The 72,089-nt window shown below is 36.9% G+C and overlaps 1 protein-coding gene and 1 pseudogene across 1 annotated transcript; both read right to left on the reverse strand.

Annotated features, from left to right (window-relative positions):
- Positions 1 to 11,160: 11,160 nt before the first annotated feature.
- On the reverse strand, positions 11,161 to 11,580 carry LOC132296284 (cytosolic sulfotransferase 6-like). The gene has a single exon (XM_059794493.1). It carries the CDS (start codon positions 11,578 to 11,580, stop codon positions 11,161 to 11,163), a length of 420 nt encoding a protein of 139 aa, XP_059650476.1.
- Positions 11,581 to 23,574: 11,994 nt separating this feature from the next.
- Positions 23,575 to 23,672, reverse strand: LOC132297932 (small nucleolar RNA R71; annotated as a pseudogene).
- Positions 23,673 to 72,089: the final 48,417 nt, after the last annotated feature.

Below are 72,089 nucleotides of genomic sequence, written 5' to 3' on the forward strand. Positions count from 1 at the left end.
CATCAGCGGTTTTCATAGATCTAATGAACAGAGTCTTCAGGGCTTACTTGGATCAATTTGTCATTGTCTTCATAGATGACATTTTGATTTACTCAAGGTCAGAGGACGATCATGCTAGACATCTTCGGATAGTCTTGCAGACACTTCGTGAGCATCAGTTATATGCCAAATTCGAGAAATGTGAATTTTGGCAGCGGGAAGTGAAATTTATGGGTCACGTGGTGTCAGAAAGGGGAATAGCAGTGGAACCAATCAAGGTTTCAGCCGTGGTGGAGTGGGGACAGCCTACTTTACCTACCAAGATTCAAAGTTTCCTCGGATTGGCAGGATAATATCGTAGGTTCATTCAGGGGTTCTCCAAGATAGCGGGACCACTCACTCATCTGACCAAAAAGGGTGTACGGTTTGTGTGGATGAACACTGTCAGTGAGCTTTTGATGAGTTAAAGGCTAAGTTGACTTCTGCACCAGTTCTGTCTACCCCACAGAGCAGGATAGAGTATCTAGTTTACACCGATGCTTATTTGCAAGGTCTTGGATGTGTTTTAATGCAGGAAGAGTGACTGATTTCATATGGATCTTGTAAGCTTAAGCCTCACGAGCTTAATTATCTAACGCATGATTTGGAGTTGGAAGCTGTGGTCTTTGCCTTACGTATTTGGAGGCATTATCTGTTGGGTGAATCCTTCAGATTATTCAGCGATCATAAGAGTCTACAATATTTGTTCACTCAGCGGGAGCTGAATATGAGACAGCGCAAATGGTTGGAGTTTGTAAAAGACTATCATTTTTCTATACAGTACCATCCAGGGAAAGCGAATGTGGTGGCAAATGCACTCAGTCACCGACCTGTTAGTAGTTTTTCTGCTATATTCACTACTGTGTGGGATGCTTTGAAGATGGTGGATGAGTTGTTGAAAGCTTTCATGGCTTGCATGGTAGTTACGCCTTCTATCATTCACAAGGTTTTGAAAGCACAACTCACAGATCAGCAGTGCATTGACAAAGTTACAGAGATAGCTTCCGGAGAGGTTCTATTCTACTATGTTGGGGCTGATAAAGGTTTAAGGTACAAGGGCCGGTTGGTGGTACCTTCTGCTGATGATTTGAAAAATGATGTGATGATTAAGACTCACCACTCTGAGTTTTTTGTTCATCCGGGAGGCGACAAGATGTATCTGGATATGAAGCGGCAGTTTTGGTGGGCAGGTATGAAGAGTGACATTGCTTTTTTTGCTTCGCAGTGTAATACCTGTCAGATGGTTAAGATTGATCATCAGAGGCCGCCAGGAGCTCTACAGCCACTGCCGATACCGGAGTGGAAATGGAAGAGCATTTCTATCGATTTTGTGGAGGGATTGCCTAATTCCTTCAAGGATCACAATTCCATTTGGGTCATCATGGACAGATTGATGAAATCAGCTCATTTCTTACCTATTCGCACTGATTTCACTTCGGAGTAGTTGGCGAGACTTTACATTTCAGATATTGTAAAGTTGCATGGCATTCCATTGTCTATTATATCGGACAGGGATTTGAGCTTTATGTCAAGATTTTGGAAGAGTTTTCAGTAGGCTTTCAGTATAGAATTACACCTTAGTACTGCTTATCATCCTTAGACTGATGGACAGACTGAGAGAGTTGATCAGATTATGGAGGATATGCTTCGATCGTGTGTGCTTTATTTCAAGGGCCACTGGGAGGATTACTTACCGCTGGTGGAGTTTCCATATAACAATAGTTTCCAGAAGAACATTGGGATGGCACCATTTGAGGCATTGTACGGCTGACCGTGTCGATCACCTGTTTGCTGGATGGAGGTTAGCGAGAGCAAATTCTTAGGTCCTGAGTTCATTAAGGATACTTCTGACAAGATCGCTCTTATTAGAGATCGCATGCGTACTGCCCAGAGTAGGTAGAAGAGTTATGCAGATCGTCGTACTCGTTCCCTAGAGTTTTAGGTTGGGGATTAGGTTCTACACAAAGTGTCTCCTATGAAATGAGTAATGCGCTTTAGGAAAAAAGGGAAGTTGTCACCGCGGTTTGTCGGTCCATTCATGATTACGGATTGAGTTGGAGCTGTCGCTTATCGGTTGGCACTTCTGGATAATTTAGATCGTGTGCATAATGTGTTCCATGTTTCCATGTTGCAGAAATTTATGCGAGATGAGGATCAGAATCAGCATATCGATGTTGGGGAGATTGAGTTGCGGCTGGATGCAACTTATCTGGAGCCACCGTGTCGTATTGTCGACCGACGGGATCAAATCCTTCGTAACAAGGTTAGCCCTTTAGTCCGTGTTCAGTGGAGTCATCATAATAAGGCTGAGTCTACTTGGGAACGGGAGGATATCGTTCGCTCGCAGTTTCCTAAAATTTTGGTAGAAGGTACGAGCGAATTCCAAGGACGGAATTCCATCTGTTAGTGGGAAAGAATGTAATACCCCTAATTTCAAAAGGATAGTCCTGGTATTTAATTTACTATTTAAGTTGCATTTTTAATTGTTTTAAGTGCATATTTATTTGTTTAATAGTTTAATTACATGTTATTTTTAATTAATTGGATTTTTAATTATTTAATTGACTTAATTGTAATTGTGAATTTTGATTTAATTATTTTTATTTTATTAGGTGATTTAACTGTTGAATTGATTACTTGTCTTTCTTTAATTAAATTGATTGTTAAATGGTTTTATTAAGTATTAATGGATTTATTGTATTTATTTAAGTGTGTAAATACGTTAGCAGAATTAAGTTAGGGTTTTGGTTTTCTTCACCCTGTAACCGACCTCTAATTTTCGTCTAGTATTAGGACTAGAATTAGGGTAACCTTATGGGCCTATAAATATGTGTCTTAAGGTTCTGCCTAGGGTTTTAGAACCCTAATCACGACTATGGAGGCAGAGAGAAACCAGAGAGGGCAAACAGAGATTTCACCGGAGAATTGAGGAAGACGTCGGTGTAAGGCAAGTTCTAATCCTAACTCTATTCCTTAGGCTCGTATTCTTTGCACATCTAATACAATTCCAGGAATATATAAAGTTTAAAATTGAACGGGTATGCATGTCTAAGATTCTTTAAACTGGACGTGGTTACAAGTTGTGTATAGTTGGTTTTAATTTCTTCTTTGCGTAACTTCTGATATAACTTCATGTCAATTGATGTACTAAGAGTTTAATTAGTCTGAAACATGTTGGAAAACACTGGAAGTAATCTGGATTACAGTTTTTGAATTGTTTAAACAATAAGCGTTTACAAACTGTAAGTTGCTCGATTTGAATCCTTGTTGTATAGTTCGGGTTTCAATTGTTGTTGGTTATTAAACAAAGAGGTTAATTGTTTTTGGAACACCTTGGAGTCTAGTTCAGACCTTAGGAACCCTAGGTTAAGAGGACAGTTCGTCGGAAATTCGCCGGACGTGAAAGAGATGAAGGAATAGAAGGAGAGCTGGCTCCTGTTTGAAGGAGCAGGCTCCATGGGAGCAGGGAGCCGGCTCTAGAGGCCTTGGACCCGGCTCCAAGCTTGTGAGAGCCAACTCCAAGCTTGTGAGAGCAGGCTCCCTTTTTGAGGGAGCAGGCTCTTTCGTTTGGTTTTTGTTTTTCACTTTTTTGGCGACTGTTTTGGCTACGATGCATGGATTTTGGGATTTTCAAGTTCTGGTAAGAGCTGTCTTGGGATGTTTTGAGATGATCAAAGGCCATATTAAATCTTCTAAGGGTTGATTAATGTGTATTAAAACACCATTGTTCAAAGTGAAACAGAACATAAACCGGTAAATGAAAATCTGGATACTGTCGTTGGAGATGAAGAGTTTAATTGCTTATAATTAATTTATCAGTTTACTATGGATGGTTACACCATGCTAATCATGGAACAGTGGTAGGAATAAGCATGCTTAATTTTTGACTATTGCTGGCTACAAATTAATTGACAATTTGCATTTAACGACTTATTCCAGTTAGTGTTGGTTTGGTATAAAAAAGTAAGCATGTGAATTTGTACATTCTGTTATGCTAACTTGGAATTAAATTGATGTTTATATGCATGATATGTATTGTTAATTATTGGATCTTGGAGAGTAATATGTATAAGCCTGTTAATGTATAAAATTTTATCATGCTTGATGTGGAACGATTGATGCCTATATTTAATATATTATTATCAATTGTGAACTTTATGGAATAGTTGGTATTTACATATATAGTTGTATTATCAACTGCTGGATGATGGATTGCATGCACCGGTATGGGACGGTGGCATGTCTAGGTTTGGATTAGCTCGAATTGCTAAAACTTACCTATATCATAATAAGGGAACGGATTATATAATTAAAATTCTACTTATAATTAAGTCAAAGAAGCTGCACAAGCTGAATGTCTAAACGGATTACTGGCTGGTTATGTTAAGTTAAAAAAGCTGCACAAGCTAAATGACTAACTGGACTTACTTTGGATGGATATAATGGACTTTAAATATATTTTTTATGGTACCGCGATATGGGATTGAGTCTCAAAGTCATCGGTTAGGGAGTGTATATGCAGTAGGATGCGTAACTGGATATGCTAGGTTGAGGTATACCCTGTTAGGCTTAGGTACTCATGCCCACTCAGGTGCGCTTTGCATGTTGCCTTCTACTCAGGTTAAGACCCCCTGTATAGTCCAGGGAGAGTCCTATAGTGTGGATATATAAATATATACGGACTATCTAGATATTGTTGAGTTGGTTAGAATATATATGCGTATCAAGTTTCTACTTAGATTGTAGTAGGTTAGAACTTGTTCATGGGCCTGACCCACTTCTATTTTTCCAGTACTCGTCAGTTTTAGACTTCGACCTAATCGTGCTGAGCAGAGACTACTACTCACTCTTTTGACGATGTGGGACTTCTATCTTATTAGCTTTGGATTTTGATTACAGTTGTTTTATTTTCCAGTTGGGATTTTTATTAGGGGTCCACTAGATGGATTCCCGAGTTGTTAAATAATTGGAGGTTTTGGATTACCGGATTTAAGTATTTATTTTTTAAAAGGATTTTATTTTAATTTCTTCCAGCTGTTAATTATTTATTATTTCATTTTGTATTCCATATTCTTTTTAAATATTAATTGTTTGATATTCCCTCGGGTTTGGGCCTGGGCCTGATCAACCCGTGTCGCGGATCCGAAGGGTATCACAACCGCCGCCTTCCACCATTGCCACTACCGCCGCCTTCCAACACCACCACCTACATCACTACTACTTTTCACTTACACCACAATCCACTGCTGCCACTGCCACCATTTATTTTTAAAAAATTATAGAAGAATGTCATTTTGTTAATTTAATTTTTTTTTTTACTAACAGGGATATTTTGAAGAACTCAATTTGAAATATATTCTATTCTAAATTTATAATTGGTTCAACCAAACACTAGAATGGTTATTATCATTCTATTCCTATACATTTCATATTTACAACCAAACAATAGAATGAGAATGGTATTTCCATTCCATTCTTATTCTCATTTCATTCTCACTTGTATTCCATTCCATTCCTTCACACCAAACGCAACATAAGAACAGATGTAAAAGATTGAATAAGAGAAATGTGACTACCAATTAAGATGATATCATCAACGTAGAGAAGAAGCACCATAGTATCAACCGATGAGCGAAACACAAACATAAAGGAATTTGCTTAGCTACATACAAAGCCATATTGACATAGAAAACTGCTAAATCGTTGAAACCAAGCACGAGGAGCTTGCTTAAGGCCATAAATAGCCTTATGAAGCCGACAAACATGAGTAGGCCGAGAAGGGTCCTGAAAGCCAGGGGTTGCTCCATATAAACTTTTTCAGAGAGCACTCCATGAAGAAAAGCATTCTTCACATCAAGCTGACGAATAGACCATGCACGAAAAAGTGCTAATGTTAGAACTGTGTGAACAATGGTAGGTTTGACAACAGGGTTAAAAGTTTCAGTAAAATCGATGCCTTCTTGTTGAGTATATCCTTTGGCGACAAGACAAGCTTTGTAGCGTTCCACTAAACCATCAGGTTTTTCTTTGATTTTGTAGACCCATTTGGAACCTACTACATTCATAGAAGTATGGTGAGGAACAAGAGACCAAGTCCCATTGGCAAGTAGAGCATGGAATTCATCTTGCATAGCAATACGCTAGTTTAGATCTTGAGAAACTTGTTTATATGTAGATGGTTCTATAAGTGGAGTGGATTGTAGAGAGGTAAGGAAAGCCTCTGGAAGATGATGCTTAGAGAGAACATAAGAACGATGTTTAGGTTTCACAATGCCATCCTTAAGCTGAGTGACCATTGGGTGAGTGGAAGTGGATGAAGGTAGCTGTGAGATTGCAGGCACATTAGAGAGCTCGAAAGGTACAACAAAATGATCAAGGACTGTTTAAAGCAGTACTGGAGTACTAGTTGGAGGTCCGAGTGATGGTTGTTGAGCTAATGAAGAGACTTGTGGAGACAAAGACTGTGGTGGATTCAATTGAAGAATCCGGAGTTGGTGGTATTGGTATAGGTATTTCAACCCGGTGTTGAATAAAGTCTTTGATAGATGTAGAAGAGCCAAAGTCTGCAAAAGGGAAGCGAATCTCATCAAAGACAACATGACAAGAAATATAGATTCGACCAGTAGCAATATCCAAGCAGCGATAACCCTTGTGAGGACCGCTATAGCCCAAGAAGGCACACCGAATTGTCTTGGGACTCAGTTTTTCTTGCCTATAAGGACCCAAGTATGGATAACAAGCACAACCAAAAGTTCAAAAAATGTTATAATCTGGTTTCTCTTTGAAGAGGATCTCGTGAGGAGATCGAAAGCCTGGCATATGAGTTGGGAGTCGATTAATGAGAAACACTATAGTAGTGAATGCTTCCATCCATAATTGCTTAGGCATATTACTATGAAACATAAAAGAGAGGCCCATCTCAGTGATATGGTGATGCTTAAACTCAAAAACACCATTTTGCTGTGAAGTGTGGGGGCAAGAGACACGAGGAATGATACCAGACTCATCAAGAATAAACTTGAAAGCACCCTTCGTCAGCTCTAAAGCACCATCACTTTGAAAATATTTAATCATGGTGGATAATAAATTTTCAGCCATTCTTTTAAAATGAAGAAAACAACTTGCACTATCACTTTTAGCTTTCACTGGATAAATCCACACATAGCGACTAAAGTCAGCAATAAAAACAATATAATAACGAAAACCTGAAACAGATGAGACTGGTGTAGGGACCCAAATGTCACAATGAATTAAATATAATGGATGGGGAGAGCATCGATTAGAAGAACCAAAAGGTAATTTCTTACTTTTTCCCAGTTGGCAAGCAGAACAAATAAAATTGGTATCCAATGAACCAGAAATGTCTAAATATTTATTTGAAGAGAGAGAAGCAAGAATCCTAGATCCCAGGTGTCCCAAACGATTATGCCATACTGCTGAGGTAGCCTTTGAACTGATGAAATCAATCTTATGGAGATGATATTTAGCGGAGAGGTGGAGTGGGTAGAGATTACCCTTAACTGGTCCTTGAAGAAGAACTTTCCCCGTGGTGAGATCCTTAACACAATAATAGGAAGGGAAAAAGTGAAAAGAACAATTGTTATCCTTAGTAAATTGTGCAATAGACAATAAATTCTTTTGAATAACAGGAACACATAAACCACTTTGAAGTTGAAACTTAAAATTAGAATTGTGAAGATAAATGTTACCAGTGTGAGAGATACCAGTGTGAGAGATCGGAAGGGTGACACCATTTCCGAACATAACATTATTCGAGCCTGTATATTCTGTGGGTTGTTTAATAAGAGACATATATGCAGTCATATAACTAGTTGTACCAGTATCCGGGTACCAAGATGAATCATACAGAGATGACATATATTAAGAATGGGCAAGGGAGGAAGGCGCATGACTATGAATGTTCATAGCTGCAAATGATTATTGTACTTGGCGAGGATTATAGTTCTGATCGAATCGAAAAGAGCATGTAGTAGCACTATGTCCTTGGAGACGACAAATCTGACATTTTCCCATGTATCGATTGGCATTCTGACCAAAACCACGACTCTGAGATTGAGGATGAAAAGATTGAAAATGCCCTTGTTGTAAAGAGTGACCACGACTAGTGTAATGACCCGGTCATTTTCATTCCTTTTCATTCTCTAAAATTTTACAGATATTTTTTTTCCGTTGATTTCATTTTCCAAGTTTTCTTTTTTCGTTATTTCACTATCTTTTCATTTTGCATAACCTATCGAGTCGTGCTCGGATTTGATTCCAGCCTTGCATTCACTCATTTTACTTGATTCCCATGTGTTGCACATTTTTACTTTTGTAGAAAAGCATGCTAGATATTTACTTTTGCCGGTAGGGATATAAATGCAAAGATTCTTGAAAATTGTTTTATTTACTTTGGGTATTTTGAGCAATTATATTTTGGCGATATTTTGTATTTAAGGTTCTTTTAAATGTATCTTTTGAATGGCACATCATTTTGTGTTTTTTTGGAAAATTCACTTTTTGAGTTCTCTAGTGGAGGCGTCTTTGTGTAATTTTGGAAAGTTTTTGGAAAAATTTATGGTTTTGGGTTCAAACCTTCATGGTGGGTTTCTTTTCACTTTTTATGGACTTTGACACTTTCAGAATATTTTTTGAATTTTTATTTCATTTATTTTGAATTTTCAAACCCGGTAGTCGTCAAACTTGTCCGAAGCATATCTCTTCGCTAAGGACTCGATTTTTGACTCTGTTTCTTCCGTTGATCTTAGAATTACATTTCAAAACTTTTTAGTTCACGGACCTTCTTCATTTGAGTGCGTCTTGACAGTTTTCACTTTTTGGACCCAGACGGGACCCGTTCGGACTGTTCGGGACACCTTTTGACCTATTTAGGGTAGGTGGATGAGAGAGAAAGTCATTTTTGCTTTTTCACTTTCTCAAGACAGCAGCGGCAACTGCCATTGAAGGACCTTGGGCTGCCATCTTCTTTCTCCTCTTTTCATCTTCTTCCTCTATGATTCTCCTCTTCCTGATTAAGACTTTTTTTATGTCCTCGACAACGCGGTGATTTCTATCCGATCGGTTTTCGATTTGCCGCACTTTGATTTTTGGGATGTAAGGTCAAGCTTGGATTTGAGTGTTGTCACAAGAGGATTTCTTAGTCTCCTTATTGTCCCCATTATAACCCCGAAATTTCGTCGCATTTGGTGAAGTTTGATTTTGGTGTGATTTGAGATTTTTATCTCAAAGTAAGGTAGGGGTGTTTCATGTTTATAATCTTAGTGTTTTACATGTTTTTGAGGTTTATATAACTTGTACGCGTGTTTAAAGTTTATATCTAGAAATAATTTTTATTTTAATTAAATGATGATTTAATTTCATAGTTGAAGCATGCTTAGATTTAATTAAGAATATGATATTTGGAGAGCCTATGACTTATTGTTCATCAAGTATTATTTTTGAAATTTTTGGATGATTTTTGAAATCCAGAGATTTTTAATTAATTAGGTTAATTAAAAATTAATTAAGTGTTTTAGTGGCTTAATTAAATTTTTGATTTGATATTTGTGTTAATCATGGTATGTTGCTTAATATGTGTCAATATCTTGTCATTTGGTGATATTTTGCAATCTAGACAAATTAATTAATTTTTGTTTAATTAGTTTCTATTTAATTAATTTATGATTTATTTGCATTTTTGATATTTTCAAGGCTTATTTGTTTTACATGTCATAATAGTTGAGGACGTATATGTGTGCTCCCATATCTTGATTGTGTGTGGCATTTTGTTAATTTTGGAAAGCTTGTAAGGACATAAATTTATGTGATGGTTAGGGCTCGGCACTAATACGGGAACAAGAGTCTTCCTTAATCACAAGTGCCCACTAGGTTGTTCCTTAAGGGTCGTAATTACCTAAAACAACTTGCTCGATCTTGTGACTGCATGTCCTAGTCTTTCCACTTGTTTAATTTCGCATTTCAATTCTAAGTTGTTTACCTTGTAAATTTATATTTTGTTGTTTGGTATTTGATGTTTCAATGTTATTTAATTGCTTATTTATTATAGTTTATGATGAGGATGTTCTAATGTATCTTAGGATGATTCCTTAGTCTCACCTTGGACATAAATTTTAGGTGGCATGAATCACATGAATTGATTTATATCAACTTATAAAGACTTGCAAAACTTTAGATTATACGTATGTTTTGTCACGACCCGAATTTTCTAAATAAAATTCCTCAATTTAATCAAATCCAAATATATCAGTATTCATCCAGGATCGCAAAAGAAATACTTTCTTTATTTGATACAAATCAATTTCTTCAAATAAATACAAATTCTCTTCTCGTGTTTTCCATGTGATATGCCATGAGTTTTCATTTATTTCATACTTAAATTATTATCATTTATTAATTTCATAAGTATAAATACCAAGCATCTTTAACAATGAAAGTGACTTAAAATTCATCACTAGGTTATTATTTGTGTTAAATAATCTTACAAATTCACTAAATATCATTAAAATTTGATATTAAAAAATTTATTTTTATTGAATTAAGTTATAAAAATATAGGCTTATTAGTGCACTCTGAGCAACATGTGCATGGTTGAAAAAACATTAACCATCGCTTAACAGAAAGCGTCCGCAAAACCACAGGTTAAATTGACATAAATGCAAATTTAGAAGCCTTATGAAAAGGAACAGAAGTAATTTTTTTTTTCTTTTGACAAAGTAATACATATGTTTCAATATTTATTCCAGTAAAATTGAAGCACTTAGAACTCACGAATTAGTAACAAAAATGAATTAATGCAAAACATATATCAATATATAGGAGTGGGGAATGATCCATTACAATCAAATTGAAGCATAAAACAAGGATACGTTTAACATAAATAGGAAGTAAATGAAGGGATTGTAACACCAACAAAATTATTTTAAATATAAATTGAAATTAGAAGAATTTTGTTCATTTATTAATCCAATTAACAAACAAACTCAGTTTTACAATACTTCAGAAGTTGACATATGGTATCCCACTCAATTAATACTTTCCAAATTCTCCGCTCTCTATTATTAATAAAAACGTAAATCATTTATTTGGAGGGGCGCCTTAAGACCTTGAAAGAGCTATATATAGCTAGACCTTGAAACTTAAACCAGGCCCACTGAACTTTTCTTTCACGACTACCTCCAAATGTTCAACCATGGAAGGTGTCATATAATTAGCCCAATCTCCTACTTGCCCTTTTCTGAAATAGTAAGGCCTTTTGCCAGTCTTGTTTGTGCTCAGGTCTTTCAGATTCTCAAAACTGCACAACTTTATAATTTCCTCTACGACCCCTTTTTCCTCTTCCTCCAAACTAAATGGACATCCCAAGAACTCAGCTAAATTCTTGAGATGAAATGTGGTGTCCTCCTTCAGATCATCATAATTCAGAAACAACACCTTGTGCGGCGTCTCTAAGCTCGCATTCCAGTACCCCAACACATGGTCCCAAAATGGTCCAAAATTCTGCTTTCCCGCGCAAAACATCTTTAAACGGAAGCGGATCCACATTTCCACGCCGGAGCTTGGACATGAAGTGCCACTGGGATATGATTTGGTCCATCGGGTTCCGGCAGACGTACACAATCCGACAGTGCTTGGACTCCTTGATGGAATTATTGAGTGATGCATAGGGCAAGTGGGTAGAAAAAATTCTAGGGCAAGGAAGGGTTTCGAGGTTAGGGAACTGGTTTTCGTTGTAAAGCTCAAACTCGAAGAATGGAATGAGATCACGAGGTCCTTGGGTGAGCAATGGGCTGTCTTTGGGAGGGTAAAGGCTCCGATTCACGGTGGTGTACCGAGAGCCTTTGCCCAAATGGTGCCTGACTCTGGGACACTGCAGAGTATTATGTCGGCGTCTTGTGTTTGGAAGTGTTGTTGAAAAGAGATCACAGGCTTGAGGATTGAAGATGGACACCAAAAGCCTTGATACTGATAGAAATAAGTCCCATCCCAGTTTCTCTCTCTTTGAAGAGTCTAGACTAACTCTTGGAACTCATCTCTCTCCTCCTCAACTTCTGTTGAAGAAGAGTTCGAGATGGAGATTAGTGTTTTTTACATTGAAAGGATATGGAGTGAGAGTACTGAGAGGGGAATAAGGAAATTAACATCTTAAACTAATAAGGTATATATTAGAGACCCTTCATGTGGATTTTTAGGATTTTAAATTATATTATTTCTTATCATTTTTAGTTTTTAAAGATTGATTATTGGAGTCATTAGTGGGCTGATTTTTGTAAAGTTTTATGAGTCGGTTAATTGATTAAAGTGGAGGAAATTTTGTTTTATTATTTTATTATGTTAGCTTTATCCTTTTGTTTATTTCACATGGGTGGGATTGTTGTTTAAGAAAACTTGATTTCTGGGATTTTATTATTATTTTATATTGTTTAGATAATGGAGGAGAGGGATAGATGAGTTACAGTTTGCCTTATGTGTTTGTTTTTTTAGTGTAATACATTTACAACGAAGGTGGATTTTGTTTTAGTCATATATTATATGTGTATGTGTGTCTATATTGTTTGATTAGTGAGATAGTGTCCAAGGAGGCAAAGAAATTAAAAGAAGAAAAATGGGACGGGCCGGCAAAAAGGAAAGGAAAGAGTTCAAAGAGGACCGATAGATGTAGAGAAGGTCGAGAGTTTGAGATTTTGCAGAACCAGTGAGGAAAATTATTTTTATAGGTAGGGTTCTCTATATCTTGAATGGTTTAGAGTGATTTTGCTTCAAATATTTTGCTAGACTATTATTTTGCTCAAATTACATATATGTATTTTTGTTTAAAAACATATGTATATTTTATGAAGCTGATTTTCATCAAACCTCCTAGAAATTCTTGTTATGATTTTTCCTACTCGGACTTTCCGTCTCACCACCCTCCAGTTTCAGGTACCGAAGAGAATCGGGGATTCCTAGTTGCAGGCTTAGGGGTGGAGCTGTGTTTCAGAATTTTTATGTCAATTTTGGAGATTATTTAAACTTGGATTTTAGGGCTTTGAATTCTTATATATATATGAGGATTTTTTTATTATGAAGATTGTTTTTATTTTTTATTCCGGAAGATTTTTTTATGTAATTTGATGATTATTGTATTAGAATTTTTGGGTCCTTACACTGGACTAACTCTTGGAACTCATCGCTCTCCTCCTCAACTTCTACTGAAGAAGAGTTCGAGATGGAGATTGCTGTTTTTTTCCATTGAAAGGATATAGAGTGAGGGGAATAAAGAAATTAAAATCTTATACTAATATTGTATATATTAGAGACCCCATGTGATTCTTGTGATCACAACCTGGATTTTTAGAATTTTCAATTATATTATTTCATCATTTTTAGTTTTCAAAGATTGATTATTGCAGTCATTAGTGGCCTGATTCTTGTTGAGTTTTATGAGTGGGATAATTGATTAAAGTAAAGGAGATCTTCTATGTTTGTTTTTCAGCGGGATTCATTTACACCAAGGTTGTTAAAATCGGGATTCTACGCAGAATCGTTTTGGGCTCTGTAAAATCGGAATCGTAGAATCGGATCGTGAATTGTAAGATTCTACCAAATTGTAAAAAAACAATTGAAACTAACTTCTTAAACAATAAAATTTATAAAATATAACAAAAATGATGTCAAAACACATAATATTACATATCCATGAGTTCACAAATCTCAAATCTTAACAATATTACAAAGTCCGAATATAAATAAAAGAGAATGTAGTTCAAAATAACATGAGTTTACAAATCTCAAATCTTAACTCATCCATCTCCAAAGTTAGAAACTAAAATTACATATTAAAAGGAAATTTTTTTATTAACTCTATGCAATTTCCTTTTTTTCTTTTTTTCTTTTTTTTTTCGAAAACTGAAGAAATAAAAAGACCTTTTTGTCCACCAATCCAAGTGTTACGGTGTATGTGACCTTATTAGTCACAAGTATGAAATTAATCAAGAGTTAACACAACAAATTAATGAACCACGTGTTAACTCAATCTTATTATATTATCAGTTTAGACTATAAGATTATACCATGGCTCGCATATCCGGTAAGTCTTTTAAGCTTTTAAATTATTTTTAATTTTTAATATATATGATAAGCCTTCAAAAAAAAAAAAAATTAGGCAAATGAAAATATTGATCATGAAACCAAAATTTGCCTAAACCTATTAGTCACAAGTATGCATCCTTGAGATATAATTGATCTTTTTAATTTTTTATAATTAAACACAAAAATATATTATGGAACATCGACATGCATAGTAAAAATAATTGATATATATACATATATATATTTCTTTTTTTGCCACTAATGAAAAATAATTTATATTTTATAGAATAAATATTTAACTTTGTATACTATACTTGGGCCAGACGTCTTTTATTTTGTAGCCCAGAAGAAACCAACCAAAAAATAAAAAAAAGCCCAAAAATAAAGGCCCAAACAACCAATTTTGTAAAATCGGTAGAATCGGGTAGAATCGTACGATTCTACCTCTGATTCTACGATTCTACCCCCAATTCTACCGATTCTGCCCCCGATTTTACCAATTGAGCGATTCTGCTACGATTTGACTCAATTTTGAGTTTTGAGTCGTAGAATCGTGCGATTCTACGACTCAGAATCGCGATTTTGATAACAATGATTTACACAGAAGGTCGATTTTGGTTTAGTCACATATTATGTGTGTGTGTGTGTGTGTGTGTCTATATTGTTTGACGGGTGAGATACTGTCTAGGGAGGCAAAGAAATTAAAAGAAGAAAAATGGGACGGGCTGGAAAAAGTTAGAGGAAAGTAAAGATTGAGTTTAAATAGGGCCGAGAGATGCAGAGAAGGCTGAGAGTTTGAAATTTTGTAGAACCAGTGAGGAAAATTACTTTTATGGGTAGGGTTCTCTATATCTTAAATGGTTTGGGGTGATTTTACTTCAAATATTTTGTTAGACTATTATTTTGCTCAAATTGCATATATGTATTTTTATTCAAAAGCATATGAATATTTTATGAAGCTAATTTTCATTAAAGCTCCTTGAAATTCTTGTTATGATTTTTCTTACTTGGACTTTCCGTCTCACCACCCTCCAGTTTCAGGTACCGTAGAGGATCAGGGATTCCTAGTTTCAAGCTTAGGGGTGGAGCTGTGTTGCAGAATTTTTATGTCTATTTGGAGATTATTTAGACATGTATTTTAGGACTTTGAATTCTTATATGTTTGGGGATCTTTTGTATTATGGAGGTTGTTTTTATTTTTTATTCTGGAAGATTTTTTATGTAATTTGATGATTATTGTGTTAGAATTTTTGGGTCGTTACACTAGACTAACTCTTGGAACTCATCTCTCTCCTCCTCAGCTTCTTCTGTTCAAGAAGAGTTTGAAATGAATTTTTGGGTGGTTAACTTTTGATCGTTTTTAAGACTAGGACAAATATTAGATGCGTAACCTTTGCCACCACAACTCCAGCAAGTGAATTTGGTTTCTTTTGACTCTTCTACTTTCTTTACATTAAATCTCAAATTTTGACCCCATGTCAAAATTTTGAAGATTAGCTCCATTGTCATTCCTTCTCCTCTATTATCTTTGTAAAATCTGATTGAATTGCCTAGACAGAAAAAACAAAATCATCATTAGAATTGTCATCGACAAAATTCTCAACCTGTGTTGATTCTAAAGCAAGATTCTTTTCCTTATGATTTAAATCAAAATTCTGCATCTCAAAATTTTTCAATGAACCTACAACTTCATCAACTTTCGAGATTGACAAATCCCAATGTTTAATTATAGTTTCTACCCTTATTTGAAATTTTTTAGGTAAAGACCTTAAGATTTTTTCATATATTTTCTTTTCACTAACCCTTTTACCAAAATGACACAGTTCATAACTAATTTCAAGAATACTAGAATAAAAATCAGAAAATAATTTGTCTTTTTTCATCACAATGTTCCTAACGTTATGAGAATGCATTTGAATTTTGGATAACTTCACTTTTGAAATCCCTTCATGAGTGACCTGCAAAATATCCCGAGCATCTTTAATAGTTTTACAATCAGAAATTATAACATATTCAGATTGAATAACAGAATTAATAATTGCATATAAAGTTTTTTCATTAGCATCATTACGCTCAGTTTCAACAGTAGTAAAAATAAAGGTATCTTTCAAAACTTTGATTTCTTTACCATCCACAGTTTTATCTTCTGCAGGTAATGCATAACCAGATAAAAACAATAGCCTAAGTTTTACCTCCTAAATTTTGCAAATACTCCCTCATCTTTGATTTCCAAAAGTTATAATTGGTCCTGTCAAATAAAGGATCACATTGATTAGAACGACTTTCTTTGAACGCATAAGACAAGATGAAAACAAAATTTTGAAATCAATCAAAACTTTCCACAAGAATCAACTTAGTGCGTAGAGATTAGCTCTTATACCAATTTGTGAGTTATACGCAATGGAATATTTAGAAAGTTTTGTATTTTTAGAAACAGATATGTGTCTTTCTAACTTTACTTATTTTAGCAATTGATTGTCATACCCCCAGATTTTCGGACGCGGGTTGGCCAAGCCCACGCTGAATACCCGAGGATATCAAAAACAAATTGGTAATAATCGAACACAGAATACAAGTATAATAACCAAGAATAGATAAATTGCTGAAAGAAACTAAAATGATAATCCATTAAAAAAATCCTCAGAATAAATTTTCAAAAATAATAAAATATTCTGATACATCTAATCCTCCACTAGTAATACAACTCGGGAATCCATACGATGTGGACCCTTAGAAAATCCTAACTGAACAAGTGACAGTAATAACTATCTACATCAGAACACTGAAACATAAAGGAAACTCCAATGTAGATAATCCGGAAGAGTGAAGTAAATTGATCCCTGCTCAGCACAAACAACCTCTACTCCTAACGAACACCTGAAAAATAATGGTGGATGAGGCCCACAAACAAGTTCTACTCTACTACAATCTAAGCAGAGATCTGATACACGTATACACCCTAGGCAATCCAACAATAACAAGTAGTCTTTATATATATATAGATACACACTAAGGGACTCTCACTGGACTACAAGGCGGTCTCAACCTGACTAGTAGGCAATATACAAAACACACCTGAAGTGGGCATAAGTACCTAGACCAAACAGGGTACACAAGAACCATCATAGCCAGTTATGCATCCCACTACATATACGCTCCCTAGCCATCGATCCTGAGACTCAAGCCCATATCGTGGCACCATAATCATATATATAAAAATCCATCCAAAAATAATCCAGATAAGTCATTCAACTTGTTCAGTTGAGCTGAGACGAATATAAGTAGGATTTAACATTTTTAGTTAATCCATTCCCTTATACAAAATAGGTAGGACTTAACATTTTTATTTAATCCATCCCTAATATGCCACTGTCTCATACCGGTGCATATAATGCATATGATCCATAAATGATACAACATCCAAAGTAATACATCAAATAAATCCACAGTTGATGTAATAATCTAAATACATCAAATAATCCATGTAACATCCATATTAATTGCTAAGTTAATTTTAAGCAATTAAATCTTCCATTATCAATATGCAAATTCAATTTGAATTTCATACTGATTAAATCCTTAACATAATAAAAATCAGGTAAATAACTGAGTCTATTATACTACTAATACATGATCAAAATCATATAATATCCATTTAAATTGCTTGAAGAAATTTAAGCAATTAAATCATCAAATAACCACATGTAAATATATATAAAATTTCATATTGTTCCAATCCTTAGCATATGCATGTAAATTATGCTTCTTGAGATTTAGACATATCAATTAATATTATTTTAAACCCCCCATCATCAACCAACCATCACTGGAATCCAAAAAATCCCAAACAGTAGCCAAATTTCGCATCCCAAACAAACCCCAGGAGTAGAGCCTACTCTACTTTGAGTAGAACCACCTCTACTTTTGCTATCCTCCTTCTTCTTCGTCTCCGGTGACTTTCGGACATTCCAATCGCCACTATTAATGGTCCTAAGCCTCTATTCTATGTCCTAACAATCTCAGATAATTATATGAAGTCCATACACATCTAAATCACAAATTAAAACTATATTTTATTCAAGAACAATCAACATCAAGAAAATTCAATTTCATTAATATACTCCCTATTTTAATCTGATTTAGCATGTATACATTATCAATTTAATGTCCATTAAATCCTGGAATCTACCTAGGCATGTATAGAACACGAATCTAAGGGAATGAGATAGAAGTAAAACTTACCTCTTAAGGTTTCGGTTTGAAACCTTTAACCGTCTTCTTCTTAAGTTTTCTAGTGACCTTGGCTACAATTGAACCCTCTTTGTTACTCCTGGTTTTACCCACAAACAAACTTCTAATTTCCCTCCTTGGCTCGATCATTGATTCTTGGCCAAACCCTAGTTTCCTCCCTCTTTATTTTCCTCTCTTTCTTTCTGCCGCTACTGTGATGTGAATAGAGTTCTTGAAACCCTTTTACAAACTTATGCAATATATTTATAAGCTAATATTAACCATAATCCAATATTAACCCCAAGTCTAATAATAAGATAAGGAAACTAAAAGAAAAATAAAAATAAAACATAATACATCTATATGAAGTCTATACGTAAATATATATATATATATATATATATATATATAATTTTAACTTATACTATATATATACACATGAACTAACTATACTTATAAATATAATTATTTAATATAGTAATAAGTATAATATCCATCAATATACATATATACCCATATATATATATACCAACATTCATGGGTAAAATATTCGTACCTGTTACTCATCCTATCCAAGTAGTCCATGTGACCCAAGTAAGTGGTCCATTACTACTATCCAAATCCCTCCATTTTAAAATATAAAATAAAATAAAACATAAAGCAATTAAATCATTTAATCTTAACAAATAATTACAATTAAACCACACATCGTTTAACACCTAATTAATCAAATAATTCACATTTAATCCTAACAAATAATCACAATTACACCACACATCATTTAAGCAAGCAAAATACCTAATTAATTAAATAACTCACATAAGCAATTAAAACAAATAAACATATAATCATTTAGCCACATAAGCGCATAGCCATGTAAGCACATAAAATACAATAAAATAAATAATTAAATCCCTTTTATATCCTTTTGAAAACTAAGGGTATTACATTCTTCTCCTCTAACAAAAGGAATTCCGTTCTCGGAATTCACGAAACTTTGAATTATTTTCTTTAAAATTCATTTTTGTTCCGTTGTGGACTCTGCCTCTGTGTATAGGCTCCACTGAATACCAAATCCTCATAGAAAATTATGGTTCCTATATTTAGGAAAACATAAAAATTATACTACATATAGATTGTATTTAAAAACAACCCATCCTTACCCAATTTTTATACAAGGGTATACATCCATATTCCTCTAAGTTCCATAGCATAGATTCGCAAAACTTCTATGCACCCAACGCTAAAATTTTAGTAATGCTAATCTATAGGCTATCGCCTCAGTGGATAAACACAATCCTCGAAAAGTCAATGGAGAAGTAAATCCGACCTTCCTCCAAAAATTGCCTTACCTCCTATATGGAAGACATCACGAGCAAACTATTTCTTGATAGAAAACTTTAGTATACGAGTTTGACTATTCACAACATGTTACTGCCGCCTCAAAACCACGCGCAATCCATTACAAATAAGAGTATTTCTCTCTGACGGTTCTTTAAATGAAGTTAAGGTCTGATTGTACAACCCTTACTTCAACTTCAAACCAACAGTTGAGAGGTCTGCACTATGTAATATACAAAACCTCAAATGTTGTCACACCAACCTCCTTGTGCCAACATTATCACAAACAAGACTTTGAAAAGCGATGTAAATACTTCCAATTATCCATGAAAACCTATGATATATGTCCCAAGTATATCCTCCATGATCAAATATAATTTCTCGATCAAATCCTCCGTATAGAGATATGAAGCAAAGTTACTGCTCCAATAGCTTCAGAAAATTCCTTCGAAATAGCATTATTCAGCCACGATAATGGATATTCACATGCTATAATGTACTCCATTATCAGTATATTGTAGAACTGATATAAAACTCCAAAGTGAACATTACTCTAATTAATATTCATAAGCGAACTTACTCAATCCATCACTCTTATCCCATATGGAAAAATGTCCAATTTAATGTCGATAATTCCTACCAACCATCCACTTTTGATTAATCCTACTCCTATTGTGATATAGGAAGTGGCAAAAATCTCCAATACTATCTGATTATCAAATTTTCCACCTTTCTAACAGTGTTACACTTAGTTTCAGTTATGTACATGTCCCTATCCGTACCGGCTCGCCAAAACTAATATTAGCTTACTTTACCGTTTTAGATTGATTTCGTATTATTTCCATTTTCAGGCACTTATCCCGAAAATAAACTAAGTCAGCTAAATAAGAGCATAAATGAAGCAATTCTGGGATGAATCAAAGAAAGGAGCCAAGTGGAAGCAAAAGGAAGAAAAAGGTGGAAATCAACATCTTCGATCGATCTCAGATCAAAGTTCGATCAATCTAACATGATCGATCTCAGCACTTCAAGATAGATCAGAGCCATGATGACATTTTCAAAAATCTCAAAGTTCGATTGATCCAACATCATTCTTCGATCGATCGAACTATTTTATCCTTATCCAAATGATTGATCTTATCCAGTTGTAACAACCTACCAACCACTTTTGTCCTTTTCTCAAAAATATCTTCGAAATATCTCAGATTTGTTTTTATCCAAAAAGTGCCGCCATTGAGGATTGATCCAACTTCAGTTCGATAGATCTCAGCCATGTTCGATCGATCCAAGTCCAAGGTTCGATCGATCGCACTTCCTCAAATGCGAAAAAGTTAAATTTCCAGCTCATTGAAAGTTGTCCTTATCCAATCATTGGGGAATATTTTGTGCACGACCCCAGCTCATTTTGTGTGTCACTTAACCTACCTATATAAAGAATATCATACACTTTTTGAGGAGGATTGATTAACATTCTTAGGATTCATCTAACACAAGAGAGGTTATTCTTAGGGAGGAAGAAAGGAGGAGGAGGCTAGAGACACAAGCTTGGGAGCTCTTCATTAACCAAGGAGTAGATTTCTTCCATGGAGTTTGCCCTTGAGGGTTGGAGAAGCACTACTTTGAGTGGCTAGACATCCTCTTGGGGCTAGAGTTAGCCCCAAGCATGCTTTCTACATCTTGATTTTGTGTATTATTGAGGGATTAGTCTTGTAATACATGTTTTGGCACTTATATATATATAGATCTTGTTTATTCAATGATTTATGTGGTTTAATGCTTCCAATTGATCATTTCATTCTATCCATATGTATATGTATGCTAGAATAGATGTTCATGTGTTTGTCTTTATTTCTTATGTTATTGATACATGTCTATGTGTATTAATGCCACAGATCTAAAGATTGTCAAAACATAGTGCTTAATGGAATGCTCTTGTAATTTTCTAGATGGTTCATGCTCATTTCTTGATGGATTGTGCCTCTCCTTTAGCTTAATTAGTGTCATTAGCTTAATTGTAGTGTAGTGGTAGCATAGTTGTTAGATGGGAGGACAATCTATGCTTGTTGTTTGATGTTCCATACATCTGAATGCAAAGTAGCATACGTCTCTAACCTTGTGGTGTATTTAGCTTGTGAGCTTAATGAAATGATTAATGACTTGCTAGATATATTGTGCTTTTCACTTGCTATTTAAACAATATATACTTAATTGTTAGATATATTGTGCTTTTCACATGTTGATTAGACAATATATGCTTAATTGGTCACCCTTGCTAATTGAATCAACCAAACACACACACACATCAATAATACAACACACATTTCCCTCATTAGTCACTTGTTAAGGGTGTAGAAAAGCATTGTTTAGTTGTGACCTCTAAACCCCAAGATCTCTCTCTCTTACTTACTCTTTATTAAATTCAATTATTTAGTTTAATTTGCTCTCTAGTTTAATCAACCAACCAAATATTTTTTTGATCACTCAACCTACTAACACTAATAGTGATTCCACAACCAAATTCGACTCCAATCCCTTGGGACGATCCCTACTCACCCTAACTATATTTTTAGTGAAGGTAGTAGTGGCTTTTATAAATGTAAAACTTAGCCCTCGCCTTAATGCACACTTTCTAAGCTTGTGGTGTAGTGCGACGAGCCACCACCAAGTTTTTGGCACCGTTGCCAGGGATTAGGCAATGTCGTATTTGCCAGGGATTAGGCAACGTCGTATCTTTACTTTGTTTTTATTTTTTCTTTTTATTACTTATTGTGTTTGTTCATCATTGACAAGGAGCATTGAGCTAGGCAGCAAGCAAAAGAGCATTCAAGCAAAAGAACGAAGCAAGCAAGGAAAAATGCTAAAAATTTAAAAAAAAAAAAAAAAAATTGCTAAGCTAAGCAATAAATTTGGAGTTGAAGTGCTAAAGGACCTTTGTGAGACTTTCTTTACTCAATCCCTTAATTAAATCGTCAGCCCGTGTGGAGGCTTGTTTTTAAATTCTTAGATAAATCCTGAGCCCGCGTGGAGGCATTCTTAATTGTTCTTTGCATCATTGTTGTTAAAGCATAGGAGTATGGGTTAAATGTTTGTGGAGGAAGTTTTATTGAATTGTTGTGAAGTCAAAGTGCTTGTTCATTCATTGTGTTTGTGTGTTTTACATTATGCATGCATGGTCGTAAATCACTAAGACCAACTATTGTCCCTCTTGATTTGCAACTTGAATCCGTAGTTAGAAATCCAAGGGGAAGAGGAAGTTCTAGTTCCACCCAATTCATTACATCAATGGGCCATAATGAAGAGCATGTAGAGGACCTTGGTCACATAGACCAACAAGGTATCCTCCATCCAAATGTGCATCATGAGAACATTCAAGTACCATTAGACATGCCTAGGCCATTCATTCACCAACCACAACAATAACAAGACCAAGTTCCATTTGGAATGCCAAGGCCAATGTACGTTCCACAACTTCCCATCATTCAAGGACAAAATCAAGGTGCCCGTGTTGCACCTCAAATTGCTAATCCTCCACTTGCTTTAAGAGATCACTATGTGACTAATGAATATAATGCACCCACATGCATTCAACTGCCACCATTTAGAGCACATCACTATGAAATCAAGCCACAAACCATTCAAATGCTTCCTAACTATCATGGACTTCCAAGTGAAGAACCTTACAAGCATTTGGATGAGTTTTTAGAAGTATCTTCCACCGTAAAATATACGAACATGCCGGAAGAGGTCTTAAGACTCAAACTTTTTCTATTCACCTTAAAGGACAAGGCAAAATATTGGTTCAACAATCTTAGGCCTTTTTCAATCACTTCTTAGGTAGAAATGCAACAAGAGTTCTTGAAAAAGTACTATCCGGTTTCTAAGACCAATGCTATGAGAACTTCCATTAGAGAATTCATACATAGGGATGGAGAAACGTTTCATGAGGCATGGGAACGCTTTAATGAATTGCTTAGGAAGTGTCCACATCATGACATGCCCAAATAGCAATTAGTTCAATATTTCTTTGAGAGCTTATCGGACAAATATAAAGGCATGGTTAACGCTTCCATGGGTGGCTCTTACATTGATAGGCATGAGGATGACGTGTGGCGTCTTTATAAGAGCATGAGTGAAAATTCTTTGCATAGAACATTATCATCCAAGAATGGTAGAAATTCACAAGGTAGGAAGAGTGTTGGCTTACACCAAGTCGACCATTCAAATGAAATAGTCGCCGAAATGAAGTCTTTATCTCAAAGGTTTGATCAATTTTTTATTAACCAAAACTCGACGAACCAAGTATCTTCCTTCCCTAACCATTCTTATCGTGTATCAAATGAGACATGTATGACTTGTTCTAGTGTTCTTCATTCTACTTTTCATTGTCCTCACAGATAAGTACAAAATAAACCTAATGAACAAGTCAATGAAACTTTTGTGAACCAAGGGAACAATCCTTATGGTACTCATTATAATCCAAGTTAGAGAACTCATCCGACCTTCTCTTGGAAAAACCAAGGAGAGGGCTCAAACCCTTCCCAAGGCGGTTTTTAAGGGAAGTACATTCCACCTCCACTTCAAAACCATGGATCCCAAGGTTATAGATCTTATCAATTATAAGGGAATCAATTTGCTAACTCTCATTTTCCCAACCAATCTTATTCCTAAGGAAATGCTAGAAGTCCCGCCTTTAAAGAAAAAGTTTTGAATGCTTTGGGCACTCTTGAGGCAAACACACAATTGCTTCATTCCCACTCTCAATCTATTGCGAAGCTAGAAACCTAAGTAGCGCAAATAGCAAGCACTCTTAATGCAAGAGAGAATGGAAAGATGCCTATGAATGCCCCACCTAAGCAACAATGTGTGGTGGAAACCCATTCCTCATCAGAAGGCCACACCATTGAGCATGTCAATGCGGTGACTACCTTGTGGAGTGGTAGGATTATGGACAATCAAGTCAAAAATTTCAATGAAGAGAGTGAACTGGTACAACCTCAAGTTGTATCCTATCCCGTTTCACATCCCATTCCTCCTTCATTGCATATACATGATCTTGTGAATGAGAAAGCTTCAAAATGTGATTTGAAGAATGATTTTAAAAATAATTTGAAACAAAGTGATTTGAAAAATTCTTGTGTTGAAGAGTTTTCAAAAAAAAATGTTGAAAAAGTGTTTGAGCCAAAAATTCCATTTCCGAATGCCTTAAAATGATCCATTTCAAAAGACAAGCAAAAGGCAAAAACCAATGAAATCATGGAAATCTTTAGGCAAGTGAAAGTCAATCTTTCACTTTTGGATGCAATCAAGCAAATTTCGGCTTATGCCAAATTCTTGAAAGACTTGTGCACCCAAAAGCGGAAGAACAAGAGCCAAGCACCAAGAAAAGTGGTTTTGACCGAGCAAGTAAGCTCAATTTTGCAACATAACACTTTATCAAAGTTTAAGGACCCCGGTTCACCTACTACTTCATACATCATTGGTGATCATATCATTAATCGGGCGCTTCTTGACTTAGGAGCAAGTGTTAACCTTCTTCCATACTCGGTTTATGTCAAATTGGGCCTAGGTGAATTGAAACCGACGTCGGTAGTTTTACAACTTGCCGACTGATCCATTAAAAAGCCTAGGGGTATAATCGAGGATGCATTGATAAAGATTGACAAATTTTTCTACCCCGTTGATTTCGTTGTCATTGACACGGAACCAGTCCCCAATCCTAAAAGCCAAATTCCCGTTATCATTGGCCGTCCTTTCTTTGTAACCGCTAATGCCAACATCAATGATAGGACGGGGATAACGAAGATCTCATTTGGCCACACGAAGGTGAAGTTGAATATCTTCAACCCCACACCCAATTCATTTGACAAATATGAAGGAGAGGTTAATGTTGTAGATAAATGTCATGATCTTCAATGTCAAGGAAGTGAGCTTTTGTGTAAGACCAAAACTTCAAAGGGATCATCTTCAACCTTGCATTCTCAAAGTGTTGTTTCAAATTCTTACTTTAAAAGTGCATGGAAGCCCAAAGATTGTGATTGCATTGACAAGGGATCAAAAGTTTCTTTTGAGCTAATCCAACAAGTTCTTCAAAGGACCATTTGTCAGGTGGAGTTCAAAGCATCTATCACCCCAATAAGGAGGGGATGCATTACAAGATCTTTGATCCAGGCTAAAAGAGCCCAATGTCTTGCTAGAGACGTTAAAGACTAGCACGACATTTCGTAGGGCGTCAAAACCCTATTCCTCCCTCATTTCTATCTTTAATTTCATTTCTTGCGAAGTCTAGATACTTGTTTTTGGTTCATATGCATTGCTAAGAACTGTGGTTAAGATTGCATGAGCTTTTATGTTGTGATTGAGCATTTTGCATAAGTTTGATCGATCTCAAATGAGAGTTCGATCGATCAAGCTTCCATCTGTATCCAACACTTAGAAAAAATTTCGACCTGCATCCAAATCACTTCTATGTCCCATCGTTCGAACTTATTCTCAGATCGATCTGAAGTCCTTAGATCGATCCAACTTCAAAGTTCGATCAATCTGCAAGTTCCAACACTCAGCTAAATTTTTCAACCAAAAACCTGCATATTTTTGCTCTCTGTTTGATCGATCGAACATTTTGTTCAGATCGATCTCTGTTCTTCAATTCTCTATTTTGACTTTTGTTTGACTTTGTTTGACTTTTTAATTTTAAAAATCCAAAAATATTTTTATTTTATTTTATTTTTATTCTTATTTTTTAAAAATCCAAAAATATTTTCTATCTTTCAATTTTAATTTTTAAATTTTTAATTTTAGTTTTTAATTTTTCAAAAAAAAAAAAAAATTCAAAAATTTTAAAAATACTTTGAAGATGGATCATCACAGTTCGATCGATCTGAAATCTCAGTTTGTTCGATCGAACTGAACGGGAAAAGTTTTTAAAAATAGAACCTGAGGGTTTCAAGATCGATTCATTAGATTGATCCAACCCTTTAAACCCATGTCCCTCATTCCCGTAGCCACTGTACATCCACCCATCTTCATCATCTTCTCCGGCGAACCTCCAGCGAGATCCAGTGAGCTTCAACTCTCTTTCTCTTTTCTCTCTTCTCAGATTCCATCACCCCTTCGCATCTCATCCACTTCTCTCATTTTTAGGAGAGATCCGAGATCCACTTTGTGATTTAAGCTTCTATTTTATGTATTCGTGCTTTACATGCTAGATCTAAGATATTTTGATGATGAAATCCACCATTGATGAAGCTTGAAACATTGTGTATATATATGTATATATGTTGTGTATATATTTGTGAGTTTTGATTTGTTTTGTGGGAGTATAGGCCTAGTCGAGTGACTAAGATTGGGGAATTGTTGTGTTGATGGGCCCACGATACTGTTCGTGAAGGCCTCGTGCCATCCACGTCACAGATCTATGACCTTTCGATTTTCATCTTCGCACAGTTCGATCGATCGAACTTATTTCTCAGATCGATCTTAAGAGATCGATCGGACTCAGTTTTTCAATTTCTCAGATCGATCGAAGTTTTGAGATCGATCTCAAACCTTTTTGTGATCGATCGAACTTCACAGATCTCATACATACACTTCATTCATCATGTATTATGTTCACGATATCTCATATATGCCCAATGCCTGTGATATTCCACATTGGATGAATTTCATACTTACATTATTTAACTTGCTTCATATCCTGTCACTTGTATAGATTCATGTCATATCTGTTTTGTCTATCTCATTTGATATGCATGTCTCTATTTTGTGCTTTCAATTCTTTATTCTAGCACTAACTCCCATTGCAAGTTTCACTTTCCTTTTTGTATGACATGACTAAACAAAAGTATGTTCGGACACAGGAGCCTGTAGAGTCCTCCCAAGCTTAGACTGCCCATTCTTCTGCTCCACCTGCATCTGAGGCTCTTGATCAAATAGCTAGACTTGAAGCACAAATGCAGGTTTTGAAGGATACCCTGCTTGCCATTAGAGCTGACATTGCTTCCTTCTGTGCAGAGATCATGGCTGCATTTGCTGACTTATCCAGGGAAATCCGTGGAAATCGCCCTGCTAGTCCTGCATCCTCTGCCTGAGACTCTTTGTCTCTCTATCTTTTTATGCTCAATATCTATGTTACTAATCTACTACATTATTATATTTGCAGCCGAACTGTCGGCTTTGATCTTTTGATGTATCTAGTACTCTATTTTCTTTATATATGCTTTTTTTATGGATGTCATGTGTTATATTCTTATATCTGTATGTTTGACTCCATCAGGTACATCACAATGACTTCAGTGAGAGAGTGCTATCTGATTTTCAGGACCACCCTTATACCTCTCTCATTACTTTATTCCATTATCTCATTTACACTTGCATGTCCACTGTGCACTATTTATCCCTTTTTTGTTATTTGATGTGTTTATCCAATTGTCATCTTTCCAAGACCACAGTTAATCCCAAGTTTGGGGGGGACCATGCCACCCACTTTGGATACTTCAGTCCCAGCCATTCTTTGCCTTAATTGCACCGGTATACTCTTTCCTTTTGTTCTCTTTGCACATTAAGGACATTGTGTCGTTTAAGTTTGGGGGTAATGGTGTACTTTACAGTGTTATCTTTAAATTTCAAAATTTTGAGAATGACTTGTGTATTTGAGAGATTTTTTATGATTGGTCCATATTAGCGATGATTTTGATCTTTTGAGGACTATATTACTTAAAATTTAAAAATTGCTTAACTTGAGAGTCCAATACTCCTTGTATGCCTTGTGGATGCCATTTAGGAGTAAATTTTTCGAAAGATTGATATCTTGCTTGCACTTGTGGTCCACATCATCTTGATTTTGTGATTATTTTGAGATTCACTTTAGAATTCTACACTAGCACCGGCGCACACTAGCATTCATTTGTGGGGTATATGCTTTGTTAATTATTGAATTGGTTATATCCCAATTGAGCTAGTAGTGCATTGAAAGCTTTCATTCTTGATAAAGGTGGATAACAACCCCTTTTCACTAAGTAGCCGGGATTCTAGCCTCATCAAGCACTGAACTTCTCGCGCCGAAAGGTGGAGGGCCCAAACTCTAGGTTAATAAAAAAATAAAAAAATAATTAAAAAAAAAAGCAATAAAAAAGTGAGGACTTCTCCCAAGAGGTGAGAAGTGGGAAATGATTAGATGGAGGTTGTCTTGATTTGTAGCCTAGTTGATTTGAACTTGTAAGTTCGTAGGGGTGTTTGAACACCTAGTGCCCTAAAGCCGTCAAGTTTGGGAGTCATTGACCTAACGCTCGACCTCATGAATAGCTAGAAAGCTTAATAGATCAACACATTGCACCATGCTTCCATCTTTAATCCTATAAAAAAAAATTAAATAAATAAATAAATCGAGTGAAAAGAATAAGCGCTCTTAGAACAATAAAGCTTTAATAAAAGGCTCACTTTTTGTCTTGATAATCGGTACTAGATTTGTGTGCTAGTTTGAAGGTAAGGATGTGATTAATTCTTTAGTTGGCTAAGATAGCAACATATTTGATGCCGGTCCACTCAAAAAGGATTTTAGAGTTGTTTTGACTTGCATGATCATTTTATTGATGTGTGGAGGACCTTACTTGCGTGCTTGATGTTGAGATTTTAGGAGATTGCTTAAAAATGTTTGAAACATTGCATACTTGAGATAGTTTTCTCCCAATGCTTGTTTGCAATATTGGTACCTCTTTTGAAAGAATGAGCTTAATGTTTATGGGTATCATTTCTAGAAACCCTCACGAGACTTCACTCGTCCACTAGGGGAAACCTAAGGGTTTAAAAGGCTTGTTGCATATGATAAGTGCAATAATGTTTCCTACGAAAGTGGCATTGTCTATTTATTGCTTTCTAGTTCATAGTTGAATAGTCATTTATTTCATTCCTTTACTTCGTAGTTCATTGCTAGGGACTATCAATATTGAAGTTTGGGGGTGTGATGAGTGCTGAAAAGTGCACTTTTAAACCCTTTAAGCTTAGGCATTATAGTACCTTTATCTATCTTACTTTACCGTTTTAGATTGATTTCGTATTATTTCCATGTTCAGGCACTTATCCCAAAAATAAGCTAACTCAGAAAAATAAGAGCAGAAATGAAGCAATTCTAGGATGAATCAAAGAAAGGAGCCAAGTGGAAGCAAAAGGAAGAAAAATGTGGAAATCAACATCTTCGATCTATCTCAGATCAAAGTTCAATCGATCCAACATGATCGATCTCAGCACTTCAAGATGGATCAGAGCCATGATGACATTTTCAGAAATCTCAAAGTTCGATCGATCCAACATCATTCTTCGATCGATCGAACAACCTTGTCCTTATCCAAATGATTGATTTTATCCAGTTGTATAACCCTACCAACCACTTTTGTCCTTTTCCCAAAAATATCGACGAAATATCTCAGATTTGTTTTTATACAAAAAGCGCCGTCATTGAGGATCGATCCAACTTTAGTTCGATAGATCTCAGCCAAGTCCGATCAATCAAAGTCCAAGGTTCGATCGATCGAACTTCCTCCAGTGCAAAAAAGTTAAATTTCTAACTCATTGAAAGCTGTCCTTATCCTATCATTGGGGAATATTTTGTGCACCACCCTAGCTCATTTTGTGTGTCACTTGACTTACCTATATAAAGAATATGATACACTTTTTGAGGAGGATTGACTAGCATTCTTAGGATTCATCTAACACAAGAGAGGCTATTCTTAGGGAGGAAGAAAGGAAGAGGAGGCTAGAGACACAAGTGTGGGAGCTCTTCATCAACCAAGGAGTAAATTTCTTCCATAGAGTTTGCCCTTGAGGGTTGGAGAAGCACTACCATGAGTGGCTAGACATCCCCTTGGGGCTAGAGTTAGCCCCAAGCATGTTTTTTACATCTTGATTTTGTGTATTATTGAGGGATTAGTGTTGTAATACATGTTTTGGAACTTTTATATATATAGATCTTGTTTATTCAATGATTTATGTGGTTTAATGCTTCAATTGATTATTTCATTCTATCCATATGTCTATGTATGCTAGAATAGATGTTCATGTGTTTGTCGCTATTTCTTGTGTTATTGATCCATGTCTATGTGTATTAATGTCATAGATCTAAAGATTGTCAAAACATAGTGCTTAATGGAATGCTCTTGTAATTTTCTAGATGGTTCATGCTCATTTCTTGATAGATTGTGCCTCTCATTTAGCTTAATTAGTTTAATTTTATGTCATTAGCTTAATTGTAGTGTAGTGGTAGCATAGTTGTTAGATGGGAGGATAATCCATGCTTGTTGTTCGATGTTCCATACTTTTGAATGCAAGTAACATATGTCTCTAACCTTGTGGTGTATTTGGCTTGTGAGCTTAATGAAAGGATTAATGACTTGCTAGATATATTGTGCTTTTCACATGCTATTTAGATAATATATACTTAATTATTAGATATATTGTGCTTTTCACATGTTCATTAGACAATATATGCTTAATTGGTTACCCTTAGTAATTGAATCAACCAAATGCACACACACATCAATATTGCAACACACATTTCCCTCATTAGTCACTTGTTAAGGGTGTAGAAAAGCATTGTTTGGTGGTGACCTCTAAACCCCAAGATCTCTCTCTCTTACTTACTCTTTATTGCATTCAATTATTTAGTTTAATTTGCTCTCTAGTTTAATCAACCATCCAAATATTTTTTTTATCACTCGACCTGTGACGACCCTGGTTTTTAGGCCAGCGTGTCCTGTGATGAACCGAAGGTTGACCCAATAACGGATCCGAATGCGGAAGCGAAAATAGAAAACAAGACTTTAAGAAGTCAAAAAAAACCTTCCATGAAGTCGTGGAACTCAATAAGAACTAATGCGGGAACGAATGATCAGAAAAAGACCGAACAGGCCCCCATAGGCAAAATGGTCATTTCTGAAAATATAAAATCGGGTGCTACTGAGCACATCACTAGAAAGACAACAAAATATAATCAAATTAGACCCAAGAATCACTTAATTCGGAGTCCGGATGAAGAAGATATGAAACTCCAAAGTTTCATAAAAATGGGTTTGAAATCAATGCAGCAAGGGTATTTCGCAAGGGGTAGAAAGGTCTTTTCAGACAAAATTGGATGCAACTAAGCATACTGTTAGATAAACCGTGAAAAATTAATGAATCTAGACTCAAGAAAAACTTGATTCGAAGTCCGGACGAAGAAGATATGAAACGTCAAAGTTTCATAAAAACCAACTTTTGGGTTTAAAATCAGTGCGGCAAGGGTACTTTACAAGGAGTAAAATAGTCTTTTAAAATATAATTTGATGCAACCGTGCATACTGTTATATAGACCAGCAAAAACTAATAAACTTAGACTCAAAAATCACTTGATTTGGAGTCTGGATGATGAAGATATGAAGCCTCAAAGTTTCAAAAAATTAGACTTTCTGGGTTTCAAGTATGAGCAGGGCCTGCACATATTATCCGAATTCAAATGGGATTTTGAGGGCTTAAATGACATTTTTTTGGCAAAAAGTTGTGAACAAACCCCCCCTCCCCCCCAAAATCATGTTTTCTACATGACCATGTCAAGAGAAGATTTTATTTTACAAGTGAAATACCCGAAATGCCCCTTAGATCAGCACTTTTTCCGGAAAAAACCTGGAACGACCAGATTTTCCAGATCTGCGAGTTGTTTTCGGCATCAAGATGATTTTTTTTGTATAAACACGAAGAAGAAACCCCCCTCCAAAATCACGTTTTCTATCCGAATCGCGGAAGAAAATGAAAAAGAAACACTATGAAGTACCCAAAATGCCCCTAGATCAGGAAAGGGCAAGAAGTTATAAAAAAAGCTGCTATAGCATACCAGAAAAACCGAACTTTACACGGGATTTCCGGTACCAAGACGACATTTTCTAGAAAAATACGAAGAAAAAACCCCCCCAAAATTCACATTTTCTAAGTGACCATGTCAAGAACGGAATTTATTTCCCGAAGGAAAACCCCAAAGTGCCCTAAAATCAGATTATGCAACAAAACTTCAAAATGAGTTCATAGGAAGCTCAAAACACAAACGATAAGGTTTTACCCGAAAACGACCATGCACACAAATGTAACTTACCTATTTGGACGTGCTACAATGGTCAATGACTTAAAAATACCACCGATGCAAAATTTGACCCCCCAACGGGCAAAAAGGCAAAAATGGAACTTAGAATGAAAACTCGGAATCCAAAAATGTAAAATGGAGTCAAATGACCATTTGGCCCTTGGCCACACTTCATACAAGATTAATAAGACCCTATAAAAGAATGAGAATAGAATTCCCACACCCGATGCAACCATAGAGAAGCATTGACTTACGATTTTTCTAGGTTTTCATAACATTTCATGAAGTTAAAAAGTTATATAGAATACAATATACATGTCATTGGCCTCCGGCCTCATCTCATACATATCAAATACATTGAAAGGAGTGTACTTAAGTACATATTACATACATGGAATCAAATATACATATTTTGACATATAAGTCTACAAAATGACATTTCATGCTAACATTTGCATGAAATGGAAACTTGAAAGCTACACGACATCCAAGGAATGCTAAGCGTCATGAACCAAGTCTTCGTACCTAAAATATGCCCCAGTATCGTAGGGGTGAGTAACATAAAGCTACTCGTAGGAGATGAGCATGCATCGACCTAGTATTTTACAAATTTATCACCTTAAGGTGCAACATGTTAAAGGGGCTCATGCCACCTAACGTCTATGTCCAAGTGAGACTCAGAGAGCATCCTAAGCTACCTTAGAGTCTAAACAACAAGAATCATGATATACATACGTGTATAAAACGAATCATGGTTGGGATAATCCAAAGAACACGATAAGAAGAATGCTTGAGTATAGATTAACATGAATTGCATTTTCAATACAATTGAACTAGGTCTAGAGTATTCCATACAACATAACAAAAGCATATTTGAATATAAGTTAACAAGAATCACATTATCCATGCAATTCAACAACAAAAGAGCATGCTATACAATGCAACAAGATTTAAGTTCTCAAAGCCATCAACTTATAATCTAAAGCACAAAATAACAGTAGTGGTTCATGCCACCTAACGTCTATGTTATAAATGAATCAATAGGATCAATCCTAAGCTTTATTAGAACGTCAAAACACGATTTTCAATATCGATGCAATTTAACCAACATTGAAACTTCCAATACAACGCATAAAGCACAATTTCGCAAAGTTAACATCCTGTAACTTAAAATGGAACGACAAATAAGAAACAACAAGTTATAACATCATCTAGTTATCAACTTAAAAATGAAATGCGAGATCAAACAAAGTGGATACTCGAACGTCACGCCGGATCAGACTAACAACATAGTTATTTTAGGGTTACTAGCCCATGGGTAACCTCCCTATGTGCGCACTAGACTATATATAGAGGGACTGTCTCCCGTACTAGAACCACGTCCTAGCCATAGTCAAACAACGACATCCCCAAGTTTCCAAAATCAACAAGTTGTGCAACAACGCATATATCAACAGGAATATGCAAGATAATCAACTATCTACTAAGCACAACCAAATTTGAAAACCTATATAATACATGCTCTAAATCCACAACTAATATGATATGATGAATGTCGAATCTTCAGTGTGCGATTCGTTACACACTATGCATGAAAGATGTTAAACACGAAGTGTGCAAATCAATACACAAGGCAACAATATATTCAATAAGGAAAACATATTCTCATGAATACAAACACAGCAACTATGTTATCCAATGCTCAAAACATAACCAAATGAATACATAACAAGTCCATGTCCAGGATTTTGATATAGAAACGACTTTCAAACACAATTAAATTCATGGCTCAATTCGATAGAATTTAATTAAATAAAAATAATTAAATTCCCTAGATTCTAATTCAATTCCAAATAACCTCAAATTAATACATAATAAAGAACATGGCATGGTCATCACCTATATCCATTCTAAAACTTAATTAGGTTATTGGAACAACAAAGTAGAACTCTAATTAAATCATGCTAATTTAATTACCAAGGTTCTAAAGCAACTTTAAATGGTCCATAATTAATATATACTAGTAAACAAGTCATGGCCAATACAAATATCAAGTTAAAATCTTAATTAAGCTAATGGGATCACAAAATAGATTTTAATTAATTCTTTTAATTAAAATCTCTAAATTTTTAAGCTTAACCAAATGCTCTCAATTTAACATATCTTAAAGAACATGCCAATGACTAATGTAATATCACATTACAAGCTTATTTCATGCAAGTTACACCTATGTAAATTAAACTTTCACTAAAGTTAAATATAAAATAAAAGTTGCAATTCTCATGCAATTAATCCCAATATAATATATGTGAACAACCACGCTAAAGCTTAATTTTCTAGCATGCCATAATTCAATTCCAAGTTGTATATCACCATGAGGATTAAATATTAAATAAGGAAATTAATTAAATGAAAGGTTTCAAAACCTCACCAAATATTCTAAATCAAATATATGTGAAGATATATGGCATGTAGATCAAGAATATCAAGTCAGAATTCAAATGGAGTGAATAGTGCACTCGGGGCAAATTAATTAATAATTACTAATTTTCAAAACACCTCCAATTACTTTCAAATTCAACTATGTTGAAGAGTATACTAAGGCCTTATATAATATGCTAACACAAATTAATTTCAAGTTAGTTAAGGCCATGTGAATTAATCTTTCACCTAAGATAAATATTAAATAAAATCTTTAATACTTATTCAAATGTTCCAATTTTAATACACAACAATGAGCATATCAAGGGGCAATATAAAATCGTGCTACATATTTAAACCAAGTCATGAGCAACCGAGAAAATTAGATCCCGTATAAGAAAAATAAATAATAAAATCTCTAGATTTTCATTTAATTATGCAAACAAGTAGTATAAGCATCACAAGCATGCTATATAACAAGAATTTAAATCTAGAATATCCCCTACCTCAATTTGAGATGAAAATCTCAAAAGCCATCAAAATGGAACGGCTCCGAATCCGACGAAACTACTAGGTTTTGTCAGAGACAACGCCGTGAACATAACCCCCATCAAAGCCCCATCAAAATCATAACTTGACCTCAAAACCAAACTCAAGAAATGGTCAAAACTAAATTCCAAAAAGGGGGAAAGGTAGAGCACGGCGAGGGGAAAAACAAACGTTAAGGCCGAAGACTTTCCATCAAGGAAAAGTGAACCAAAAGAGGAGAGAGAAGATGGCAGCACCCCTTGGGCTGCCATGGGAGCTCCAGGTCATGCATGAAGAGGGGAGAAGATGAAAAATGAAATATCTCACCCCCCTTTTATAGAAATCTCAAAAAGTGCCCCGAATGGGCCCCGCTGGGTCCTAAAAAGTAAAATTTGAGCAGACGCGCTCAAATGGCAAAACTTTGTGAACGAAAAAGATTCAAAATAATAAAATATGAACAACGGAAGAAACAGCATCAAAAAGTAAGTCCCAAGCAGAAAGTTATGCCTCGAACAAGTTCGGCGGCAACCGGGTCCAGAAATTCTAAAACTGGAGAAAAACGACCAAAATGGAATTCTAAGAGTCCACGACTCGACAAAATGTGAAACTAAATCCCGTACGAGGATCCAGGCTCCAGACGAGACATTTTGCAATAACTTTCGTTAATTACACAATGACCCCTACAAAAAGGGTTAACTGCGAAATTGCCCCAGAATGAAAATATCTTCCAAAAGATATTTTCTTAGATACCCCTAAAATAAAATATCTTCAAAAGATATTTATGAAAAACACCCCAAGAAATGAGAAAGATTCTAAAGAATTGTGCATCCATGCCCCTGTGGGCACCGGGAGCAACCAGAGTACTTTCTTGCAAAAGTAAAGATACGTATTTCGAGAAAACTACTCAAGATGAAGGCACGTGAAGTCAAAAACCAACTCCGAGCACGAAAAGTGAGGTTGTGCCAAAAACTGACAAACTGAGATAAGACGAAATAGGGAAAATGACGAAATAATGCATAATGTCGAAAAACGAAAAATGTGAAAATGACTCGGTCCTCAAAGGAAGTTGTCAATCCACAAAAAGAGTCTCAGGAACTAATTCCCAACACTCAAGATGGCACTAAGCGACATGAAACAGAGCTCAGAAAAGAAAATTAAACGAAAAAAATTCATTCGTAAAATTTCAGGAAAAAGGGAAGGAAGGAAAATGACCGGGTCGTTACACGACCTACTAACCCTAATAGTGATTCCACAACCAAATTCAACTCCAATCCCTTAGGACGATCCCTACTCACCCTAACTATATTTTTAGTGAAGGTAGTAGTAACTTTGATAAATGTAAAACTTAGCCCTCGCCTTAATGCACACTTTCTAAGCTTGTGGTGCAGTGCGACGAGCCACCACCAAAAATCACTATGTCCCTCCTCTAAACATCTACTCCATATCTTGAAGCATCATATTTTCACTTGGATGAATAAAGAACTAAATGTTGTGAACCTCAGTCCTTACATCCTCTTTCCAATTTGTCTACAGAAAATACCATCAGTCTGGTACCACCAGCTTTCGTCTGCACCCATTGTTTAATTTGGAGAATCGTCAAAAACTAACTCTGTAACTGAATCCATGCACCGCTGATCCATGATAAACTTACCGATAATGAAAAACAACCGGTAATTCTATTCATCAAAAGTCAACTAGCTAACTTTTCCACACACACCGTGCACCTCTTCCTTATGTAGGTGTTCGATCTCACCTTCAAGTTTTTGACACACCCAGCTTCTTTAACACAAGTAAGTGTCTATTAGACTTCCTATCTAACTTCAAACGAATATGGAATCTTTCTATCCTCCAAATAGTCATCAATTTCCAAGCAACAACTATTTGTTGCGAACTGTGACCTAAAAAAAAAAAATCTTCATATTATTTGTGCAAAAGAAGAAACTTAGTTTCCTTCTTCATGTGTAACACCAGCAACTCCTCCAACTGACACCCTCGTGAATAATGTCTTGGTTAAGAATACACTGATAAAGATTTAGTTAGTCTACTATCCTCTCTCGGCATCATTCCAATAAGTATCTAAGCCAGCACGAAATCCTGCTTCCATCTTGGTGACAACTTCCGGAATTTCCAAGAAGATGTTCTGCAACTCCGACACCTCTAACAAACCATCATGGCATTACAGTGGTCTTTATTTACAACAACCTCACGAATACCTAAATATTAACAACCACCATTATCATGGCATTGTAATGTGATACGAATCTAGACCTAGCGTAAAGTATATTAAACTAATCGTATTAGATTATTTGACTCATACTGACGGTTTAACTATCCCATCCCAAATAATATATCATAATGACGTATGTCTAGGTCCAATAGATTGGCTAGAATTATGTATTTCTGCTAAATCCTATGACTATATGCTCACAATCCAAGCGTAATTAGCACTATTACTCCATGGTATAAAATAATAGTTGGTTGATCACAAATTTGTATCCCCAACTAAACCACATACCAAAATCCCCAATAGTTAACGAAAATAAAACACGTATCACAAACACAATACAACAAAATATACTCCTACTTAACATATCGTTCAATCTAGAAAATAAAGTCTCTTTTAAAATCAACCTTACTAAATTGTTTCACAATTTCCTTTTATAGTTTCGTAAGTAATCATCCAACCTCAAAACAGATCCTTTAAACATAGCTTAAAAGCAATATTCATTTGCCTAAGAAAATGCCAAGGGCTTAACCCTCATTCTCATTATACGCAGAATGCAAACCGTCTAACGTGGCTTTATAAAGCAACTTAGAACGTCACAACATAATACCAATGCTCTCCTGTATGTGATATAAAATAATGAATCTCATTCTGATAAGAACTCCATCAGGTCCCCAAACTTCAGAAGAGTACTTTTTATCTACCTCTTTTAGAGATGATTTGAAAGTTTAACTATATGTAGATTGATTAACACCAATTCCACTAATATTATTTGTTATACTAGCAAATAAGATCATCCTCGATTGATCATTCATCTTCCAGATTTAGTACCCTCTTTCTTAGATACGCTGAAATCTCCTCCATTAGGATCATCTTCGGGCTCTTACTCCTCACTTGTTTCCTTTTTGAGAACAACTGAAATCATGTTGGCGCCGATATGCAGTGACCTATCATGTATACCTAAATCCTTCCTTGGCTTATACCTTAAAGTAGTGCCAATCCAAAACTAAACCTTCGATCTCAAGTTCTACCTTCTGGCAAAGAAATCGATAACGTACTCCTTTACTCTTTCGGGTCTTTATCACTTTCACCTTGGACCCCATTATCTTCCTACTGTCAACCATTCCGTAATTACGGAATATCATTGACATCAGCTCCTCCTAATAAATCATAAATAAAGTACAATGAATCCTGATATGGGCTCTAAGTTTTAAGAGACGCAACGCGGAAGTCACATAACAAAAGACACTCCTAAGGACACTTGAACCAGGAGTGCTCTGATACCAACTATGATACCTCTACATTTCCGGATGCGGGTTGGCCAAGCCCACGCCCGAATACCCGAGGATATCAAAAACAAATCGGTAATAATCGAACACAGAATACAAATATGATAACTAAGAATAGAAATTGCTGAAAGAAACTAAAATGATAATCCATTAATAAAATACTTAAAATAAATTTTCAAAAATAATAAAATATTCTGATACATCCAATCCTCCAAGAATCCATACTATGTGGACCCCTAAAAAATCCCAACTGAACAAGTGACAGTAATAACTGTTGACATCAGAACACTAAAACATAAAGGAAACTCTTATGTAGATAATCCGGTAGAGTGAAGTAGACTGATCCTTGCTCAACACGAACAACCTCTACTCTTGACGAACACTTAAAAATAATGGTGGGTCAGGCCCACAAACAAGTTCTACTCTACTACAATCCAAGCAGAGATCCAATACGCGTATACACCCTAGGCAATCCAACAATAACTAATAGACCGTATATATATATAGATACACACTAAGGGACTCTCACTGGACTATACGGCGGTCTTAACCTGACTAGTAGGCAACATGCGAAACACACCTGAAGTGGGCATGAGTACCTAGACCAAAGAAGGTACACCACAACCATCATAGCCAGTTATGCATCCCACTGTATAGACGCTCCCTAACCATCGATCCTGAGACTCAAGCTCATATCGTGGCACCATAATCATATATATATAAATCCATCCAAAAATAATCCAGATAGGTCATTCAACTTGTTCAGTTGAACTAACACGAATATATGTAGGATTTAACATTTTTAGTTAATCCATTCCCTTATACAAAATAGGTAGGACTTAACGTTTTTAGTTAATTCGTCCCTAATATGCCACCGTCCTATACCAGTGTATATAATGTATATGATCCATAAATGATGCAACATCCAAAGTAATATATCAAATAAATACACAGTTGATGCAATAATCTAAATACATCAAATAATCCATATAACATCCTTATTAATTGCTAAGTTAATTTTAAGCAATTAAATCCTCCATTATCAACATGCAAATTCAATTAGAATTTCATACTGATTAAATTCTTAACATAATAAAAATTAGGTAAATAACTGAGCATATTATACTACTAATATATGATCAAAATTATATAATATCCATTTAAATTATTAGAAGAAATTTAAGCAATTAAATCATCAAATAACCACATGCAAATTTATATAAAATTTTATATTGTTCGAATCCTTAGCATATGCATGTAAATTATGCTTCCTGGGATTTAAACATATCAATTAATATTATTTTAAACCCCCCATCATCAACCAACCATCACTGGAATCCCAAAAATCCCAAACAGAAGCTAAATTTCGCATCCCAAACAAATCCCAGGAGTAGAGCCTGCTCTACTTTGAGTAAAGCCGCTTCTACTCCAAGTAGAGCATGCTCTACTCCAAGTAGAGCCGCATCTACTTCTGTTATCCTCCATCTTCTTCATCTCCGATGACTTTCGGACATTCCGATCGCCACTATTAATGGTCCTAAGCCTCTGTTCTATGTCCCAACAATCCCAGATAATTATATAAAGTCCATACACATCTAAATCATAAATTAAAACTATATATTATGCAAGAACGATCAACAACAAGAAAATTCAATTTCATTAACATACTCCATGTTTTAATCTGATTTGCATGCATACATTATCAATTTAATGTCCGTTAAATCCTAGAATCTACCTAGGCATGTATAGAACACGAATCTAAGGGAAGGAGATAGAAGTAAAACTTGCCTCTTAAGATTTCGGATTGAAACCTTTAACCGTCTTCTTCCTAGGTTTTCCGGTGTCCTTAGATGCCATCGAACCCTCTCTATTGCTCCTAGTTTTACCCACGAACGAACTTCCAACTTCCCTTCTTGGCTCGATCCATGATTCTTGGCCAAACCCTAGTTTTTTCCCTCTCTATTTTCCTCTTTTTCTCTCTGCCGCTACTGTAACGTGAATAGGGTTCTTGAAACCCTTTCACAGACTTATGCAATATATTTATAAGTTAATATTAACCATAATCCTATATTAACCCTAAGTCTAATAATAAGAGAAGGAAACTACAAGAAAAATAAAAATAAAACATAATACATCTATATGAAGTCTGTACGTATATATATATATATATATATATATGTATATATATATATAAGTTTAACTTATACTATATATATACACATAAACTAACTATAATTATTAATATAATTATTTAATACACTAATAAGTATAATATCCATCAATAAACATATATACCCATATATATATATATACCAACATCCATGGGTACAATACCCATACCTGTTACTCATCATATCCAAGTAGTCCATGTGACCCAAGTGAGTGGTTTATTACTACTATCCAAATCACTCCTTTTAAAAATAGAAAATAAAATAAAACATAAAGCAATTAAATCATTGAATCCTAACAAATAATTACAATTAAACCACACATCATTTAACACCCAACTAATCAAATAAATCACATTTAATCCTAATAAATAATTACAATTAAACCACACATCATTTAAGCAAGCAAAATACCCAATTAATTAAATAACTCACATAGCAATTAAAACAATTAAACATATAATCATTTAACCACATAAGTACATAGCCACGTAAGCACATAAAATTCAATAAAATAAATAATTAAATCCCTTTTATATTCTTTTGAAAATTAGGGTTATTACATTGATCAATTAGTCATATACAAGATAAAGCAAAGTAATAAAGTTAGAGATAATACTAGGGTTTTTAACGAGGAAACCTCAATTGGTAAAATAGACCAATTATTTGTGTGGTAAAAACCTCATGGATTGTATAGTATAAAGTAAATCGACTCACTATATTTGAAACAAAGTACAATTGTAATGGCCTAAGTTTTTATTCCACCCGGTGGATCAGTGATGAATCGAGGATTGACCCGTTAACGGATCCAGATGCGGAAGCAAAAGATAAACTAAGGCCTCTAGGGATATAAATTACCCCTAGGGCACCAATGTGACCTTCCATGAAGTCACGGAATTTAAAGAAAGCGAAATAACAAAAGAAAGTCAAAACGGGCAAAAACTCATTAATTAAGGGCAAAATGGTCAATTTACAAACAAGGAGGGAAATTTGACTCCAAGTGAGTCAAATGAGGTTTAAAGAACCTAAACTAATCATTTCACAACATTCCAAGAGGTTCTAAGAATTTTAGACAAGAATCCCACAAAATGCCCTTTCCCGATTTAAGCAAAAATAGACACCATCTCACTAAAATATGAATAACTCTCATTGTGATTTGAATCTGAGAATGGAATTAGTATCATTGGAAAGCTGACTCAAACTTCTTGAGCTTAGGCTCAAGAATCACCCCATTTAGACTAGGAATAAAGGAGTTATGACCTTTTGAAGTCGGAATATCAATAATGAAACAAAATCTGGAAGGCTGGTGTATGAGGGCTATTTTGGTCGACTGAAATGGAGTTTTGGACGACCGAACTGGACAAAAATTATGCTGAAAATATGTTTTTGAGGGAAGGTCACTTCGGTAGACCGAAATAAGCCATCGGTAGACCGAAATGGACCCAAACAGCAAAAATGGCTACTAGAATGGGTGATTTACTCTGCATTGAAGTTTCCAAGAGCCATCGGTCGACCGAAAAGGTGTTTTGGTTGACCAAAGCACCTCGAAAAGCTGCTAAAGGACCTGCTACATGCTAAATGTGTTAAGGTTCAACCCATGCTTCAAATCCCCTCATGGATTGGTTCAAAAATGAAAGTTTAAAACTGATTTTCAATGAGATTTGACTATGTGAGCATGTCAAAAACCTTAATATGGATTATTGAATGTATTACAACAACTCATGGCCTATTAAATGCTAATTATAAGAATTTCATATGCCAAACCACTAAGTTAGTTAAAATACGCTTTTGAAGTAAAATAAAATGCCAAATGAGTACAAGTACTAAAGTAAGCATGCTTGGCCCTTGGCCTCATTACACACACATCCAAAGAGTATCAAAAGGTGCACTTAAGTGCACATTACATAGTTTGAATAACAAATACATGTTTTGATATAATAACCAAAATGGAATATGATATGCTAACAAGTGTATATTCTAAAATAATAAAAGTACACCAAGAAATCAAGCAAGCCCAAGATTGTTGTGCATCCTACAATAATGCTTCTTTACCTGAAAAACACCCGGTAACTTTGGGGTGAGTAAACAAGTTTACTCGTAGGGAATGAGCATGCATAAACCTACCTATACAATTTTGCAATTCAATGTATATTAATACAAACCACTTAACCAACATTAGAACTTCCAACACAACGCAATAAGATACAACTCACAAGGTTATCAACTTGGAATTTAAATACAAAATCAAACTAAGGTGGATACTTGGATATCACGCCGGATCAAACCGACACCATAGTTACTTTAGGGTTACTAGCCCATGGGTAACCTCTCTATGTGCGCACTAGACTTATAGAGGGACAATCCCCCGTACTAGAACCATGCCCTAACCTTAGTCATAACAACGACATCCCAAGTTTCCAAAATCAACAGTTTGTGCAACAACAAATATGCATTAAAATAACATATATATACAATGCAAAACCATCCACCGTGCACAAACCAATATTGGAAACATAATATGTGCTCTAGTTCACAACTACAATGGTATACAAATTGTTGAATAATCATTATGCAACTTATCATATTTCATAACAATATCATTCAATAATAGGAACGTAGTCTCACAAGTATGTCACAAGTTTAAAATCAAGACTTAGACATGTAATCAACAAGGAATTCATACTCAACTCATTAACAAAATAAGGATAGAAATTAATTTAATAAAACAACTACTTTCTTTATATTTCATTTCTCATCTAAATACCCTCAATTTAATATATGTTAAAGAATCTATCATGATCATTACATATATCCCTTCAAAACTTAATTTAAATCATGGAAACATATAAATAAAAATTAATTAAATTAATTGACTAATATCTCTAGATTTCAAAACAACCCTATGTAACTTCAAATTATGGTAAGTTATGAATCAAGTCATGGCCTTTCCAAAAATCAAGTCCTAGCTTAATTTCATATAAGGTACCATTAGTTATTAACTTAAAATCTTAGATTAAATGCATATAATACCTATGAACCATGTTATAAAGCATATAAAACATCAAAAACATAACTTAGAACACCCTCTACCTGACAAGAGAATTGTTCCTCTTGAATCCAAGGAAAGCAAAGGAATTTCAAGTTTTTCTTCTAGGGTTATATAAAGGAGAGTGAGAGGAAACAAGAGTATTTCAAAGTTTTAAGTCTAAGGTGAGTGGAAGGAGGCCAAAATGAAGCTTAAAGTTTTAAACTAAGCTTTACTTCAATAGTGGCTAGGTTAGGGTTCTTGAGAGGAAAGAGATGAATGAAATAAAATGTGAAAACCCGAAGTTAAAAGTGGTGGAATCCTCCACTCACTAGGTGGTCTTGCACTACCTCTCACACACACACTATGCAAGACTTAATTTCATGCCTACACTTGTCACAATTTCAAGGCTCCTTCCTAGGCTTAATCCTAAGCCAACACTTGTCAACCATCTAAGCTAACAAATGGTCCAATCCTAGGCCAACAAATAGATGAATCTCCACCCTCCATGTGTCAAGAGATTATGCCTCTAAGTCTCCCCACCCCAATGCCAACAAGTGGCACCATGAGAATGTGACACTTGTCACATTTTTCAAAAATTGTAAAAAGGTCCTTTTTTGAAAATATCTTCTAAATTAAATTACAAAATGGTCCCTAAGACGAAAAATAATTATTTTTCATAATTACACAAAAACCCCAAAAGCCAAGAATATTTTCAAAAAGTTATACATCCATGCCCTTTATGAGAAAAGTAAACATCTAGCATGCTTTTCTACAAAAGTAAAATATAAATATCATGGAAACTAAATATTATGGATGTATGCAAAGCCGAAATCAAATCCAAGCACAAAAAGTGAGGTTATGTAAGGAAAAATGATAAACAAGAAAAAGACGAAAAAAGAAATTATTGAAAAAAAAAAAAAAGAAGAAGGAAAATGACCGGGTCATTACATCTTACCCTCCTTAAAAGGATTTCGTCCCCGAAATCAAATCGTACCTGAAAAAGAGAACAAATGGGGATACCGAGAGCGAACAACCTGTTCGAGCTTCCAGGTAACCTCCTCAATGTCGTGGTGTCTCCACAAAACCTTAACCAATGGGATGGTCTTGGTCCGCAAGACCTGTTCCCGTGAATCAAGAATCTGGACTGGACCTTCCTCGTAAGTCGCATCCTCATCAACAACCATATCAGTCCACCGCAAAACATGTGATGGATCCGGTTCGTACTTCCTCAGCATAGAAACATGAAAGATGTCGTGAACCCTATCCAGGTCTGGCGGCAATGCCAAATGATAAGCAACTTCACCGACGCGCTCCAACATCTCAAATGGTCCAATAAACCTAGGAGATAACTTGCCAGTCTTTCAAAATCTCAGAAGTCCCTTGTACGGAGAAATCTTAAGAAAGACATGGTCCCCTACCTCAAAAGACAAGGATCGTCTCCTCCTGTCAACATAACTCTTCTATCTGCTCTGTGCGGTAGCCAACCGCTGCCGAATCAACTTGATTTTCTCTGTAGTCTTGATGACAATGTCAGGAGTCAAGGCAATGGTATCACCGACCTCGGTCCAACAAACTAGAGATCTGCAAGGTCTGCCATACAACGCCTCAAAAGGTGCCATACCAATAATGGTCTGCTAACTGTTGTTATAGGAAAACTCAAACAAAGATAAATAATCCTCCCAACTACCTCCGAAATCCAAGATACAAGCCGGTAGCATATCCTCCAATATCTGAATGGTGCGTTCCGTCTGACCATCAGTCTGAGGATGGAATGCCATGCTGAATTGAAGCCCCGTATCAGGAGCCTCCTGAAAACACTGCCAAAAGTGAGACATGAACTGCGGATCCCTATCAAAAACAGTTGATACAAGAACTAATGCATCTCTTTGCAACGATCAATTATAAATCAACCTTTACAATAGCACAAATCATTGTAAAATAGGGCTATTGGACGGGTAAGTCGAACCACTGGGATTGTTAGTTTGTGGCAACCAAGATTGTAAAATCACTTTTAGTTTGATGAAAGGGTGGGTATAAGAGTTGTGTTTGATTTTTCACTTAGAAACTGGGAATTGAAATTGCATAAACACAATAATTGCAAGGAATTGAAGAGATGAAAATAATAAAGAGAGGACTAGGGAAGTGAATCCACTACCTAGCATATAAACATGCTAGAATATGATTCATTTGGGAAAAACAACATAAATAAGTGGCCATGATATGTAGCTACACATGGTTGCTACATTATCTTCAAGAACTTCATGAAATCAATGGCAAGAATAACATATCAAAGTTGTACATCCCTCAACTACCTAATTATGGTGTAGCCTTATACATGCTCATTAAGCTAGAGATTATCAAGCCTTCAATCACATGATAAGAGCACATGAAGCTAAAAATCAAGAATAAACCATCAAAAGAAGAACCTAAGCCATGGCCTATAAAATTATTCAACAACATAACATTAAAACCATTCCACAATCTCATTTTCATTGTCACCATGAAAATGCAAGCCATACAACCATGACAACATACATTCTAAGACAAGATAGTAGATTCAACATGATCATTTATATCAATTTCAGTTCATTACATCAAGTGCAAATTCTAGATTATGGAACAACCATAAAAATACATCACTTTCCCCAAAATAGAATCAAAACTAGAACATGCTTACAATGAAGGGCTTCATCACCTCCCTAGATAGGGAGTTAGTTACCCATAGACACAAAGGAGGATGGAGAAGAGAGAATGAAGCCTTCCATTTTCGTGCTTAGAGCAAGCTCCAACCCTAAAACTCTCAACACACCTCTTTCTTTCTCTAGAACCTTACAAATTATGAGATATCCCTATTACATGCCTCAAGCCTCTAATATATACAACCATAAACTCCTAACCACCCCAATTTCGTGGCCTAAAAACCCTAGAGGCACCAGAACCACACAATGGGGTCAAAGGGGACAAGATGAGCTAAATCGTGGAATGGTTGATCTACTTTCTGCAAATCGGTGGGCACCTGTGGCTCTTGGGCGAGCGCCCATGGCTCTTGGGCGGGCTCTCACAGAGGACGAGGCTACTGGCAGATTGGGCGGGCGCACGCGGGGTTGACGACGGCCACTCGATACACGCCAAAATTGATGTAGTGAATGTGCGGTTCAAGGAAAGCCTTTTGGGTCAAGTTTAAATTTATAAAAACCACTACCAACACTACTACTAACGTAGCAAGAGTGAGTAGGGATCGTCCCAAGGGATTGTAGGGATTGAGCAATTTCGGATTTGATTGTGGAATCGCTATTAAGGTTAGTAGGTCGAGTGATCAAACAATTGGTTGGTTGGTTTATTAAAGAGCAACTAGATTAAACTAAGTAATAGCAAAAGAGTGCAATTAAGAGTAAGTAAGAGAGAGAAGAGTCTTGGGGTTTAGAGATCACCACCAAGCAATGCATTTCTATATTATTGACAAGTGATTAATGAGGGCAATTAGGGTGTTGCAATATTGGTGTGTGTGTATTTGGTTGATTCAACAAGCAAGGATGACTAGTTAAGCATATATTGTCTAAACATCATGTGAAAGGCACAATATATCTAAGCAATGAAGCATATATTATCTAAACAACATGTGAAAGGCACAATAAATCAAAACAAGTCATTAATCCTTTCATTAAGCTCACAATCCAAATACAACACAAGGATAGAGATATATGCTAATTACATTCAAAAGCTTGGATCATCAAACAACAAGCATAGATTGTCCTCCCATTTAACACTACACTACATCTAAACTACTAGCATGAAAGTAAACTAGGGAAGAGGCACAATCCATCAAGAAATAAGCATGAACCATCGAGAGAATCACAAAAGCATTCTTTCAAGCACAATGTTTTGACAATCTCTAAATCTATAGCATCAATACACATAGACATGCATCAATAACACAAAATCTAGAGATAAGCACATGAACATCTACTCTAGCATACATAGACATATAGATAGAATGAAATGACCAATTGGAAGCATTAAACCACATAAATCATTGAATAAACAAGATCTATATATATCAAAGTGTCAAAACATCAATTACAACACTAATCCCTCAATAATACACAAGGTTAAGATATAGAAAGCATGCTTGGGGCTAACTCGAGCCCCAAGAGGATGTCTAGCCACTCATGGTGAGGATGTTCCAACCCTCAAGGACTAACTCCATGGTTGAAATCTACTCCTTGTTGATGAAGATCTCCAATGGTGTCTCTAGCCTCTTCCTCCTCTAAGCCTCCTCTCCAAGAGATGATATGAAAATAATGTTGGCTCCCTCTTGAAAAGCAATCCTTCTCCTTATATAGGTAGGTCAAAATGACACCCAAAATGAGCTGGGGTCGTGCACACAATATTCCCTAATGATTAGATAAAGGACAACTTTCAATGAGATGGAATTTTAACTTTTTCGCACTGGAGGAAGTTCGATCGATCGAAAGTAAGTGAGATCGATCGAACTTAGGCTGGATTGATCCAACTGGCTGAGCTTTTTTGGAAAAAGACAAATCTGAGATATTTATGGGAAAAAGGACAAAAGTGGTTAGTGGGTGGTACAGCTGTGGATAGGATCAATCATTTGGATAAGGACAAAGGTGTTCGATCGATCGAAGAATGATGTTGGATCGATCAAACTTTTGGACTTAAGTGCTTTGGGTCAAGGCTTGGAACTATCTCGAAGTGCTGAGATCGATCATTGTTCGATCGATCGAACCTTGAACTTAGATCGATCGAACTTTGCTGCTTACCACCTTTGGCTTCATTAGCTTTCTTCTTCCTCCACTTTGCTCCTTTATTTGTTTAATCTCATAATTGCTTCAATTAAGCTCTTATTTGGCTGAGTTAGCTTATTTTTGGGATAAGTGCCTGAAAATGGAAATAATACGAAATCAATCTAAAACGGCAAAGTAAGATAGATAAAGGTACTAGAATGCCTAAGCTTAAGGGGTTTAAATACGCACTTTTCAGTGCTCATCACGAGTCTTGGGTGGGCGGGCGCCCGCGGAGCACTGGCTCACAGCTGGTTCTGGGCGCGCGCCCACGAAATCTAGCCTTTTTGCTCTGAAATTTTTCTCTTGAACCTCTCTTGGTGCGGACTGGTGATGCAACTCTTCATCCGAGAACTTTGTGCATAGAACATCATGAATTCCATGCATTACTTGACTTGGCCAAAATAACGGTCCCCAGCAACGGCGTACTTTGATTTCAAAAACTTATCAAAGCGTCACTTTTAACTCTCTTTGGGGACCAACCTAAAAATATACAAAAGAATGCAAATAAAGCTAATATGTACAATATGATCAACTAATGGACTTAACTAATGCAAATAAGGGCGCTTGAATATGCAATATTCGGCGCTTATCACACCTCCAAACTTATATTTTGCTAGTCCCATAGCAAAACCAAAAATGAAACTCTTAACAAAATGACAACATTTGAAATGCTATTAACATGCATCAATCATGGTGCTAGAAAATATATGCATAGCTCAAATGTAACATGGAACAGACAGAATTTTGGAGATGGGATCATTAAGTAGACTACCTTGCATATATGAAGCCTTGATATACAAAATGACTAAACATATTTCAAATCTCATGCATCAACATTATAGTCTATATAAATACTTCAATTGTCATCTCTTTAATAAAAATCAACTCTAACTTCAATGAAAGTGAACCGGATTCCCAATATGCGGTTTTTACCTTCTTTTTCCAATTTCAAAACACAAGCTTCAAATCATTGAATTTCCCTTTTAAATGAGGTCTCTAAGGCATGATTTATTCAAAATACACACGAAAAATATTTTCTCTCTTTTTTTCTTTTTTCTTTTTTTAATGATACATATTATGGTCGTGCAATGCGAAAGTCCCTTAAGCTTTCTAACCAACCCATGTAACAAGTGCTAGCATCTCCCGAACCGGACGGCTTTAGGGTGCTAAGTGTAAGGACACTCCAAAGGCTTAATAACTCGAGTTGGCAAGGCTACGAACTTCAACGAACCATATTTATTTATTTTTATGTTTGTGAATGACTGTGCAATGCCTAAGTCCCTTAAGCTTTCTAGCTAACCCATGTAACAAATGTTAGGCTAGCAACTCCCAAACCGGACGGCTTTAGGGTGCTAAGTGTAAAGACACTCCAAGGGCTTAATAACTCGAGTTAGCAAGGCTACGAACTTAAACTAGTCATTATCCTTATTCACCTCTTTTTTTTTCTTTTGTTTTTTTTTTTAGATTAATGCCAACGATATCCATTCATTAGGGTCATCAATTTAAATCAACTGAGTCATAGTCAAGGTCATTCAGGTTGTATGCCTCACAATTAAGTTTCCGGTGTGCATCTGTGCAGTGTGAAGCATAGAAGAGTATGAAATCCGACGAAAATCTAATTGAAGCATTTATACAAACCAATTATGAATCAACATGATCATTTCAGATTTTTTTTTTTTTTTTTTTTTTTTTAAGATTCAACAAAACTATCATTTGCCTCTATATACAAAGTATTAAACATATGCTTCAATCTCCAACACGTTCCAAGATTACTATATTATTGTTTTCCAAAAAATGATTTTAAAATGTAATTACCAAAAATGCAATAATGCACCCCCAAACTTGAATGTCACAGTATGTGAAAAGACAAAGAATGAAAAGGTACAAAGAGCAATAATACTAAGTGGAGGAAGAAATTCAGTGGCGGTGAAAAAAATAAGCCACTTTGTGAATTCCAAGAGCATGCCCTGATTTCCAAAACCTGTCAAAAGACATCTATACACAGCAAGCATCAAATAAATCTAAACAAAGATGAATAGAAAGAACTGCAATTTATTTAGCTAAGAACCATATGACCATGCAAAGCAGCAAAAGTATTGCAATTAAAAGTTCAAAATAGGAACTGGAAAGTAAATGCCAAACGTGGCCCAAAATAAGTCCAAAAAGTACTACTAGAAAGCAAAATAGATACTAAAGGCATAAAATCAGTCCATCATTGGAGTGGAGGATGAGCCACCGATGCCGCCTAGGGCGTGGTCAATCAGAGTCTGAAGCATGGCTTGCAGTGTCTTCTGACCATCCTAAGTCGCCTGCAGTCGCTCCAGAGTCTCCTTATGGAAGTCTGTAAGGACGCCCTCGATGCCCTCGACTCACAGCTAGAGTGTATTAAGACGAATGTTGAGCAAGTCATAAGCGGCCTCGAGCATAGCATGTGGAGGCAGTGGAACAGGAGCAACAGGGGGTGTAGGAGCAACAGGGACAGCCGGAGCTCCCCAATCTAACACATCCCCAATGCGTACCTGCCAAGACGTCTTAAGCTAGACAGTATTGAACTTCCACATCCCAAGGTCAAAATGAAATGCATCTGTCAGTTTTTTCCTCATTACAAGGCACTTTGAACCCTTTGTTCTTGAGCAACCTGGTGATCAAGTATGGAAAAAGAAGGGCCCAGGTGGTGGCATTGCTCGTCTACATCACAATTAGGTCATTGTAGACCTTGAGAAGTTGGTCCCAAACAAGCCTTGGGACAGAAAACCAACATCCAGTCTCAGCCGCATGGAGGGAGCTCAGAAAAGCCCCTTTACATTTAGAATGCTACGGGACGGGCAGACATTTTTAGCCATGACAGAGTCCACGAACCAGAATTGGCACGGCAGGAATGATTTATTTGTGCTTGTTGTTCGATTACCGGTAAATTGGTTGTGGCAAATTTCCTCCACAATGTCTTCCACTGTCAGATTATCCGCACGCACAACATACAGAGGCAGGCCCGCCTCATCCACCAGGGATTCCAATGGACATGCCAAGGCGATGGCAAGGTCCCAAAGTTTGAACTTAAAAGTGACACCATCAATAGTGGACTTAATGAAGTCCAGGTTTTCACATGAATGGAACATGCTCGCGTAAAACAGGTGGAAGACACACGGATAGTAACCACTAGCGCGTAGCTTGAAAAAAGATGCGAGGCCACGCTCCGTCAATTCTCGGACTGCCCACGCCGTTTCCGGATTGTTTTCAAAGCCATCTTGGATATTAAATTTTGCCTCGGTTTCGATGGGCCAATCCGCCCAATTTGACGTGGGGGCCTCCCCGGAAGGTCCCTCAGGAGAACGAGCTAGCTTGGAAGAAGTTTTGGGCGCCATTATAGTGAAGAAGTTGGCTTCGGAATTTTTACGAACACCTGGCGTGCACAAAATTTAGGAAGAGAAACAAATGGGTATTAGAGATGTGAAAACCCCAAAATTTTAACCTGTAATAGGCAAACAACAACTCCCAAACAATCACCAATCCTCCACACCTGCAATCCCATCCTCTATTGATCAAAAATTTAAAGAAAAAGAGAATATAGAACTTACCAACTATGGAGGAATCCAAACAACCCATTGTGCTTGGTGATGGAAGATGAGATGAGATGGAGGGTAATGAAGATGAATATATGATGGGTAGAAGGATGATGGCGATAGGAAAGGAAGAGATTGGGGTGAGAGATGAAGTTTTAGAGGGCAAGGGAGAGAGTCTTGGCTGGGATTAAAAGAAAGGGAAAGATGTAAAATGAAATGGGCTTAAAACAAACCCATTTAAGTGAACCCGCAACAAGGGGCGGGCGCCCGCTCAAGCATAATGCCACTGCCATAATCGGCGGGTGCCCACAATTCACCCCCCACTGCCTGAAATGGCGGGTGCCCGCGAATCTTGGGCGGGCGCCCGCGAATCTTGGGCAGGCGCCCACAGCTCTTGATGTCAGACCACCTTTTGACTGATTTGTAACCTACAGGGGCTGAGACAGGATCAAAATCAGAAATGTAGGCTTTTATGGATCCTAGAAACCATGTAAGATCCTTGGAATAAGAATCGGTGCTCAATGACCAAAACGGTGTTGTTGATGCCCGAATTTCCCGTGATTTTTGCATTAGACGAGAAAATTGCAGTAATGACCTCGATAAATTCCGAAAATGGTACCAAGACCTTAAAATGACTAAGAAAACCGCACGTGACTTTTGGAATGCAATTCAAGACAATTCCAGAAAAGTTCACATTTTGGTTAAACTTAGTTAATTTCCGGAGAATTCTTGGCCAAGGCAACTTGAAGGAGGGAAGCTTGGAAATTAGAAGAATTGCTTCCCAAGAATGCTAAATTTAACATCGATAGCTAGACGAACTAGGATTTTGCATTAGTCTTCATAAATCAAGTCCATCAATAGGACTTTCTCAACTTTTCAGATCGGGACTATGCCATCCACATAAGGCTTAACCCGTTGGCCATTAACCTTAAAGAGAGATCCATCGGTAGGATCTTAGAGTTCGATTGCACCATGAGGAAAGACGGAAGTGATGACATATAGACCATCCCACCATGAACGGAGTTTATCGGGAAAAAGTCTCAATCTAGAATTGAAAAGCCAAACTTTTTGTCAAGGGGCAAAAGACTTGTTAACAATGTGCTTGTCATGAAATGCTTTAGTCTTTGCCTTATAGATTTTGGTGCTTTCATATGCATCATTGCGAATTTCCTCAAGCTCATTGAGCTGCAATTTGTGATTAGATCCGATTTGTTTAAGATCAAAGTTGAACCTTTTTATGGCCCAATAAGCGCGGTGTTCTAACTCGATTGGGAGATGACAATCTTTGCCAAAGACAAGCCGATACGGCGACATGCCAATGGGCGTCTTATACGCTATCCGGTAGGCCCAAAGCGCATCGTTTAGTCTCGATGACCAATCTTTGCGGTCTGGACGAACCATTTTTTCCATAATATGCTTGATCTCACGATTAGATACTTCCACTTGACCACTCGTTTGAGGGTGGTAAGGTGTGGCAACCTTATGAAAAACGGATTTAAGATAGCGATTTCGAAAATGAGATCCGCCGTCACTGATGAGTGCTTGGGGCGTACCAAAATGACTGAAAATATTCGATTGAATGAACTTAACCACAACTTTATGATCATTGGTTTTGGTAGCCTCGGCCTCAACCTACTTAGACATATAATCCACCGCTACAAGAATATACGTATAGCCATAAGAAGATGGAAATGGTCCCATGAAGTTAATCCCCCACACATCAAAAATTTCTATGATTAAAATGGGAGTGAGGGGCATCATGTCTCTTCTAGACATGGAGCCGAGCTTTTGGCAACGCTCACACGATTTACATAAATTGTAAGCATCCCAAAACAAAGAAGGCTAATAGAATCCGCTTTGAAGGACTTTGTCAGTGGTCTTCTTGGCACTGAAGTGACCCCCACAAGCAAGGGTAAGGCAAAAATTTAGGACATTTGTGAATTCATTTTCGGGAATGCATCTCCGGATGATTTGATCTGGGCAATACTTGAATAATTCCGGATCTTCCCAAAAGAAATGCTTGACTTGGGAGAAGAACCGGTCTTTTTCTTGTTTTGACCATTTGGAGGGAATTTTTCCTACCGTAAGGTAATTGACAATATCCGCAAACCATGGAAGATTTGAATGAGAAATCTGAAACAGTTGCTCATCCGGAAAGGAATCACGAACTGCGGCAAATTCAGAAGATTTCTCAATGAGCAAACGAGAGAGATGGTCGGCGACAACATTGTCTGTCCCTTTTTTATCTCAGATTTCAATGTCAAACTCTTAGAGTAAGAGTATCCATCGAATTAGGTGAGGTTTGGTCTCTATTTTAGCGAGCAAATGCCTAAGAGTGGCATGGTCTGAAAAGACAATGACCTTGGATCCAAGAAGATAAGAACGGAATTTATCCAAGGCGTACACCACAACTAGCAATTCTTTTTCAGTGGTGGTGTAATTTAACTGAGCATCAGAGAGAGTCTTGCTAGCGTAATTGATAGCATGCGGAAGCTTGTCCACACGCTGGCCCAAAACTGCACCTAATGCATAATCGGATGTATCACACATGATTTCAAATGGAATAGATCAATTGGGTGGTTTCATGACTGTGGCTGATGAGAGAAGAGTATAGAGCTTCTTGAAAGCTTCCAAACAGGCTTCATCAAAATTGAACGGAACATCCTTGGCAAGAAGATTACATACAGGCCGAGAGATTTTGCTAAAATCTTTGATGAAGCGGCGATAAAAGCCGGCATGACCAAGAAAGGAATGGATTTGTCGGACAGAATTTGGAGGAGGAAGATTAAGATCAATTCGACTTTGGCCTTGTCGACCTCAATTCCCCTTTTAGAAATGTCATGTCCCAAGACAATGCCTTCTTGGACCATAAAATGGCTCTTTTCCCAACTTAGAATCAAATTTGTCTCCTTGCATCTTTGAAGCACAATGGATAGATTTTGGAGACATGAGTCAAAGGAAGATCCAAAGATGGAAAAATCATCCATGAACACTTCCAAAAACTTTTCGACCATATCGGAAAATATGGACATTATGCACCTTTAGAAGGTTGCCGGTGCATTGCATAGCCCAAAAGGTATATGCCTATAAGCAAAAGTTCCAAAGGGACATGTAAATGTGGTCTTCTCTTGATCTTGCAGATCAATTACCACTTGGTTATATCCGGATTTGGCCGGCTAGCCTCTCTAGGATTTGATCAATGAATAGGAGTGGGAAATGATCCTTCCTAGTGACAGAATTTAGCTTCCGGTATTCAATGCACACACGCCACCCAGTTGTGGTGCATTGTGGCACGAGCTCTCCCGCTAAATTTTTAGCAACGGTGAGGTCGAATTTCTTAGGAACAACTTAAGTGGGGCTCACCCACTTGCTACCAGAGATGGGGTAGATGATTCTCGCATCTAGTAGCTTGATCACTTCTTTTATGACCATTTCCTTCATGTTGGGATTCAACCGACACTGCACCTCTCTAGAAGGTTTAGCGTCATCTTCCAAATGAATACGGTGCATACAAATAGAAGGGTCGATTCCTTTCAAATCAGCCACTACCCAGCTAATAGCTTCTTTGTGCTCTTATAGCACCGCTAAAAGGCTATTTTCTTGGTCCTTTAAAAGGTCCAATGCAATGATGACTGGAAGAGTTTGACTTGCACCAAGAAATACGTACTTGAGGTGGGCCAGTAGCGGCTTTAACTCAAGTTGTGGTGGAGATTTCAAGAAAGGGATCGGAAGAGTAGTGGAAAGTTGAGGAAGTGGTTCTCTTGGCACCTTCTAAGGAGGAAAGTCCACGATAGCACCAATGTCGAGCAACGAATTCACTTCTTAGATGGCTTGGTCAATATCAAAGTTCCAAAAGTCAAAGTGAGACATGGAAGTTTCCAAAGGATCTTTGCTTAAAATAAAGGGGAGAGAGTCTTTAACCACTTCATCTATCACATCAGCAAGAAAACAATCATCCTCATCGGAAGGATGTTGAGTTACATGGAAGATATGGAGTTTGACTTGCATATTTCCAAAGGCGATGTCCATCACCCCGGTTCGACAATTAATTGAAGCGTTAGCCGTAGCTAAAAATGGCCTACTGAGGATCACGGGAATATGCTTCTTTGGATCATGGACCGGTTCCGTGCCAAGAACCACAAAGTCTATCGGGAAGTAGAATTTATCCACTTTGATTATGACATCTTCAAAAATGCCTTGTGGGTGCTTGACTGATCTGTCGGTAAGCTGCAAGACCACAGAGGTTGGCTTTAGATCTCCCAACCCAAGTTGTAAAAAACTGAATATGGGATCAAGTTCACACTAGCTCCTAAGTTAAGGAGGGCCCTCTCTATCTTGTTGTCGCCTATGACACACAAGATAGTTGGGGCACCCAAATCCTTATACTTTGGAGGAGCACTGTGTTGAATGATTGCACTTCAGTTAATCTTACCTTCTTTGGCAAATAATTTTTAGAAGTGCGCTTTTGAGTACACAAATCCTTGAGAAATTTTACATAGGAAGGGATTTGCTTGATAGCATCTAAGAGAGGCAAGTTGATTTTTACTTGCTTGAAGACTTCCCACATATCTTGAATTTTACAATTTTTGTTCCCAAACTGTGCTGACTCTTAGAGACGTTGAGGAAACAGAGCCTTAGGCTCATAAGAAGTCTCCACATTTGGGGTAACAAGCTTGGAATTTTCAGCATTAGACTTTGAATTTGAAGGAGTGAGATTTAGATCTCTAGGAGGAAGAATTTTTTCATTGTTTCTTCCATCAACCTTGTTGTCCACAACTCGACCACTCCGAAACGTGGTGATTGCTTGAACTTGTTCATGAGTAGGCCTACTCGGAGGAGGTGCTTCATCAATCACATGCATCCCTCTAGGATTCTCAAATGGTTGAACGGGAAGTTTCCCCTTATCTCTTTGAAGAAGTTAGTTCACTGAAGTAGTTATTTGTCCTACTTGATTCTCAAGTTTAGCTATCGTCTGAGTATGAGAATGAACCATTTGGAGAGTGGGCTGCAATAATGTCAAGAGTTGCTTATTAGATTCCAACATTTGCTTGTTTAGAGATTCCATCATTTGCTTATTTGCAGCCAAAATCTCATCAGTTGGAAACATATGAGGTGGAGTAGAAACATTTGGATTATAAGGCGGATGGTAACTTGAAGAGGCCTGAAATTGCCTATTTTGAAATTGAAAAGAGGGCTGATTTTGATGCCCTTGATTTTGAAATGTCGAATTTTGTGGGGCGAGTCGCCTCCACGAAAAATTCAGATGATCTCTCCATCCCGAATTGTAGGTATTGGAGTAAGGATTTTTCCTGGGCCTTGAAAACATCGCATTTGCTTGCTCTTGATTGGGAGTAAGAAATTGCTCTGGTGTGGGGCAATCTTCCAAGAAATGAAAAGGACTAGTGTGTGATGCGCACACCGCCCTGGCTGAATTTTGAGACAAAGAAGGAGAGAGATGTGGTGCCATTAATTGATAGAATTTGTGAGCTATGGCATCCACTTGAGAAGATTCTTCCCTTAGTGTCTTTGGTTGACATAGATTAGTGTTCTTTGAAATAGTTGAGGTTAAAGCACTACGAGAATTATGTTACAATGAGTTTTCACTCAAATTCTCAAGTAAGGTCCATACCTCATCCATACTTTTAGACATGAACATCCCTCCACATGATCAGTCAACCATGAATCTATGGGTGTCGGTTAAACCAGCACAAAAAGCTTGCACCAATTGCCATTTTAGAATTAGGTGATGCGGACATTTCCTAAGGAGGTCTTGAAGTCTTTCCCAAGTCTCATGGAGTTATTCCCCATCGATTTATTCAAAGCTAAGAATAGAATGCCTCATTTGGTTGGTCTTACTCACAGGATAGTATTTTTTTAAGAATTCTTGCTGCAATTGAGCCCATGTAGTGATAGAGTTTGGAGCAAGGGAATTCAACCAATATTTTGCCCTATCCTTTAAGGCGAATGGGAAGAAATGCAAATGGAGAGCATTTTCAGGGAAACCCCTAAGCTTGATGGTATAATAGATTTCAAGAAACTCATCAAGGTGCTTATAGGGGTACTCATGTTCTAAGCCATAAAAAGAGGGAAGCATTTGAATTGTACTAAATTTGATTTCCGATTGGGCTGCATCGATGTTTGGCATCACTATGCAAGAAGGAGAGGCATAAGTTGTAAGGATGAAATGGTCCCTAAGAGTCATAGGAACAACATTAGGAATTTTAGCCCTATTATTATTAATCCCCTCATTCCTGACATTTTCTTCATTTTCAACCATTGTATTAAATTAGAGTTCAATTCCTCTTATATTTACAGATTCCCTAAGGTTTCTTCTAAGAGTCCTTTCAAGCGAATTTATGTCAATTGGCGATTCAAGAGTTGGTAAAGATAATGATCTACGGCCAAACATCAACAACACACAACATAATTAACACAACAATTCATCACCATAACCTCCACATATGATGTTCCCTTTCTCCTTAATTATCAAAGACAAAAATTAAATGGCCACGACAAGGACCGATGCTTTGCAATATAGAGAAACAATAAATAGCCTCAACAAGGGCTCCACAAACTAAGTATCTTTAAATTAAACACATGCAAGATATTCACAACTTTGAAACTAGGACGTCGAAAACTTACCTGAACTCGTCTAGACTTACAAATTTGCTAGCCTTCCCTTAGCCAGCCTTGAGTACCTAGAATCTCACTAGAATACTTGCATTTCAAATTAATCGAAACCAACAAGAAAAAATCCACAAGAACACAATATTCACAATCAAACCAAAGTTAATCCTAAAACCTTGGTTACAAAACCGTTTGCAATCCCCGGCAACGGTGCCAACAATTGATACGCCTCTTTGCAACGATCAATTATAAATCAACCCTTTGCAATAGCACAAATCATTGTAAAATAGGGCTATTGGACGGGTAAGTTGAACCACTGAGATTGCTAGTTTATGGCAACCAAGATGGTAAAATCACTTTTAGTTTGATGAAAGGGGGGGTATTAGAGTTATGTTTGATTTGTCACTTAGAAACTAGGAATTGAAATTGCATAAACACAATAATTGCAAGGAATTGAAGAGATGAAAATAATAAAGAGATGACTAGGGAAGTGAATCCACTACCTACCATATAAACATGCTAGAATATGATTCATTTGGAAAAAACAACATAAATAAGTGGCCATGATATGTAGCTACACATGGTTGCTACATTATCTTCAAGAACTTCATGAAATCAATGACAAGAATAACCTATCAAAGTTGTATATAATTGAACTACCTAATTATGGTGTAGCCTTATACATGCTCACTAAGCTAGAGATTATCAAGCCTTGAATCACATGATAAGGGCAGATGAAGCTAAAAATCAAGAATAAACCATCAAAGGAAGAACCTAAGCCATGGCCTATCAAATTTCTCAACAACATACCATTAAAACCATTCCACAATCTCATTTCCATTGTCACCATGAAAATGCAAGCCATATAACCATGAGAACATACATTTTAAGACAAGATAGTAGATTCAACATGATCATTTATATCAATTTCAGTTCATTACATCAAGTGCAAGCTCTAAATTATGTAACAACCACAAAAATACATCATTTTCCCCAAAATAGAATCAAAACTAAAATATGCTTACAATGAAGGGTTTCATTACCTCTTTAGATAGGGAGTTAGTTACCCATAGACACAAAGGAGGAAGGAGAAGGGAGAAGGAAGCCTTCCATTTTCGTGCTTAGAGCAAGCTTCATCCCCAAAACTCGCAACACACCTCTTTCTCTCTCTAGAACCTTACAAATTGTGAGATATCCTTATTACATGCCTCAAGCCTCTAATATATACAACCATAGACTCCTAACCACCCTAATTTTGTGGCCCAAAAACCCTAGAAGCAGTAGAACCACACAATGGGGTCAAAGGGGACAAGATAAGCTAAATCACGGAGTGGTTGATCTACTCTCTGCAGATCGGCGGGCGTCCGCAGGCGTAGGGTGGGTGCCCGTGGCTCTTAGGTGGGCACCTGTGGGTCTTGGGCGGGCTCTCGCGGAGGACGAGGCTACTGGCAGATTAGGCGAGCGCCTGTAGATCTTGGGTGGGTGCCCGCGGAGCACGGGCTCACTACCCAAATAGGTGGGCGCCCGAGGGTTCTGGGCGGGTGCCCGCGAAATCTAGCCTTCTTGCTCTGAAATTTTTCTCTTAAACCTCTCTTGGCACAGACTGGCAATGCAACTCTTCATCCGAGAACTTTGTGCATAGAACATCATGAATTCCATTGATCACTTGACTTGGCCAAAATGACAGTCCCCGGCAACGGTGTACTTTAATTTCAAAAACTTATCAAAGTGTCACTTTTAACGCTCTTTGGGGACCAACCTGAAAATAAACAAAAGAATGCAAATAAAGCTAATATATACAATATGATCAACTAATGTACTTAACTAATACAAATAAGGGCACTTGAATATGCAATATTCGGCGCTTATCAGAAACCCCGTGAAGCCTGACAATCTGCCGCACATACAGTCCACTCAGTCTCTCTGCACTGTCTGTCATTGCCATGGGCAAGGAGTGAGCCGTCTTAGTTAACCTGTCAACTATGACCCAAATGGCATCATTCCCTGCCTTAGATCTCAAAAGTACCGTTACGAAATCCATAGTGATATGCTTCCATTTCCACTCAACTACTGGTAATGGTTGCAACAAGCCTGCCGGTCGCTGATGCTCTGCCTTCACTTGTTGACAAGTAAGGCATCGAGCCACAAACTATGAAACATCCCGTTTCATACCTACCACCAAAACTGTCATCGCAGATTATGATACATCCTAGTACCACCAAGTTAAACTACGAGCCGAGAGTGGTGAAAATCCCAAAGAACATCCTTACGATAAGACAAAGGAATAAACATCATCCCCTTGTACCTAAGACTACCATCTGGATGTAAGGTCCAACCCTCTACATCTTCACCGACTGAAATCCGAACATGAATGGCCTTCATCTCCCCATCCTCCAACTGTGCCTCAATAACTCTACTAACAAGTGCCAGTTGGGCCACAAGGCTAAACAAAATAGCCGGTGAAACATCCTCATAAGACTGTAAACCAAGATCTGCAAGTTCTTCTAGCATCTTCCATCTGTGAACGGAAATGCTTACAAGAGTCCCTCGTAACTTTTTGCTCAATGCATCGGCTACTATGTCGGCCTTACCCGAATGGTACTGTAACTCAAAGTCGTAATCCTCCATGAACTTGACCCATCTGCACTGTCTCAAGTTCAAATCCTTTTGAGATAAGAGATACTTGAGACTCGTGTGATCAGAGAAAACCTTAAACTTCTCCCCATACAAATAGTGTCTCCACCCCTTCAGGGTAAAGATAACTGCTGCCAACTCCAAATCATGTATCGGATAATTCAACTTATGAGTCTTCAACTGTCGAGACCCATAAGCAACCACCCGCTCTGTCTGCATCAAGACACAACCCAAGCCTTCTTGCGAAGCATCACAAAAAATTACGTAACCCAAACCACGTTCAGGAATGATCAAAATTAGAGCCGTTGTCAACCTGACCTTCAACCCCTGAAAAGCAAACTCACAGGCTTCGTTCCATATGAACTTGACCCCCTTGCGGGTCAGTCGAGTCATAGGCGCCGCTAAACGAGAGAAATCCCGAACAAATCTCCGGTAGTAGCCAGCTAGGCCAAGAAAATGCCAAATCTCAAACACTATCTTCGGACGCTCCCAATCCATCACCAACTCAATCTTCGACGGATCCACTGTAACACTGCCCCTTAGCACAACATGTCCAAGGAACTTCACTTTCGGTAGCCAAAACTCACACTTCTCGAACTTGGCGTACAACTTATTATCCCTAAGGATTTGCAACACCGTCCTCAAATGATACTTATACTCCTCCACCGAAGCTGAGTATACGAGAATGTCGTCAACAAAGACCACAACGAACTAATCAACATGGTCACTGAATACACGGTTCATCAAATCCATGAAAGCTACTGGAGCATTAGTCAAACCAAATGGCATCACCAGAAACTCATAATGGCCATACCGTGTGTAGAAAGCGGTCTTGGATATATCCTCATCTTTAACCCTCAACTGATAGTAACCCGATCTCAAATCAATCTTCGAAAAACAAGTGGCTCCTTTCAATTGATAAAACAAGTCATCAATCTTAGGCAAAGGATTACCTATTCTTGATCATAACATGGTTCAGCTTACGATAATCGATGCAAAGTCTCAAAGACCCATCCTTCTTCTTCGCAAAAAGAACCGGTGCTCCCCAGGGTGAAACACTAGGACGAATAAAGCCCTTAGCTTTTAAATCATCCAATTGAGCTTTCAGCTCGTCAAGCTCTGCCGGTACCATGCAGTATGATACCGTAGAGATAGGTGCAGTACCGGGAATTACATCAATGGCAAAGACAACCTCCCGAAGAGGAGGAAGCTCTGTCAACTCCTCTGGAAAAATATCCAGAAACTCCACAACAACTGCTGGATCAACACGGCCAAAACTGTTATCCTCGTCAGCTTACAGGCTAGCCAAGTAGGACCTGTGGTGACTCCAGTCACCAATACTGAAAATCATCGTCGAGTGGGAATCGCTCCGATCTCCCACAAAGTGAAAACAATTTCCCGTTGAAGTGCAAGCAGACACTCGCCCACGGAAGCAATCGATCGTGGCATGAAAGAAAGACAGCCAGTCCATCCTAAGAATGACGTCAAAACCCGTCATATCAACAATGATAAAGTCAAACTTTAAGGTCTGCCCAGCTATCTCGATAGCACAACCCTGACAAATATGGTCCAAAAACACTGGACCCCAACTGGTGTGTCAACACAAAGGAAACCATCCCACTGCGTGACCTCCAGACCCAAAGAATGTGCAAATGAAGCAGATGTGAATGAATGTGATGCACCTGTGTCAACAAGAATTCTAGCACAAGAACTGAAAACTGGAAAGATACCTCGAACTGTAGAAGTCCCTGCGAAGTGAGAAATGATTAGATGGAGGTTGTCTTAATTTGTAGCCTAGTTGATTTAAGCTTGTAAGTCCGTAGGGGTGTTTGAACGCCTAATGCCCTAAAGCCGTCTGGTTTGGGAGTCATTGACCTAACACTCGACCTCATGAATCGCTAGAAAGCTTAATAGATCAACACATTGCACCATGCTTCCATCTTTGATCCTATAAAAAAAAAATAAAAAAAAAAATCGAGTGAAAAGAATAAGCGAACCTAGAACAATAAAGCTTTAATAAAAGGTCCACTTTTTGTCTTGATGATCGGTACTAGATTTGTATGCTAGTTTGAGGGTAAGGATGTGACTAATTCTTTAGTTCGCTTAGATAGCAACACATTCGATGCCGGTCCACTAAAAAAGGATTCTAGAGTTGTTTTGATTTACATGATTATTTTCTTGATGTGTGGAGGACCATACTTGCTTGTTTGATGTTGAGATTTTGGTAGATTGCTTAGAAATGTTTGAAAAATTGCATACTTGAGGTAGTTTTCTCCCAATGCTTGTTTCAATATTGGTGTCTCTTTTGTAATAATGAGCTTAATGTTTGTGGTTATCATTTCTGAAAACCCTCACGAGACTTCACTTGTCCACTAAGGGTAACCTAGGGGTTTAAAAGGCTTGTTGCATATGCTAAGTGCAATCGTGTTCCCTACGAAAGTGGCGTTATCCATTTATTGCTTTCTAGTTCATAGTTGTATAGTTATTCATTTCATTCCTTTACTTTCTAGTTCATTACTAGGGATTAGCAATATATAAGTTTGGGGGTGTGATAAGCGCTGAAAAGTGTGTATTTAAACCCCTTAAACTTAGGTATTCTAGAACCTTTATCTACTTTATTTTACCGTTTTGTATTAATTTCGTGTTATTTCTATTTTCGGGTACTTATCCCCAAAATAAGCTAACTCAGCCAAATAAGAGTATAATTGAAGCAATTCTGGGATTAATCAAAGAAAGGAGCAAAAGGAAGCAAATGGTGGAATTTCAACAACTTCGATCGATCTCAAGAAAAGTTCGATCGATCCAACTTTCATCGATCTCAGCACTTCAAGATGGATCTGAGCCATGATGACATTTTAAGAGATCTCCAAAGTTTGATCGATCCAACATCCTTCTTCGATCGATCGAACATTCTTATCCTTATCCAAATGATTGATCTTATCCAATTGTACCACCCTACCAACCACTTTTGTCCTTTTTCCAAAAATATCTTCAAAATATCTCAAATTTGTTTTTATCCAAAAAGGCGCCGCCATTGAGGATCGATCCAACTTCAATTCGATAGATCTCAGCTATGTTCGATCGATCCAAGTCCAAGGTTCGATCGATCGAACTCCCTCCAGTGCGAAAAAGTTTAATTTCCAACTCACAAAAGTTATCATTTATCCAATCATTGGGGAATATTTTGTGTACGACCCCAACTCATTTTGTGTGTCACTTGACCTACCTATATATAGAATATGATACACTTTTTGAGAAGAATCCATCCATCACAATAGAGGTTATTCTTAGGGAGGAAGAAATGAGGAGAAGGCTAGAGACACAAGCTTGGGAGCTCTTCATCAACCAAGGAGTAGATTTCTTCCATGGAGTTTGCCCTTAAGGGTTGGAGAAGCATTACCATGATTGGCTAGACATCCTCTTGGGGCTAGAGTTACCCCCAAGCATGTTTTCTACATCTTGATTTTGTGTATTATTGAGGGATTAGTGTTGTAATACATGTTTTGGCACTTTTATATATATATATATATATTCAATGATTTATGTGGTTTAATGCTTCCAATTGACCATTTCATTCTATCCATATGTCTATGTATACTAGAATAGATGTTCATGTGTTTGTCTCTATTTCTTGTGTTATTGATGCATATCTATGTGTATTAATGCCATAGATCTAGAAATTGTCAAAACATAGTGCTTAATGGAATGCTCTTATAATTTTCTTGATGGTTCATGCTCATTGCTTGATGGATTGTGCCTCTCCCTTAGTTTAATTAGTTTAATTTTATGTCATTAGCTTAATTGTAGTGTAGGGGTAGTATAGTTGTTAGATGGAAGGACAATTCATGCTTGTTGTTTGATATTCCATACTTTTGAATGCAAGTAGCATATGCCTCTAACCTTGTGGTGTATTTGGCTTGTGAGCTTAATGAAATGATTAATAACTTGCTAGATATATTGTGTTTTTCACATGCTACTTAGACAATATATACTTAATTGTTAGATATATTATGCTTTTCACATGTTGCTTAGACAATATATACTTAATTGGTCATCCTTGCTAATTGAATCAACCAAACACACACACACATTAATATTGCAACATACATTTCCCTCATTAGTCACTTGTTAAGGGTGTAGCAAAGTATTGTTTGGTGGTGACCTCTAAACCCCAAGATCTCTCTCTCTTACTTACTCTTTATTGCATTCAATTATTTAGTTTAATTTGCTCTCTAGTTTAATTAACCAACCAACTATTTGTTTGATCACTCGACCTACTAACCCTAATAGTGATTCCACAAGCTAGTACGACAACTCAATCCCTTGGGACGATCCCTTCTCACACATACTACATAGTATAGGTGTTAAGCGGTTTATAAATTTAAATTATAGTGCCCACTTGACACTAATTTCCAAACTCAAAGTTTTGTGCATTGTTTTGTACACACGCTCGGGAAGACACCATAGTTTTTGGCGCCATTGCCGGGGATTGATTGATTGGCAACATCGTATTTGTGGAATTCATTAGGAATTAGTACTCTTTTGATCATGTCTTTACTTTGTTTTTATTTTTCTTTTGATTACTTATTGTGTTTGTTCTTGATTGACATGGAGCATTGAGCTAGGAAGCAAGCGAAGGAGCATCTAAGCAAAGCAAAGCTAAGCAAAGAAGGAGAAAGTTAAAAAAAAATTAAATAAATAAATTTGCTAAGCTAAGCTAAATTTGGAATTGAAGTGCTAAAGGACATTTGTGAGACTTTCTTTACTCAATCCCTTAGTTAAATCGTTGGCCCGCGTAGAGGCTTGTTTTTAAATTCTTAGATAAATCGTGAGCCCGCGTAGAGGCATTCTTAATTGTTCTTTGCATCATTGTTTTTAAAGCATAGGAGTATGGGTTAAGTGTTTGTGGAGGAAGTTTCATTGAATTGTTGTGAAGTCGAAGTGTTTGTTCATTCATTGTGTTTGTGTGTTTTATATTGTGCATGCATGGTCGTAGATCACTAAGACCAACTCTTGTCCCTCTTAATTTGCATCTTGAATCCGTAGTTAGAAATCCTAGGGGAAGAGGAAGTTCTAGTTCTACCCAATCCATTACATCAATGGAAGGCCTTAATGAAGAGTATGTAGAGGACCTTGGTCACATAGACCAACAAGGTATCTTCCATCCAAATATGCATCATAAGAACATTCAAGTACCATTAGACATGCCTACGCCATTCATTCACCAATCACAACAACAACAAGTCCAAGTTCCATTGGGAATGCCAAGGCCAATCTATGCTCCACCACCTCCCATCATTCAAGGAAATCAAAATTAAGGTGTCCATGTTGCACCTCAAATTGCTAATCCTCCACTTGCTTTAAGAGATCACTATGTGCCTAATGAATATAATGCACCCACATACATTCAATCACCACCATTTAGAGCACATCACTATGAAATTAAGCCACAAACCATTTAAATGCTTCCTAACTATCATGGACTTCCAAGCGAAGAACCTTACAAGCATTTGGATGAGTTTCTTAAAGTATGTTCCACCGTAAAATATACGGATATGCCAAAAAAGGTCTTAAGACTCAAACTTTTTCCATTCACCTTAAAGGATAAGGCAAAGTATTGGTTTAACAATCTTAGGCCAGGCAAAGTATTGGTTTAACAATCTTAGGCCTTTTTCAATCACTTCTTGGGCAGAAATGCAACAAGAGTTCTTGAAGAAGTACTATCCGGTTTCTAAGACCAATGCCATGAGAACCTCAATTAGAGAATTCACACATGGGGATGGAGAAACGTTTCATGAGGCCTGGGAATGCTTTAATGAATTGCTTAGGAAGTGTCCACATCATGACATGCCCAAATAGCAATTAGTTCAATATTTCTTTGAGAGCTTATCGGACAATTACAAAGGTATGGTTGATACTTCCATGGATAGCTCATACATTGATAGGCATGAGGATGACGTGTGGTGTCTTTATAAGAGCATGAGTGAAAATTCTTTGCATAGAACATTATCACCCAAGAATGGTAGAAATTCACAAGGTAGGAAGAGTATTAGCTTACATCAAGTCGACCATTCAAATGAAATAGCCGCCGAAATGAAGTCTTTATCTCAAAAGTTTGATCAATTTTTAATTAACCAAAACTCGGCGAACCAAGTATCTTCCTTCCCTAACCAGTCTCATCGTGCATCGAATGAATCGTGTATGACTTGATCTAGTGTTCTTCATTCTACTTCTCATTGTCCTCACGGATAAGTGCAAAATGAACCAAATGAACAAGTCAATGCAACTTTTCTGAACCAAGGGGACAATCCTTATGGAAATCATTACAATCCTAGTTGGAGGAATCACCTGAATTTCTTTTGGAAAAACTAAGGGGAAGGCTCAAACCATTCCCAAGGCGGTTTTCAAGGGAAGTACATTCCACCTCCACTTCAAGGCCAAGGATCCCAAGGTAATAGACCTTATCAATCACAAGGAAATCAATTTGCTAACTCTCATTTTCCCAACCAATCTTATTCCCAAGGAAATGCTAGAAGTCCCGCCTTTGAAGAAAAAGTTTTGAATGCTTTGGGCACTCTTGAGGCAAACACACAATTGCTTCATTCCCACTCTCAATCTATTTCGAAGCTAGAAACCCAAGTAGGACAAATAGCCAGCACTCTTAATGCAAGAGAGAAGGGAAAGATGCCTATGAATGCCCCACCTAAGCAACAATGTATTGTGGAAACCCATTCCTCATCGGAAGGCCACACCATTGAGCATGTTAATGCGGTGACTACATTGCGAAGTGGTAGGATTCTGGACAATCAAGTTGAAATGTTCAATGAAGAGAGTGAACTGGTACAACCTCAAGTTGTCACCCATCCCGTTTCACATCCCATTCCTCCTTCATTGCATATACATGATCTTGTGAATGAGAAACCTTCAAAATGCGATTTGAAGAATGCTTTTGAAAATGATTTGAAAAAAGATTTGTCGAAAAATAAATTTGAAAAGGTTTTGTTGAAATTTGAAAAAAAGTGATTTAAAAAATTCTTGTGTTGAAGAGTTTTCAAAAGAAAATGCTAAAAAAGTGTTTGAGCCAAAAGCTCCATTTCCGGATGCCTTAAAAGGATCCATTTCAAAAGACAAGCAAAAGGCAAAAACCAATGAAATCATGGAAATGTTTAGGCAAGTGAAAGTCAATCTTCCACTTTTGGATGCAATCAAGCAAATTTCGGCTTATACCAAATTCTTGAAAGACTTGTGCACCCAAAAGCGGAAGAACAAGAGCCAAGCACCAAGAAAAGTGGTTTTAACCGAGCAAGTGAGCTCAATTTTGCAACATAACACTTTACCAAAGTTTAAGGACCCCGGTTCACCTACCATATCATGCATCATTGGTGATCATATCATTAATCGGACGCTTCTTAACTTAGGAGCAAGTGTTAACCTTCTTCCATACTCGGTTTATGTCAAATTGAGCCTAGGTGAATTGAAACCGACGTCGGTAGTTTTACAACTTGCCGACCGATCCATTAAGAAGCCTAGGGGTATCATTGAGGATGTTTTAATAAAGATTGATAAATTTTTCTTCCCCGTTAATTTCGTTGTCATTAACATGGAACCGGTCCCCAATCCAAAAAGCCAAATTCCCGTTATCCTTGGTCGTCCTTTCTTGGCAACCGCTAATGCCAACATCAATTGTAGGACGGGGATAATGAAGATCTCATTTGGCCACATGAAGGTGAAGTTGAATATCTTCAATCCCACACCCAGCTCATTTAACAAATATGAATAAGAGGTTAATGTTGTAGATAAATGCTATGACCTTCAATGTCAAGGAAGTGAGCTTTTGTGTAAGACCAAAACTTCAAAGGGATTATCTTCAACCTTGCATTCTTAAAGTGTTGTTTCAAATTCTTGCTTTGAAAGGACATGGAAGCCCAAAGATTGTGATTGCATTGACAAGGGATCAAAAGTTTCTTTTGAGCTAAATTCAACAAGTTCTTCAAAGAACCATTTGTTGGGTGGAGTTCAAAGTATCTATCACCCCAACAAGGAGGGGATGCATTACAAGATCTTTGATCAAGGCTAAAAGAACCCAATGTCTTGCTAGAGACGTTAAAAACTAGTAAAAGTATTCGTAGGGTGTTAAAACCCTATTCCTCCCTCATTTCTATCTTTTATTTCATTTCTTGCGAAATTTAGATACTTGTTTTTGGTTCATATGCATTGCTAGGAACTATGGATAGGATTGCATGAGCTTTCATGTTGGAGTTGAGCATTTTGCATAAGTTCGATCGATCCCAAATAAGAGTTCGATCGATCAAACTTCTACCTGCATCCAATACTTAGAAATAATTTTGACCTGCATCCACCTGCATCCAAATCACCTCTCTGTCCCATCATTTTACTTGTTCTTAGATCGATCATAACTTTTTCGATCTATCCAAACCTCAAGTTCGATCGATCTTGAGTTCCAACACTTAGACAAATTTTTGAACCCTAAAACCTGCATATTTTTGCTCTCTGTCAGATCAATCGAACATTTTGTTCAGATCGATCTCTATTCTTCATCTCACCATCTTTGACTTTGTTTGACTTTTTAATTTTCAAAAATCCAAAAATATTTTTATTTTATTTTCTTTTCTTTTCTTTTCTTTTCTTTTCCAAAAATCCCAAAAAGATTTTATTTTATTTTTAAAATCCAAAAAACTTTTATTTTCATTTTTTATTTTCAGTTTTTAATTCAAAAAAAAAAAATTCAGTTCGATCGATCTGAGGTTTCAATTCGATCGATCGAACTGATTCGGGAAAGTTTTTAAAAATGAAACCGAGGGTTTCCAAATCGATTTCAAAGATCGATCCAACCCTCATCCCTCATCCCTCTTCGCCACTGTGCATCCATCTATCTTCTCCTTTTCGAGCGAATCTCTGGCGAGATCCAGTGAGCGTTGACTTCTCTTTTCTCTCGGATCTCTTACCCCTTCGCATCTCATCTCCACTTCTCTCATATTTTAGGTAAGATCCGAGATCCACTTTGTGATTTGAGCTTCAAATTGATGCATAAATGTTTTACATGCATGATTTAGTTGCTTAGATGCTTAATACCTCCATTGATGAAGCTTGAAGCATGTTATATATATATGTATATAGATTTGTATATATGTGTATATATTTTATGTTTTGATTTGGTTTGTGGGAGTATAAAATTTGTAAAGTGAGTAGGATTGATTGTATGTTATGTTGATGGGCCCATGACCATGTCGTGAAGGCCCCGTGCCATCCACGTCACAGATCTGTGACTTTTCAATTTTCACATTGCACAGTTCGATTGATCGAACTTATTTCTCAGATCGATCGAACTCAGTTTTTTAATTTCTCAGATCGATCGAGTGAGATCGATCTCACAATTTTTGTGATCGATCGAACTTCACATATTTCATGCACACATTCCATGCATCTTATCCTGTGTCCATGATATCTCATTCATGCCCAATGCCTGTGATTTTCCATACTGGATGTATTTTACACTTATACTGCTTAGCATGTTCATATTATATCATTTTTGTAGATTCATGTCATTAATATGTTTTGTTTACTTGACATATATGATTCTATTTTGTGCTTTAAAATCTTTATTCTGGCACTAACTCCCCTTGCAAGTTTTAAATTATTTTTCAAGCCATGACTAAGCACAAGACCGTAGCCAGCGGACACTGTCACCGTAGGGGCAAGCACACTTTTGATGATGAGGCCGGTCCTTCTCATGACCATGACCCTATACAGGAGGAGCCATTAGAGCCTACTCCACCTCGTCACCTTTACAGGCTCAGGCTGCGTTTACACTATCACCATCTCCACCACATCAGCTAGCTCAGCCAGCCCAGGAGCTTGACAGACCCACATCCAGATATGCACAGATGTTAGTGGCCCATGAGTCAGTTTTTGATGTCGACTTCTTCTCCAGATCAGTGCTGACCCGATCAGCTTATGATGACATTATCTGAAGGGGCCTTGCAGCTATTCTTACCCTAGTTACTAGCC

Source organism: Cornus florida, unplaced genomic scaffold, assembly GCF_030987335.1.
Source record: "Cornus florida cultivar Cherokee Brave unplaced genomic scaffold, ASM3098733v1 CherokeeBrave_3.0.0_Hap2_Chr02, whole genome shotgun sequence".
NCBI classification, from domain to species: Eukaryota; Viridiplantae; Streptophyta; class Magnoliopsida; order Cornales; family Cornaceae; genus Cornus; species Cornus florida.

Coding starts and splice junctions, on each gene's coding strand:
- LOC132296284 (XM_059794493.1), bottom strand. CDS start 11,580: ATGTGGATCCGCTTCCGTTTAAAGATGTTTTGCGCGGGAAAGCAGAAT.